At 52.8% G+C, this 60,948-nt stretch overlaps 4 protein-coding genes across 5 annotated transcripts; all 4 read left to right on the top strand.

Annotated features, from left to right (window-relative positions):
* Positions 1-2,475: 2,475 nt before the first annotated feature.
* On the top strand, positions 2,476-6,272 carry Apoc1 (apolipoprotein C1). Its single transcript, XM_006994871.4, has 4 exons — positions 2,476-2,553; positions 2,666-2,741; positions 3,110-3,257; positions 6,119-6,272. The coding sequence occupies exons 2-4, from the start codon at positions 2,684-2,686 to the stop codon at positions 6,177-6,179; spliced, it is 267 nt and encodes an 88-aa protein (XP_006994933.1). The 5' UTR covers positions 2,476-2,553; positions 2,666-2,683; the 3' UTR covers positions 6,180-6,272.
* A 5,631-nt stretch (positions 6,273-11,903) lies between these two features.
* On the top strand, positions 11,904-15,911 carry Apoc4 (apolipoprotein C4). Its single transcript, XM_006994868.3, has 3 exons — positions 11,904-12,062; positions 15,065-15,197; positions 15,640-15,911. Exons 1-3 carry the CDS (start codon positions 11,987-11,989, stop codon positions 15,803-15,805), a joined length of 375 nt encoding a protein of 124 aa, XP_006994930.1. The 5' UTR covers positions 11,904-11,986; the 3' UTR covers positions 15,806-15,911.
* A 1,465-nt stretch (positions 15,912-17,376) lies between these two features.
* On the top strand, positions 17,377-21,104 carry Apoc2 (apolipoprotein C2). Its single transcript, XM_006994869.4, has 4 exons — positions 17,377-17,517; positions 19,987-20,060; positions 20,274-20,433; positions 20,849-21,104. Exons 2-4 carry the CDS (start codon positions 20,006-20,008, stop codon positions 20,934-20,936), a joined length of 303 nt encoding a protein of 100 aa, XP_006994931.1. The 5' UTR covers positions 17,377-17,517; positions 19,987-20,005; the 3' UTR covers positions 20,937-21,104.
* Positions 21,105-28,544: 7,440 nt separating this feature from the next.
* Positions 28,545-59,560, top strand: Clptm1 (CLPTM1 regulator of GABA type A receptor forward trafficking). Of its 2 annotated transcripts, none has more exons than XM_006994867.4 (14): positions 28,545-28,679; positions 37,406-37,518; positions 46,758-46,881; positions 47,561-47,719; positions 49,342-49,459; positions 53,618-53,703; positions 54,354-54,474; positions 54,897-55,141; positions 55,633-55,726; positions 56,998-57,188; positions 57,450-57,545; positions 57,828-57,963; positions 58,570-58,737; positions 58,839-59,560. In XM_006994867.4, exons 1-14 carry the CDS (start codon positions 28,608-28,610, stop codon positions 59,114-59,116), a joined length of 2,001 nt encoding a protein of 666 aa, XP_006994929.1. In that variant the 5' UTR covers positions 28,545-28,607; the 3' UTR covers positions 59,117-59,560. The 2 variants fall into 2 exon arrangements, with proteins under 2 accessions (XP_006994929.1, XP_042127959.1); XM_042272025.2 differs by having other exon boundaries at positions 28,678-29,114.
* Positions 59,561-60,948: the final 1,388 nt, after the last annotated feature.

Here is a 60,948-nt window from a genome sequence, read left to right as displayed (position 1 = left end):
TCCTCTGTTCCCTTTGAGGCTTCCTTTTCTGGCTTCCTGTTTTCCTGAGCCTCTTGTTATCTCGCCCTCCTGCAGTTTCTTTTGCTCTGGGTCTGTTCCTTTCCTCCCTACACTGTGGCGCTCACTCTGAGCCTCCGCCATTCTCCTTTACCCTGAAGTTAGCGAGGTCTTTGCTTCCTCCGGGTCCGGCCCCAAGCCCACCTTTTTCCCCCAGCCGGTGCTGTTCGCCTTTTGGAAGGACATGTCCCCATGGGTGTCTGTTCCGATTGCGAGCTGGCACTTAGGGGTCCGGGTGGGAGCTGGCGAGCCCCTGGCTGGCTTCCACGGCCACCCCCTCAGTTCTCAGGAACCTAGCAGGGCTCCCACCGACAGGGGCAGGCCACGGCTTGAGCTGTCTGTCTCTTGGGTCAGACCAGGGCTTCAGTCCCCCACTGCCTCTGGCACACCCTGAGCCTGGAGCTTTTCCTGGCACCAAAGAGCATTATCTGGAGGCGGGCACTACTCCCACAGATGATTCACGGGGCCCAGTGAGAAGAAGGGTCAGTGGGCTGAGTGGCCGAGCTCAGGGCAGCCACACTTCATGCCTAGGGGCTAGAAACACACTCTCAGAGCTCAGAGTGAGGGGAGACCATATCAGGAGTGCCTCCCACTAAAGACCTGAATTATTTGCTTATTTGCTTCAGGTTGAGCCTGGAATGCTGAATTCTCCTGCCTCGGCCCTAAATGCTGGAATTACAGGTTTGTGCCGCCAGATCTAGCTGAGAGTTCAGTTTTGAGTTCTACAGAGACATTTTGTTTTTGTCTGTTTGAAACGAGGCCTCAGGGTACCCAGAGCTATTCTCTGTGTAGCCAGAGATGACCTTGAACCCCTGATCTTCGTGCCTCCAACTCCTCAGTGCTGGATAGATATGAACTCATGCACTGTCACCCCCAGCTGTATGGAGTGCCATGGATGGCTTCCAGGCTTTTCCGACATGCAAGGCACACCCTCCTCAACCCTCCTTGTGGTTGTTTTGAAATCAGGATCTCACGTAGCCCAGGTTTGCCTCAGACTCACTATATAACCAAGACTATCCTTGAACTCCTTATCTTCCACCTCTATTTCCCGAGGGATGGGATTGCAGGAATGTACTGCTGAGAGAGTAGAGACTCCTAAACAATGGAGGAGCCCCATCTCCCCATGGCCCTGGTCAGACCCAGAGGTGGGGCAGGGCCAGCCTGGTCTACAGAGCGAGTTCCAGGGCAGCCAGGGCTACACAGAGAAACCCTGTCTCAAAAACACAAAGTTGGAGTTGCCTGACGAGTGGTTAACGACTTTAGCTGTACTCCATTGCTCTACCTGGGGCACAGGCGGCCCTGTTGCTAGGAGAGGATGGAATTGGAAGCACTGGGGTGGAGCAGGGGGAAATCTGTTACATTATTCAGATGGGTGCTTGAGGACTGAGCAGTGTTCAGTTCAGGAAGCAAGAGGGTCAGGCCTGGCGCCCACAAGGACTGGAAGCTGTGAGCTGGCCTCAGAGATGTTGCAACCCAGCCAGGGTCGGGTCCGTTCCACCCCGTTCACAGCCATCCCCCTGTTGTGCCCCCTCCCTAGAGCTGACACGTGGGTTGCAGAGGCAAGGAGCCAGCCAACCTGGTGTCTGGGGCCCACAGCCACCAGCTGCCAGGGGGTCACTGGCGGTCAACGACAGCTCTGGGGGAGGGGAAGGCCTTGGACTCCAGCCTCAGGGAGAGGATGTGGTGGAGGGAGGGGGCGGGGAGGCAGGTCTGGGGCCAGGAGGGGCCAGGGAGGCCTAACAAGAGCTAATAGTGTCTTTGGGGGGCCCGGGGTGGGGGTTGGGCCAGCTGAGGGGCCTGTGGAGCTTGGCAAGCTGAGAGGATCTGAAGTTTAGACTCTCTGAAGAGGCAACTCGTAAAGAAGGGAGATTGAGGGATGACAAGTTAAGACCCCAGAGGGCATCAGGAGAGGTCTGGGGTGCCCAGATGCAAAGGCATGGGAAGTGAAGGAGGCGGGAGCCAGCCCCCAGCATCCTGACAGAGGCTGAGCTGAGGCTTGTGGGTCAGGAAAGCGCAGAGCAGAGCTAGCCCGAGGATGCAGTGTGAGCTGGGGGTGAGATTTGGGAGTGGGCGGAGTTGTTTCTAAGACCCCTGAGGTGGGACAGCCTCAGAGAGCAGGTGAGAACAACGTATTCCCTGAGTGGGAGCGGGGTGCTGACCAGCGACAAGTCTTAGGCCTAAATGATGGGCCTGGGCGGGGCCTGGCTCCCAGTGTCCTACAGTATGGCAGAAGAGGATAGACCGGTTGTGGTCGCGCATGCCTGTAACCTCAGCGCTCACTAGAGAGGCAGAGGCAGGAGGATCACAAGTCCGAGGCCAGCCAAAGATCTTATGTCAAAAAAAAGAAAGAAAAAAGAAAAAAAGTAGGTGGGCACACAGGCAAGGGGGAGGCTCGGGGGAGGGCGATGAGCCTGCTCCGCCCCCTCCCCGACCTGTTAAACCCCTGTGCAGGATCCTCCCACCCCTGCGCTCCTCCTAACAGATCCTTAGATCCAGGTGGGTGCATGGGAAAGTGCTCCCCACTTCCTACAGCCAAGGGATTGGAGTGGGGGAATCGTGGGGGTGGGGGTGGAAGGGTGCTAGTGATGCCCCCCCCATCTGCCTCCAGGGTGCCCCTCCAGCCACCATGAGGCTCTTCATCTCACTTCCTGTCCTGATTGTGGTCTTGGCCATGGCTTTGGAAGGTAAGAACCCGGGGCTTTGAAGTGTGGGACTGGTCGTGGGCCTGGGGACCGCAAGACTTAGAGGTCCCTCGCGAGAGCTCCGAGGTCCATTTCTTTGCCCGCGTTCCACTGCCGCCCCCGGATGGCTCCCCCAGCCCACCTGTCAAGGTGGTCGGTCCTGCGGGAGACAAGTCTGTCCAGAAAGCCCTAGCTACCGATGACGTAGCATCCCCCCTCTGGGATTGGCTGATCCTCCTAGGAGAGGTGGAGCGTAGATGGTGGAGGTGGATGGCGCAGTAAAAGACTAGTGTCCGAAGCCCTGAATCCCGTGGGTCACTCCCATACCCTCCCCCATGCTAACGGGTTTGCTTACAACCCTCTCGCTGCAGGCCCTGCCCCCGCCCAGGCGACCCCTGACTTGTCCAGCGCATTTGAGAAGTTGCCGGATAAGCTGAAGGAGTTTGGGAGCGCTTTGGAAGACAAGACCCGGGCAGCCATTGATCACATCAAACAAAAGGGGATCCTGACCAAGACCCGGTTAGGCCCTTTCGTGGAACGGGCGGGTTCTGGGGGTGCCTGTGTGAAAAGCTCTAGTGGACAACACTGACCAAGTGGGGAAACTGAGCGCCAGAGGAGTAATTGACACTCTCCCTGAGGTCATAGAGCTAGGTCTCAAGATGCTTGGAGTCTGGGGACGGGCCGTGTAACTCCTAGCTGTTAGAGGTGCTTTACGGGTGGTAGTGAAGGGCCCAAGCTTGGGAGCTGACAGGCCACCTTAGACCCTGAGCTCTCCCTGTATGTTCTTGAAATGGGACATGACCACAGGTTCCGGGACAGGGAGAGAAAGCAGGAGAGCTGTGCAGGCCAGAGGCTTCAGACTAGCCGAAGAGACAACTAGAGAAGGAAGATTAGGGGACGCTGGGTTAGGACCCCCAGCTATAACCCAGTCCCTGGTGGCACACGCCTTTAATCCAAGCGCTCGGGAGGCAGAGGCAGGCGGATCTCTGTGAGATGGAGGCCAGCTTGGGCTACAGAGCGAGTTCCAGGACAGCCAAGGCTACACAAAGAAACCCTGTCTCAAAAAAAAAAAAAAAAAAAAAAAAAAGAAAGGAAGGGAGGGAGGGAGGGAGAGAGAGAGAGAGAGAGAGAGAGAGAGAGAGAGAGAGAGAAAGAAAGAAAGAAAAAACTGTAGCAACTTGGGAGGCTAAGGGAAGACAATAGGGAGCTTGAGACCAGCCTGGACCACAGGGCAAGACTCTGCCTCAAAACAGAAACAAAAGAAAAACAAAAAGAGGGGGTGATTTTGAGGGGGAAATGGAGGTGCCCTGAGAGGCGGCTGGTATGTTGTAAACAGGTTGGTTAGCCAATTTCTGCTCGTTTTGGCAAGGAGACAAATCATTCTCATTCGTTTCAAGTGAGGTCTGAGTTTGATTACAAATACCCAGCCAGGCCTCAACTTGGCAAGGAAGTTTCCTGGGGGGGGGGGGGTGCAAAGGCCCTGGGGCAGGAAGATGTGTAGACAAGAGAGAATGGCCTTCCAGACAAGGGGAAAAACTTGGGCCAAGGAGGGGAGCGGGGGAATGGGTGGTGACGGTGACGTGTAGGCAAGCACAGGCTAGAGGAGGGTAGGCGGGAAGCAAGAGATGGCAGGCCTTGTGGGAGGTGGTGGCACATGCTTTTAATCTCAGCAAAAAACCAAACAAACAAAACAAGATTTAAAAAAAAAAAAAGAAGAAGCTAACTAAAAAGAAGATGAAGGGAGGCTGAGGGAAGATCTTTCGGTATCAATGCCTGCGAGAACCTGAATCTGATACCCAGATTCCACGTTTTACAAAGTCGGGCAGGAGGATCAGCAGCTGGGAGCACTTGCTGCCCGCAGCACCCATGTCAGGTGGCTCTCAAGAGCCTGGAACTCCAGCTCCAGGCGGTCCAATGCCATCTCCTGGCCTCTGCAGGCACCCAAGCACACAAATTCATGTATAAAATAAAGCTTTAAAAAGCGTGTAAGTAAAGCCAGGTGGTGGTGGCTATGCAAAGATCTTTAATCCCAGCACTCGGGAGGCAGAGGCAGGAGGATCTCTGTAAGTTCAAGGCCAGCCTGGGCTACAGAGCGAGTGCCAGGACAGCCAGGGCTACACAGATCAACCCTGTCTTTAAAAACCACAACCAAAGCCGGGCGGTGGTGGCGCACGCCTTTAATCCCAGCACTCGGGAGGCAGAGCCAGGCGGATCTCTGTGAGTTCGAGGCCAGCCTGGGCTACCAAGTGAGTTCCAGGAAAGGCGCAAAGCTACACAGAGAAACCCTGTCTCGAAAAACCAAAAAAAATAAAAATAAAAATAAAAACCACAACCAAACGACCAAAAAAGGTGAAGTATGGTGACATATGCTTTTATTTTTATTTATTTATTTATTTATTTATTTATTTATTTATTTATTTATTTATTTATTTATTTTGGTTTTTTGAGACAGGGTTTCTCTGTGTAGCTTTGCGCCTTTCGTGGAACTCACTTGGTAGCCCAGGCTGGCCTTGAACTCACAGAGATCCACCTGCCTCTGCCTCCGGAGTGCTGGGATTAAAGGCGTGCGCCACCACCGCCCGGCTGATGTATGCTTTTAACCCCACTGATGCGGTGGCAGATCCCTGGCCTAGGTCAGGGAGATACTGCCTGAGGACCAACACCTGAGGTTAGCCTTTGTCCTCTGTACACACCTGCTCACCACTTCCCACACAGTGGCTGGCTATGAAAGAGGAAGTTTTTTGACTTTTGATTTCATGATGCTCAGTCTGGGCAGGGCATGTGGCTCAGTTGGTAGAGTGCTTGTCTTGAATACATGAAGCCCAGGGTCTGGTCCCCAGCACCACATAAAACCAGACATAAAGGTACACACCTGTCATCCCGGCATCTGGGAGGTGGAGGCAGGAGGATCAGAAGTTCAAGGTCGAGCCGGGCGGTGGTGGCGCACGCCTTTAATCCCAGCACTCCGGAGGCAGAGCCAGGCGGATCTCTGTGAGTTCGAGGCCAGCCTGGGCTACCAAGTGAGCTCCAGGAAAGGTGCAAAGCTACGCAGAGAAACCCTGTCTCGAAAAACCAAAAAAAAAAAAAAAAAAAAAAAAAAGAAGTTCAAGGTCATCCTTAGCTACATATCAAGGTTGAGGCTAGCCTGGCTACATGAGACCTTGTCTCAAAACACACACACACACACACACACACACACACACACACACACTGCTCTGGTCTATGTGAGGAAACAGACAGAGAACTGACCCACCCAACCCAGAATTTTCATCCCACAGACAATGGGACTAAGGGAAGGGACACTGAGGGAGTAGGAAACAGGGGTCTGGAACCTTGGAGGGCACAGTAAACAGGGACCATGTCTTTATCTCTCCACAAAGGACCTGGCTTTCAGAGACATTCGACAAAGTGAAGGAGAAGTTCAAGACCACGTTTGCCTGAGTTCCTGGGGGCCATCTCGCAGTAAGGGAGCCCTCCACGTGATGTGACGGGTCCCTCCTCATCCCACACCAATAAAAAGCCTATATGAACAAACGCTCTCTGTGGTGCTTTGAGTGGGGGCGGAGCTGAGGAACAGCAGAGACTGAGTTGAGTAGTCTGTTTACCGTATTTATCTTTAGTGTGTGGGTGTTTGCATGTATGCATGTGCACCGCAGAAGCAAGAAGAGGGCGTCACCTCCCCTCCAGCTGGAGAAGGTTGTGAGCTTGCCGTGTGAGTGTTGGGAATTGAACCCGGGTCCTCTGGAAGAGCAGCCAGTGCTCTTAACCGCTGAGCCATCCCTCCAGCTCCCACACCCTTGTCTGCATTGTTTTAACTTTATAATTCCCCCAAAGAATCTTCTTGAGAACCCTGCTCATGTCCTGTGAGCGAGACTCAGAGAGGTAAAGTTGCTGGTGCAGGGTCACACAGCCAGACAGCCGGGAATTGGACTGAATGCACAGCCTGGCATGACCGCAGGTTTACACTCTTCTGGTTCGGTATAACCCGGATCAGGCTGGGTTTGGTTTATCCCTGCAAAGAGTAGGCACTCATGTACAGTTTAATCTGTACATGAATAATGAAGGGAAATAGAAAAACAAAGTAGCAGGGAATGGAAAGGGCATAGATGAGAGCCAGAAAGACAGTGCCTGTGTCTCCTCCTCCAGGAAGCCCTCCCAGACTCCAGGCTGGGCCAGGCTTCTGCACTGCAGCTCTGACCACTCTAGGTGGTTATCTTCTGGGAACTGTTACCAAGAAACCCCCCCCCCCCATTACAGGGCCAAGACTGTTTGTCGCCAATGGATCCCCAGCCATTGCCCACCTAGAGGTGACCACAGTGCCAGTGTTGAATAATATTTGGTCAAAGCAAGCAATGATTGCTTAATTTAAACACGTCATTTTTTGGCTTTGGATTTTTTTTTTTTTTTTTTTTTGAGAAGGGGTTTCAATACATGGCTCAAGAAGGCTTTGTAAACAAGGCAGGCCTCATTCAAGAGCATCCTGCCTCAGCCTCCTGAGTGCTGTGATTGTAGGTATGTGCCACCATGCTAGATCTGTCTTAACACAGTGTGTTCCCAAAAAACCCAGGGCCTGACAAATGCTGGGCAGATGCTCTACCACTGAGCCACACCCCAGCCCCTCACTGGGGGATTCTAGGCAGGGGCTCTACCACTGAGCCATACCCCCAGCCCCTCACTGGGGGATTCTAGGCAGGGGCTCCACCACTGAGCCACACCCCAGCCCCTCACTGGGGGATTCTAGGCAGGGGCTCTACCACTGAGCCACACCCCAGCCCCTCACTGGGGGATTCTAGGCAGGGGCCCTACCACTGAGCCACACCCCAGCCCCTCAAATACTCCAAATTTCCTGCCATAACCCCATGCGTCCAGCTGGAGAAGTTAGAAACCCATGAAAGGTGAGTAAGGAGAGTGAGGGTTTGAGGACTCCGCAGTAGGAGCAGGGATTCCCAATCAAGATGAAATCCTGAGACAGGAGGACAAAGACGGGAGGAGAGTAGGGACCTGGGAGGTTTCACAGCAGGAGGATCACCGGGAGCTTGAGACCAGCCTGGCTACGGTGTGACTCTGTCTCAAAAGCCAAAAAGAGAGATAAAAGGAGGGTTTCTGTTTACCGGGCGACTTGAAGGACAGTTTAATCTCAGGGATGCTCCTAAATCCTCAGACTGACACTGTCATGTCAGGGTCCTGTCCCACCCCCTTCCCTAATCCCCATTCTTTCTCCTCCCATCCCCTCCCCAGCACATTCTTTTCAGTTGCCCCTGATGTCCACCCTGGACGACCTTCAGTCTGTTCCTGTTCCCGGGATGAGCAAACATTGCAGGCACCAAACAGCAAACAGCACACAGCTACCCTGTGTGCTGACTTTGGATGAAGGGCAGAGGACAGAGACCTTCCCCAACCCCGGCCCCACTGCCTTAGGCTCCCTCTTGGGCTGTAGGGTTTGCCTGGGGAGGGTCATAGGTTAAATGGTGAAAGACAACTAGATTCAGACCCAACCAAAACAGTCTCAGCTTCCACGTGTGTGAGAAAAGAATGCTGGGTAGGAGCATGACTCAGTGGTAGAGCCCCTGCCTAGAATCCCCCAGTGAGGGGCTGGGGGTGTGGCTCAGTGGTAGAGCCCCTGCCTAGAATCCCCCAGTGAGGGGCTGGGGTGTGGCTCAGTGGTAGAACCCCTGCCTAGAATCCCCCAGTGAGGGGCTGGGGGTGTGGTTCAGTGGTAGAGCCCCTGCCTAGAATCCCCCAGTGAGGGGCTGGGGGTGTGGTCAGTGGTAGAGCACCTGTCTAAACACAAAGCCCTGGGTTCAATTCTCAACAGTAGAGGGGGAAAAATCCCTAACCTCTGGGGTGTGCCAAAGCCATTCCCTCTGGGCCTGGAGCACAGTGTGTATAAGGAAGCACTTGCCAAGAAAAGATCGTCATGTGCGGGCTCAGTTGGGAGAGTACTTGCTTAGCATACATTTGGCCTTGCATTCTATCCTCAGGCCAGCATAAAATTAGGTGTGGTGGCGCAGACCTGTGAGCTGAGCACTTGGAAGGCAGACACAAGGTAATCACGGTTCCAAGCACCTAGGCTACATTGGAAGAATCCTTATTCAAAAAAAATCAAAGCCTGGTCGGGGCCTGGTGGCACATATCTTTGGTTCCTGCACTCTGGAGGTAGAGGCAGGCAGATCTCTGAGTTCAGGGCCAGCCTGGTCTACAGAGTGAGTTCCAGGCCAGCCAGAGCTACATAGTAAGACCTTGTCTCAAAAATACCAATAAATATATCAAAGCCTGGTGTGGCCGGGCGGTGGTGGCGCACGCCTTTAATCCCAGCACTCGGGAGGCAGAGCCAGGCGGATCTCTGTGAGTTCGAGGCCAGCCTGGGCTACCAAGTGAGCTCCAGGAAAGGCGCAAAGCTACACAGAGAAACCCTGTCTCGAAAAACCAAAAAAAAAAAAAAAAAAAAAAAAAAAATCTGCCGGGCGGTGGTGGCGCACGCCTTTAATCCCAGCACTCGGGAGGCAGAGGCAGGCGGATCTTTGTGAGTTCGAGGCCAGCCTGGGCTACCAAGTGAGTTCCAGGAAAGGCGCAAAGCTACACAGAGAAACCCTGTCTCGAAAAACCAAAAACCAAAAAAAAAAAAAAAAAAAAGCCTGGTGTGGTGACTTACAGCTATCCTCCTGCCTCTGCTTCCTGAGTGCTGGAATTAAAGGCCTGTGCCACCATGCCTGGCTATCAAATCTAATTTTTTTTTTCAAAAATGAATAAATAAATAGCAACTGTTGGCTAGTTACACTGTGGTTGCCCATCTCCTGATGCCCTGTCCTGCATCAGGCCAGCCTCCAAGCCAGGTAATTACCCAATCACTTTTCAGCGTGAAGCAGTCAGCCTACAGCAGTTAAGAAACTTCCACCAGATCTCAATGCTGAAAACAGGCAGGGTTTGGCTATGAACTCCACAGCCCTCTTCCTCTTGTGGCCAGCAGGGTCTTCCTATGTCACCCCCGCTCAAACTCAACAATCCTCCTGCCTCAGCGTCTCAAGTTCTGGGATGCCAGGTGTGCACCACCACAACCATGTCCGTCCAGCAAGAGGTCCTGACCTCTGTAACAAGACATGGGGATCTGCGGTGGGTGGGTTTGTGCTTCTGTTTTCTTTTTTTATTTTTGTGGAAACAAAACAAAACAAAACCACAGAACATAAAATGGACCATTTCAGCCACTTTCGGTGTCTAGGTCGGCAGTTTTACACTATTTTGCAACCAACCCCAAAGTCTATTCCAAAAATGTTTGCATTACGGCAAACAGCAGCTCTGCGTGGCTTTTTTTTTTTTTTTTTTTTAACTGTCCTAGAGAAGCTGACATGTGATGAGCAGCTACCGGTGTGACCGGTCAGCTCTCTGCAGGCGTCTGGGTCAGGGTTGCTCTGTACAACTGCTCAGGCTGCGGTTGAGATTCCGGTCAGGAGATCTGCTGCGTGGAAACAACGTGTGCTGGGCATGTGATGGCATGTCATCCCAGCGCTGGGAAGGTAGAGGCCGGAGGATCGGAAATGCAAGGCCAGTCAAGGCTGCCCGGAGAAACTGTCTCAATAAACAATAAACAAACAAATAGGAAGCCACAAGGTACTCAGTTACATTTCAACTTCAGATGAATAGGTAATGTTTAAGGAGTTATTTGGTGAAATTCCCGAATCTTGCATGGAACACGTTTAAATTAATTTTTGTTTCATTGATGTGGTTTACCCTTGAAACCATGGAACTCAAGAGGCTGAGGCAAAAGGGTCCTAACAAAACCTCACCTCATTCAGAGAGAGGGAGGGGGAGGCAGAGAAGAAAGAAGAGGGGTCAAGATGGCTCGCAGATAAAGGTACCTGCGGCCAAGCCTAACTACCGAGCTTGATCCCTGGGATTCCATGGTGGAAGAAGAGACCCAAGCCCGGAAAGCTAAAGTTGTCCTTGGACCTCCACATGTGTTCAGTGGCATGGACAGACCCACAGGCACACAACACACACAGACACAGAAACACACACACAACACACATACAGAGACACACACAGACACACACAACACACAGACAGACACACACCATACACAGACACACAACACACACAGATACAGAAACACACACACAACACACACACACAGAGACATACACACAGACACACACAACACACACAGACACAGACAGACACACAGTACACACAGGCACACATACACAGACACACGACACACACAAGACACACACACAACACACAAAAGAATAAACATACTTAAAAACAATTGAAGTGCCACTGGGATGGCTTAGTGGTTAACAGTATCTTCCAGGGGACCTGAATCCGACTCCCAGCATCCACATCAGGCGGCTCACATCCAGTTCCAGGGAAATCTGACACCCCTGGCCTCTGTGGAAACCTGCACTCATGTACACATACCCCCCCCAACACAGACACACACACATACACATGAGTAAAAATACACTTTAAAAATATTGCCAGGCATTGGTGGCTTACACCTTTAATTCCAGCACTGGGGAAGTAGAGACAAGCTGATCTCTGTGAGTTCGAGGCCAGCCTGGTCTACAGAGTGAGTTCTAGGACAGCAAGGACTGTAGAAACCCTATCTAGAAAAAAAAAAAAAAAAAAAAAAGTTAACTAAAAGAACTCAAAACTCAAGCCACACAAGGACGAAGGACTGTAATTGCAGCTATCCCAGATGCTGAGGCAGGAGGACCATGATTCCAAGTTCTGCTTGGGCTGCTTAGTGAGACCTTGTTACAAAATAAAAAGTACAAAGAAGAGCCAGGTGTGGTGGCACATGTGGGAGGTGGAGGCAGGAGGATAAGGATTCCAGATCACTCTTGGCGATATATTGAGTTCCAGGACAGCCGGGGCTACAGGAGACCCTGTCTCAAAATAAATCAGAACAACCCTCCCTCCCCTGCCCCACTCCCCGCCACACACACCAATTTCTCAAGGCTAGATCGTGGTCTCGATTCCCAAAGGGAGAAACTGAGTCCAGGGAAAGTCTGGTGGCGTCAGGATTTTCATCCAGTTGAGTGTGGGAGCTCCCGTCAGGTCAGGGAGGGCGGGAAAGAGCGATCAGGCAGGCGGGCATGGTCTTTGACTGTCCAGTCACCAGGCCCGTCTCTTGAAGTCCTGCCAAGAAAAGTGGGGAGGTGACAGAGGGAGGTCTCTTTCCAGGGCCGCCTGCCTCTTCCCCAGTGTACAGAGTGGAGCACAGAGGACAGAGGGTCAAGTCCCCAGAAATGTCCCTCGTGGGACGCAGGATGCAGGCCCTGCCCTCCCTCTGCCTCTCGGTGCTGCTCCTGGCCTGCCTTGTAGGTGAGGAGTGGGGGGCTTGCTGGAGGTGGGGGTCCTGTGGGTGGGGCGTGACTGTGGCTTCACCAAATGGGTCCGTAGCCATGTAAGAGGAGTGTGACACACACACACACACACACACACACACACACACACACACACACACGGAACACAGGGTCTTCAGATACCAGGCAAACACTCTACCACAGGCTGTTTGTTTTGTTCTTTGGAGACACGGTCTCATGTAGTCCGGGGCTGGCTTTGAACTCTCAATACTGCTAAGGATGATCTTAAATTCCTAACACTCTTGCCTGTTCAGATTACAGGCATGCCCCACCACACCTGGTTTATGTGGTGCTGGGCATCAAATTCAGGGCCTTGTGCATGCAAGACAAGACCTCCCCCAGCAAAGCCTTATCCTTAGCCACTGGATCCCAGCGGCCATTGTGACAAATACAAATGTACACGTCTCACGATGGGCACAAGTACGCCTTTTTTTGTTTTTGTTTCTGATACTATGTATTTGTGATGTTTTTGTTGTTGAGTTTTTTTGTTTTGTTTTGAGACAGGGTCTCAGGTAGCCCAGGCTGGCCTTGAACCCCTGATCCTCCTGATTCTACCTCCTAAGCACTAGAATTACAGGTGTGCAATGCTTCCTGGGTGGGCATGTGCGTGTTTGTGGCTCTCTACAGGGTGCATGTATGAAAGTTCTAAGTGTGTGGCTACAGAGGAGGCTGTTTCTAGTGTGTTCACACATAGTATCTTATTTTGTGCTTGCATTTAAAATTGTATCTCGTGAGCAGAGTATATTGGTACAGGTCTGTAATCCCAATTACTCAAAGGCTGAAGCAGGAGGATTGAAGGTTTGGAGTCCTCCTGACAGTTTAGTGATACTCAACCTTTAAAATTACAGAAAATGGGGACTGCCAGATGGTGGTGGCACACACCTTTAATCCGAGCACTCAGACAGAGGCAGGTGAATCCCTGGGAGTTTGAGGCCAGCCTGGTCTACACAGTGCGTTGCAGGACAGCCAGGGTTATACAGTGAGACCCTGTCTGCTTCAGGGCTGGAGAGATGGCTCAGCAGTTAAGAGCACTGACTGCTCTTCCAGAGGACCTGGGTTCAGTTCCTAGCACCCACATGATATCTCACAACTGTCTGTAACTCCAAGATCTATCTGACACCCTCTTACAAGCATACATGTGGGCAAAACACCAATGCACATAAAATGAAAATAAAAATAAATATACACGCTTCTCCCGTAGACAGTGCTCATGGTGTGCCTGTGTACGCCTCATGTGCTTAGCGTAGTGCCCCTTTCACAGAATGGGAGACTGTCTTGGAGTGGTGAAGTCACAGGTGAGGCTTCTGACAGCAGGTGACATAAGTGTCTTGGTACTAGAGTACATGTGTGGTCTGGGTATGGTGGTACATGCCCAGAACCCCAGCACTTGGGAGGTGGAGGCAGGAGGATCAGGAGTTCAAAGCTAGCCTCAGCTACACAGGAAGCTGCAGGACAAGCTGAGGATGCGGCTTTGTTGGTAGAGAGCTTGGATGGCACACAGAAGCCCTGGGTTCCAGCCCTGGCACTGCATGAACCAGGTTGGGAGCACACACCCGTCAGCCCACCACTTTGGAGGTGGGGTCAAGAGGATCAGCAGTTGGAATTCTGATCAGCAGCTCAGAAGTTATCCTCGGTTACATGAGGCCAGCCAGGACTACAAGAGACCTGTCTCCATACATACATACATACGTACATACATACATACATACATGCATGCATGCGTGCGTACGTACGTACATACATACATACATACATACATACATACATATGAGGCTTGAGGGATGGCTTAGTGGTTAAGGGCGTGTACTGCTCTTGCAAAGGACTGGAATTCAGTTCCCAGGCTCACAACTGCCTGGAACCCCAGTTCCAGGGGATCTGATGCCTTTGGCCTCCCTAGGCTTACATTCTCATACAGAGACTAAAAATTAGTCTTAAAAAAAAAATGTTTAAACAGGTCAGGCATGGTGGCGCACGTCTTTAATCCCAGCACTCGGGAGGCGGAGGCAGGTGGATCTCTGTGAGTTTGAGGCCAGCCTGGTCTACAGAGTGAGGTCCAGGACAGCCAGTGTTACACAGAGAAGCCCTGTCTCAAAAAAAATCAAACAAATGAGATTCAAACAAAAAACACAAGCATAAGAATGAGCACCTGAGCACCTATACCTGTGTGCGGGATCTAGGTGTGGGTGCTAGAGCGAGAGGAGTGTGTGCGCGTGCGTGTGCGTGTGTGTGTGTGTGTGTATACACCTGTGTGTATGTGTGTGCGTGTGTGTGTGTGCGCGTGCGTGCGTGTGTGTGTATACACCTGTGTGTACGTGTGTGCGTGTGTGTGCGCGTGCGTGCGTGTGTGTGTGAGAGCGTGTGCGTGTGTGTGCACGCGTGTGTATGTGTGTGCGTGCGTGTGTGTATGTGTGTGTGTGTGTACACCTGTGTGTGCGTGTGCGCATGCATGCGTACATGTGTGTAAGGAAGAGAATTGTGACCCAGAGAGACTAAAAGCAAAGCTGGGGACATTGGCCATGGCAGAGGGTGAATTAAAATGGGCTTTTGCTCCCCCATGCATGGAGGCAGCCGCTGGTCTCTGTGACATGCCGGGAGGAGGTAGCGGCTGTTCCGGGAGTCACGGGAGGGGGCGGCCAGCAGTGGGGAAGGGGAGATGGCCCAGTGGGGGGAGTGAGGGCGGTGGTGTCAGGGGCCAAGCTGGCGACCAGGGATGGGCAAGGGTGTGCAAGACACAAGGCACTTGCCTGTCGCTTGCTTCCGGGAGGCACAGTAGCCCTCCCATAGGAAGTCAATGTGCCCCTTTCTACAGGATGGGAAACTGAGTCTAGGACAGGGTAAGTCAGGTGCGGCCTCTGATGACGGGTGACGTGGGTGTCTGGGGACAAAGGTGAGTGACGCAGGGAGAGAGGAATGGGGATCTGGGATCCCGCCTCGCTGAAGCGCTTCTGTGATTTCCCCCAGCATCCATGACTACAGAAAGCCTGATCCCCACCCCTGCCCCCGAGAACAGCCGCTGGGACCTGGTCAGGACCCGGGTGATGGAGATGGTGAAGCCACTGGTGACCAGGACCAGGGACAGATGGCAGTGGTTCTGGTGAGAGAGAGCAAAGAGAGCCAGTGGGTCTGAGGGAGGAGGGCTGGGTCTGGACCCCCAGGTCTGAGGGAGGAGGGCTGGGGTCTGGACCCCCGGGTCTGAGGGAGGAGGGCTGGGGTCTGGATCCCTGGGTCTGAGGGAGGAGGGCTGGGGTCTGGACCCCTGGGTCTGAGGGAGGAGGGCTGGGCCTGGACCCCTGGGTCTGAGGGAGGAGGACTGGGGCTGGACCCCCGGGTCTGAGGGAGGAGGGCTGGACCCCCGGGTCTGAGGGAGGAGGGCTGGGTCTGGACCCCCGGGTCTGAGGGAGGAGGCTGGGCCTGGACCCCTGGGTCTGAGGGAGGAGGGCTGGGGTCTGGACCCCCGGGTCTGAAGAAGGTCAGAAATAGATGGGCCATACCCCTGTGGCATCTAGGGTGTCAACTAAGATGTCCTCCTTACACAGGGGCCCTGAGGCTGTCCAGGGCTTTGTGCAGACCTACTATGAAGACCATTTGAAAGACCTGGGTCCCCGCACTCAGGCCTGGCTGCAAAGCTCCAGAGACCACCTCCTGAACAAGACCCTCAGCCTGTGTCCCCAGCTGCTCTGCAGAGACCAGACTCAGGGTTAAAGTGCCACCCACCTCCCCCCTCCCCCACCTCCTCCCCCTGCCCCACCTCCACCCTCTACCCCCCCACCCCCCACCCCCGCACCCACAATAAAGCTGTTTGTTCCTACTCTGTGTCACCTGCTGAGAAGCTCCTCTTGAGGCCAGAGGTCACCCCTTGTCATATCTAGGAGTTAATAAGAGGAAACGCTGTCACCTGGCAGGGGAGGACACTAGGAAAGCTTTAGAGGAAGGGGCCAAGGTGACAACCCCCTCCCTCCCCACACGGTTCCGTCTTGAAGTGAACAGGAGACTTCCAGGCGCCTGCTCAGATCCAGGAGGCAAAGTCTTGAAGGTGCCCCGGGTCAGAGGAACCTTATCCTCACAGTGCCCCTCACTTCCTAGACCATGCAAACCTTAAACCCTATTCCAAGTGGTTCCCCAAATCCCAAAACCCTCCACATTATCCAGCCGTCACTCTCAGGAACTGGGGGCTTGTCTCTCTTCCTTTTGGGGGAGGCAGTGGGGGAGATTCTAAGAATCGAACCCAGGGCCTCATACACACCAGGTAAGTGCCCTCTTTTCAAAATTACAGGCTACATAGCAGGGGGGACCCTAGGAGGACTGTGGCTTATAATAAGTTTTGGTTTTACTCAATCACTGGGCAAGCCTCAGTGAAACACTTCACTATTAGGATAAGAATGTGTACTGTATCAAGCTGATAATAAGAAAAAAAATAAATGGAAAAAAATTACATTTATGTCAGACTGTGGTGGTGGTGCACGCCTTTAATCCCTCGGGAGGCAGAGGCAGGCGGATCTCTGTGAGTTTGAGGCCAGCCTGGTCTACAGAGGGAGTTCCAGGACAGACAGGGCTACACAGAGAAATCCTGTCCCGAAAAAGCAAAACAAAGAAAAATTACATGTATTTAGGGGGTGACAAAGTAGCTGAATGGTTAAGGCAATGGACCGCTAAAAATTCCATTTATTTATGTGTGTGTGTGTTTGTACTCACGCAAGTGTATGTGCCATGTGTACATGTAGAGGTCAGAAGACAACTTTCAGGAGTTGTTCTCTCCATTCTTCTCAGGGACTGAACTCAGGTCATCGGTCTTGTTAGCAAGCTTCTTTACTCGATGGGCCAACTTCCCAGAATTCTTCTTATATAGGATCTCACTATGTAGCCCTGGCTGTCCTGGAACTTACTGTGTTGCTCTGACTGGCTTTGGTTTACATTTCGAGCTGGGCATGGTGCTACAAACCTATAATCTCAGCACCTGGAAGATGAGCAGCTCAGGGACAGCCTTGGCTACACAGAGAGTTCCGGGGTAGCCTGAGCCACATGAGAGACCCTGTGTGAATAAAACCAAAACAGAGAGATGCTTTTTCGTTTTCAGATAGAATCTTGCTAAGTCGCCCAGTGAGCGGCTCTTGCACTGAATTCATGATCCTCCTGCCCCAGTCTTCTGAGAGAACTTGAGGTCCATCACAGCTCTGCCCGGCTTCTGGGTAGCTTTTCCAAAACAGGGCTTCCCTGTGGCTTGACGTGGCAGGGAAGTCACTGGTCGCTGCCCTCTCAGCCCGGCCTCCCCACCCCCTCAGCGGCTCTGTTGGCCAGGACTTTGGCCTCGGACAGAGGACCTGACTGATATGGAGGGAGGGGGCCCGCCAAAGCTATAAAGCCTGCCATCCCACTGGAGTCAGTGAGGACAGCCCCAACCTGCCCGTGACATTCAGGTAAGAGAGGGACGGGGGGGGGGGGGGGGGGGGCGGCAGGAACATCGGGGAGGGGGGCAGGAACATCGGGGAGGGGCAAAGATTCCTAAATCAGAAATTACGGCTGTCACCTTGTCAGAGGTCGGTCTTGGAATCATGGAATGGATGGATTTTTATTTTATTTTATTCAAGATAAGGTCTCTCACTGTGTTGTAGCCCAGGCTAGCCTTGAAGTTTTGATCCTCCTGCCTCAGTGTGGTGAGGCATGCTCTGGTGTGCCTGACTAACACCACGGAGTTTAGATATGTAGTCTGTTTGTTTAGCTTGGCTCTTCTCCCAGGTTGGATCTCTGCCTCTACCTCTTTTTAAAAACATCTTTTATTTATGCGTATAGATGTTTTGCCTCCATGCATCTCTGCCCTCCAAGTGCAGCCTTGGCTCCCCACAGGAGAGAACACTGGATTCCTGGGAACTGGGGTTACAGACAGTCTTGAGCCGCCACTTGGGTGCTGGGAATTGAGCCCGAGTCCTCTGGAAGAGCAGCCAGGGTTCTTAACTGCTGAGTCATCTCTCCGGCCCTGATTTCGGCCTGTTTGTCTCTCAGTTTCCATTCCCAAAGTATGGGTGAGGACTTTGTGCCTTAGTTTTTACAAACCGTAGGAAATGGGAGAGGGCCACTGAGAAAAGCCGAGGGGAAGCTCAAGACTCTGGGGACACGAGAGTCACAAGTGTGGGTGTGAACTCTGCCCCAGGGTGTCTGTCCTCTCCCTCTCCCCCTCTCTCTGAAACAGGGTTTCTCTGTGTAGCTCTGGCTGTCCTGGAACTCGCTCTGTAGACCCAACTGGTCCTCGAACTCACAGAGATCCCCCTGCCTCTGCCTCCCGAGTGCTGGGATTAAAGGTGTGCGCCACCATCACCTGGCTACTTGTTCTTATATTTTAATTTTTTATTTGAGTGTTCATGTGTGGCGCGTGTGCATGTGCCATGCACATATGTAGTGGTCAGAGAACAATTTGCAGGAGCTGGTCCTCCCCCTCCCCTTCCCCCATGTGGGTTCCAGGTATTGAACTCAGGTCCCCAGGCTTGATGGCAGATGCCGTTACCCGCTACACCATCCACACTGAATGCCCATCCTCAAGGTTTTTTTTTTTTTTTAATTTAAAATTTTATAATTTTTTATTTTTTAATTTAATTTTACATATCAGCCACGGATTCCCCTGTCCTCCCTCCTCCTGCCCCCCATCCTCAAGGTTTTAACAAAGAATTTGTTTGTTTTAAAAGGGTTTGTTTATATTTCCTACTAATCCGGGGCTGTTTAGGGCTCACAACAGCTTTCCTGAGAGAGTGAATGAATGGATGGAGAGATGTTTCTCTCGTTCCCTGACTGCACTTCACTAGCATGTAGAAGGCCCTCAGTGGCATCTCTGCTACTTGGGGAAAAAATGTTCCCTGACACTGGGCTACGCAACAGCAATCTCAGCACTGCAGAGGCAGGGGACGGCTGTGAGTTCGGTGCCAGCCTTATCTGCTCGGAAAGAATCTGTTTCTTATTTTTGTTTTCTTGTTAGGAAAGGAAAGGAAAGGGCAGCTATTGTCAAAATCTAGAGAGCAGAACTGGAGTTGTAGCTCCGTGAGTGGAGTAGGACGTGCTCAGGGTCCTAGGTTCAGTTCCCAGTACCGCGCAAGGCTGGGTGTGGCGGCTCACACCTGTGATGCCGGCACTCTAGAGGTAGAGGCAGGGGGAGCATCCTAGTGTTCGGGGTTATCCTAAGGTACTTAGTCAATTTGAGGCCAGCCTGGGCTATATGAGACTTCGTGTTGAAAAGAGGGGGCGGGCATTGGAGAGACGGCTCAGTGGTGAAGAGCACTGGCTGCTCTTGCAGAGGACCTGGGTTCGATTCGTGGCACCCGCAAGGGGACTCACAGACCTCTCTAACTCCAGTTCCAGGGGATCCAGTTCCTTGTTTGGCCTCTGCAGGCTCTAGGCTCGGTATTGTGTGCAGTTATGTTCGTGCAGGCAAAACACCCACATACATCGATTTTATTACTATTGGTTTGTTTGGTTTTCTTCCAGACAGAACCTCATTCCATATAGCTCTGGCTGTCCTGGAACTCACTCTGTAGACCAGGCTGGCCTTGAACTCACAGAGATCCGCCTGCCTCTGCCTCCCAAGTACTGGAGTTAAAGTCATATGCCACTGTGCCTGGCTTTATATACTTATAAAAAAAAAAAAAAAAAAAAAAAAAAAAAAGCCGGGTGGTGGTGGCACACGCCTTTAATCCCAGCACTCGGGAGGCAGAGCCAGATGGATCTCTGTGAGTTCGAGGCCAGCCTGGGCTACAGACTGAGTTCCAGAAGACACCTCTTCTGAATCAACAGGTTTAAAGTCCTTGTTGGGCAGGAGCAGGGACAGACCAGGGTCCCCGCTCACCCCCAGAGAATAGGATCTAGCAGCGCACTCCTGTCGCCTAACAAGCCACTGTCCTCAGTGCACAGGTCACAGACAGCATGGGCTCCCGGGTCCTCCTGGCTCTCTTCCTTGTTCTCCTGGTGCTGGGATATGGTGAGTGGGGTTACAAGGTGGTGGGTGTGGGGGTCATGAGGAAGGGGTGGGGCCATGAGGAAGGGGTGGGGTCATGAGGAAGGGGTGGGGTCATCGTGGAGCACCTTTCCACTCTCCTCGGCCACTCCCCTTCTTCTTCACAGTGCGTCCCTCCGCTTACCCAAAGCCCCCCTCAGTGCCTCCAATCCAACTATCACCTCATGTTTCCCACAGAGGTCCAAGGGTCCCAGCAGCTCCAGCAGGATGATCCAGGCAGCCCAGCTCTGCTGGACAAGATGCAGGAGTCCATCTCCGGTTACTGGACCTTTGCTAAGGCGGCTGCTGAAGACCTGTACCAGAAATCATACCTGACCAGTGTGGATGAGAAACTCAGGTGCGTCCTGGGCTGTGGAGACAGAGCCCAGCATACTCCCTCACACACCAGAGTCTAGGTCCCACCCCTCTCCCCTAGACCTGTGGGTCCAAGCTCTCCCCTCCTACCCCAATCCTAGGAATCCAAACACCAGCCTCCTCCCTCCCTCCGACGCTCGGTCCCGGCTTAAGCCTTGCTCTCTCAGGCCTCAACTCTTTCCTCAATCCCAGGAGTTTAGGACCCTGCCTTCTTCCCTCAGACTCAGGGACCATGCCCAGCCCTGCTCCCTCACACCAAGGGGTCCAGATCCCAGCCGGCTCTCTCAGACCAAGGAATATAGCCGCCATCTCTTTTCTCTGAAATGCAGAGGTCCAAACCCTAGCTTGTCTCGTTTCCAGGCTTCTCCTCCAACCCCCTCCCTGTGCTTTCTCTCCAGGGACATGTACAGCAAAAGCTCGGCAGCCATGAGCACTTACGCGGGCATTTTTACGGACCAGCTCCTTACTCTGCTAAAGGGCGAGTGATGTCATGCAAACCCCATGTCAGAGGCCGGGAGAAGCGGGCACTCGACGCTCTCGTCACGTGACCAGAATGGTCCCACATTCCCCTGTCCCAGCAGCTCTCATCGTCCTGTTCCCAACTCCAGACCGAATTCTTTCAGTGAAAGAATAAATCAGTCCCAGTTCACTGACTTTGGTGTGGCTTTTTTCCTGAGGCTCCCAGAGCCACGATGGAGGGCCTACGGAATCTAGTCGATGTTTGATGGGTGTGGTTTTATGACGAGATGGTTAGCATCCTGCGTTCTGAACATTTGGTGAGCACCTGCATGTCTGTGGCTAAAACGCCAAACCTGGTCCATTGGAATGAAGGGTTGACTACTGGCCAGGCATGTGGGTTTGAATCTGCAACCCTGGCACTTGAGACCTGAGGCAGGAGGATCATAGCAATTCTAAGTACTGGGCTATATAAATGACTTTTAGTTTTCTTTCTTTCTTTTTTTTTTTTTTTTCTTTTCCGAGACAGGGTTTCTCTGTAGCTTTGGAGCCTGTCCTGGACTAGCTCTGTAGACTAGATTGGCCTCGAACTCACAGAGATCCGCCTGCCTCTGCCTCCTGAGTGCTGGGATTAAAGGCGTGTGCCAGCATTGCCCGGCTAGTTTTCTTTTTAAATCACATTTGTTCATTTACTTATTTGCTTGTTTTTTGAGACAGGGTCTCTCTATGTAGCTCTGACTGTCCCAGAACTCAGTCTGTAGACCAGGCTGGCCTTTAATTCACAGAGATCCCTGTCTGTGCTTCCCAAGTGCTAGGATCAAAGGTGTGCACCACCACACCCTGCTCCCCGCCCCCCCCTTTTTTTTAAAATACACAGCAGGATTTTCGAGGCCAGCCTAGATGGCAGTGTAAGATCTTACCTCAAAGCATACATACAACAACAACATACACACACATACACACACACACACACACACACACACATCCCCAAAATATCCAGATGTAGCAGCTGGAGCCTATATTTACAACACTGCCAACGTCCTGAGGTGGAGACAGGGAAATGAGAAACTCAAGGTCATTCTCCACTATATAGTGAGTTTCAAACCAGCCTGGGCTCCAGGAGACCCTATTTCAAAACCAAACAAAACCAAGTCGACAAACAAAAAGAGCCGGTTAAGGTGCCTCAGTGAGGACAGATGGTCTCTCCCAGAACCCACATCAACTTGGGAGGGGAGACTCACTTCACACAGTTGTCTTCTGGCCTCCACAGGTGTGCTGTGTGTGTGCATGGCACATGCTCACTCACACATCAGCTTACATACACCAATAATCAATCATAGCTCAGGACTACCGGGCGGTGGTGGCGCACTCCTTTAGTCCCAGTACTCGGGAGGCGGTGGCAGGCAGATCTCTGTGAGTTCGAGGCCAGCCTGATCTACAGAGTGAATTCCAGGACAGCTGGGGCTGTTACACAGAGAAACCCTGTCTCGAGAAACCAAATAAACAGGAAAAGAAAAGAAAAAAGATCATGGCTATGGCTCTTGCTTAGCCTGGGTGAGGGTCCTCAGCTCAAGTCGGAGTACTGATGAACAGAAAAGGCATGGAAATAAGTTGTCCAAACAGAAGCCTGGCACAGAGGAAAGGCCCTCCTAAGCTGCCAAGGGCCCAGAAGGGCACACACGGAAGCCTGGGCCCTCTGACAATTCCAACATATTAACCTCATGTGCGCTTTACTAAGACCCTTGCTAGTCTGTGGACAGGACACAGCAGAGAAAAGCCAGTCATGTTTCCAAGTGGCCTCTGGCAAAGAGCCAACGGGGTTAGGCATGGTGACACACATCTGCAATCCCAGCACCTGGGGGCCTGAGGCAGGCAGATCTCAGAGTTAGAAGAGAAGCCAGCTTGGTCTAGAAAGGGAGAGGGAGAGAGAGAGAGAGAGAGAGAGAGAGAGAGAGAGAGAGAGAGAGAGAGAGAGAGAGAGAGAGAAGCCAGCCGGGCAGTGGTGACGCACACCTTTAATCCCAGCACTCGGGAGGCAGAGACAAGGGGATTTCTGTGAGTTCAAGGCCAGCCTGATCTACAGAGCCAGGGCTGCTACACAGAGAAACCCTGAAACCCTGTCTCGGAAAACAAAATAAGCCAATAGCTGAAACTGTTTTGATGATTATTACTTTGTCATATGTTTCATTTATTAGTTTTTAAAATTTATTTATGTATTTACCCAAGATGGGGTCTTACTTGCAGCCAGGTCCTCCTGCCTCTCCCCGTGTGGACTGAGGACAGGTCTGTGAGCCTCACTCCTGTGTCCCGTAGGTGGTGCCGTTGGCCCCGGAGAGGACCCATGGCCTGGATTTCTTTTAATCTGTTCGGCAATAACCTACGGTCAGTCTTTCAATACTCCGGGGGCAATTTTCCCAGGTCCTGAGGCTGGGCAGCTGTGAGTCCAGTAGAAAACAGGGACTGGGAAGGAGGGGCAGTGGAAGGCTCCCAAGTCCCCAGGGCCTGGGAAGAACTGAGGCTGCCAAGCTCTGGGGGTGCCTGGGAGGGGGAGACGCAGGGGGAACAATTCCTGCTCTGTCCAGTGTTTCCCACAGACTCAAGCCAAAGGGAACCACTGCCCAGGCCAGTTCTTCTCTCAGCCAATCCCAGTGCCACCCCCAAATTCCTTTCTTTCTCAGGTCCCCAACCGCCTCCATTTAGGACCCCACTGTCCAGGCGCCCCGATTCTTCCTCTCTAAGAACTGAGTGATCTGAACCCTAGATTTCTCCTCTCTTAGACTTAGGACTCTGAATCTTGAGTCCTGTCTCCTGAAGACTTAGAAGATGGGGTGGGCCAATTCTCCCTTCTTCTTTAGAATCTGAAAACACGATTCCTGGTGGAGTTGGGTGCCCCCTAATGGTAGACAGAGTGAGTTCGTTCTGTGATTCAATTTATTTAACGTTAAGAATCCAGCCAGAGCTGAATGCAGGCACAGTGAGACCTATAACATCAGTTTGTGATAATTCCTGGCCAGCCTCTACATCGTAGTGAGAACTTGTCTCAATAACAAAAGTCTGGTTGTTTGTTTGTTTGTTTTTGTTTGTTTTTTTTTTTGGTTTTTCGAGACAGGGTTTCTCTGTGTAGCTTTGTGCATTTCCTAGAACTCACTTGGTAGACCAGGCTGGCCTCAAACTCACAGAGATCCACCTGCCTCTGCCTCCTGAGTGCTGGGATTAAAGGTGTGTGCCACCACCGCCCGGCTGTTTTTTTTTGTTTTGGTTTTTTGAGACAGGGTTTCTCTGCATAGCCCTGGCTGTTCTGGAAATTGCTCTGTAGATCAGGCTGGCCTCGAACTCACAGAGATCCACCTGCCTCTGCCTCTTGGGTGTTGGGATTAAAGGTGTCCAAAAAGTCTGGTTTTATGCAATGCTGGATATTGAACCCAGGGTATCATGCATGCTAGACAGGCACTGTACCAACTGCACAAATTTTTTAAATTAAATTTTATGTGTCTGAGTGTTTTGGTGGCATGTATGTAAATGCCTGGCACCCAAGGAGGTTACAAGAGAGCATCAGGCCCCTTAGAACTGTAGTTATGGATGACTGTGGGTGCTGAGAATTGAACCTGGAACCTGGTTCTCTGGCAAGGAGCATCCAGTGTGCTTAACTACTGCGCCAATGCTCCAGCCCTCATCTGCCCGCCTGTGTCTCCCTCCCGTCGGGATCAAAGACATGTGTCGTCGCTGACGCCACCACCTGGCTTCATCTGTCTACTTTCTAACCGTTTCTTCTTGCCATTGCGGTGACCCTTAGGTAAGTCGCTTTCTGCACTGAGAGAGCTTGGTTTTTTTTAATTCAGCAATGATCCCTAAGTCAGTGCTGGGGACACATCAGTGACCAGCGGTAGTCTGGCCTGTGCAATGCAGGTGCACATGCTCAGTAGGTATAGGTGGGGAGACTAGAGAGTCTGGAGGGCTTCCCAGAGGAAGAGGTACTCCCACAGAGCTGAGATCTAAGACGGGAGAACAAGCAGAGAGTAAAATGGCAGTTGCTTACTTTTTACGTTTTGTGTTGGGGGACATATCCATGGCACATGCGTGGAGGTCAGAGGGCATCTTTTGTTATATGAGTCCCAGAACTTGAACTCCCACCAGTGTTTTCTTTACACCTTCGATCTTACTAGGTCTTGGCAGTTACCATGTTGGTGGGAGAGGGGTCCGTAACATAATTCATAGTTAGGAGGAGCGGGGATGCTGAAGAGGAAAGAGCCGGCAAGATCATTTAGCCTGTCAAGAGCAGGATGCGGATCTATCTTTCTTTTCGTTCTTCTTTTTGCTAGACAAGGACTCTAGTACCTCAGACTGACCTAGAATTTGCATGTAGTGGAGGGTGGCCTTAAACATCTGATCCTCATGTTTCCAGGATTACAGGTGTACCCCACCATGCCCGGCTGGATGTGGTTCTAGAAATGGAACATAGGGCCTCCTGCAAAGGTTAGGAGCTCTATCGAGTTTCACCCACAGCCATACCTGATATGAACCTAGGTAAGACTGAGGCTGGATAGAAAGATGAAATTTTATTTATTTATTTATTTATTTTGGTTTTTTCTAGACAGGGTTTCTCTGTGTAGCTTTGCACCTTTCCTGGAACTCACTCTGTAGACCAGGCTGGCCTCGAACTCACAGAGATCCGCCTGCCTCTGCCTCCCGAGTGCTGGGATTAAAGGCATGCGCCACCACTGCCCGGCAGAAAGATGAAAAATTAAGGGAATGCAGGAAGGAAAATGGGAAGGAGGAGAAGGAAGAGCCGGGCTGGGTGGTGGTGGTGGACCTTTGATCCCAGCACTTGGGAGGCAGAGACAGGCAGATCTCTCAGTTTGAGGCCAGCCTGGTCTACAGAGCGAGTTCCACATGAAGTCTGTATTAGTTACTTTTCTGTTGTTGTGATAAAACACCACGACCAAAAAGTAATTTGAAAGAGTTTATTTAGGCTATGGCTCCAGACAGAGAGTAGAACATGGCAGGGAAGCAAGGAAACAAGCAGTGGGTTGGAGGTCTGGGAGCACATCCATGTGAAACATGTCATCTTGTCAGGGAGTCTCCTAAGGTGCAAAGCCTATGCAGAACTTGGCTGGGGGCAGGCAAAGGTCTCCTAACTGAGAATTTGCATTTAGCTTTGACTCTTTGGGGAGCTTAGGTAAGAGGTGTTGGTATGGTATAAGGAAACTGACTTGCTAAAGGTGTGAATTGTACAAGCCCTTTGCTAAGGACGCTGGGTCAGTCCACTAGAGGCTTATCCCCCTGCAGCTGTAAAAGGCTAGAATTCATCCTTAAGAGTGCCTCTGTATGGGAAAAGACCTTTACCAACCCCACATCGGACAGTGGACTGATCCCCACAGTATATAAAGAACTAAAGAAACTAGATATCAAAATACCCAACAGTCCAATTAAAAAATGGGCTACACTGGAAGAGGTGGGAATGGGGGGAGGGCTGGGGGTAAGGGGAGAGAGTGGGAGGGGGGAGAACAGGGGAACCCGTGGCTGATATGTAGAACTGAATGGTATTGTAAAATAAATAAAAATTAAAAAAGAAAAAAAAATGGGCTACAGAGCTCAATTGAGAATTCTCAACAGAAGAAGCTCAAATGACTGAAAGAAATAATTTAAGGAAATGCTCAATATACTTAATCATCAGAGAAATGCAAATCAAAACGACTTTGAGATACCACCTTACACCTGTCAGAATGGCTATGACCAAAAACACCAATGACAGTCTATGTTGGAGAGGATTCGGAGTAAAGGGAACACTCCTCCACTGTTGGTGGGAGTGCAAACTGGTACAACCACTGTGGAAATCAGTACAGTGGTTTCTCAGAAAATTGGGAATTGATCTACCTCAACACCCAGCCATCCCACTCTTGGGCATATACCCAAGGAAGCTCAATCATACCACAAAGAAACATGCTCAACTATGTTCACAGCAGCACTATTTGTAATAGCCAGAACCTGGAAACAACATAGATGCCTGTCAACTGAAGAATGGATTAAGAAAATGTGGTACATATACACAGTGGGATACTACTCAGCAAAGAAAACAATGACATCATGAGGTTTGCAGGCAAATGGATGGATTTAGAAAATATCATCCTGAGTGAGGTAACCCAAACCCAGAAGGGCAAACATGATATGTACTCACTCATAAGTGGATTCTAGATGTAAAATAAAGAACAATCAGACTGCAACCCACAGAACCAGGGAGGCTACATAGCAGTGGGGACCCTAGGATGACTGTGGCTTGTAATAAGTTTTGGTTTCACTCAATTACTAGGCAAGCCTCAGTGAAACATTTCACTATTAGGGTAAGAATTTATACTGTATCAAGCTGATAATAGGAAAAAAAAAAAGTGCCTCTGTGTCTTCTTCCCACGGACCAGCGTGAACCCCGCACCGATACAACAGTAGCTAATCTAAATTTGAGAGATTTTGTAGCTAATATAATTTGCTGACTTTGTAGCTAATGAAATTTGTGAGACTTTGCCCCGCAACGGTGGCGCACGCCTTTAATCCCAGCACTCGGGAGGCAGAGGCAGGTGGGATTTCTGAGTTCGAGGCCAGCCTGGTCTACAAATTGAGTTCCAGGACGGCCAAGGCTACACTGAGAAACCCTGTTTCGAAAAACCAAAGAAACTAATTAATAAATGAGAAATGAATAAATAGGAGAGAGAGAGAGAGAGAGAGAGAGAGAGAGAGAGAGAGAGAGAGAGAGAGAGAGAGAGAGAGATTGATTGATTCGTGCCAGGTAGTGGGGGTGCACACCTTTAATCCCGGCGCTCGGGAGGCAGAGGCAGGAGAATCTGAGTTCGAGGCCAGCCTGGGCTACAGTTTCAAGGTAGCCAGGGCGACAGAGAAATCCCCTGCATCGAAAACATACTCGAAACAAGAAATCTTGTCTCTCGAGAAAAAAAAAAAAAAACCGAAACACACAAACCAGTTCGTTTGAGCCACGGAATGGTGTTTAAACCTGCGAGGGCTGCTGGAGAGCACAGAGCCAGCTGGCGCGCACACGCCCTGACCGAAGGTGGGCAGGGACTCATTTCCAGGTGAAAATCCCTGCAACAGGGCCCCGGGATGCACGGAGAGGCTGCCACCTCGGGGGACCTGATGACGAACGCGAAGATCAGGGGAAAAAGCAGCAGGAGGAAAAACCTCAGGGCAATGAACACCGGCTGAGCCCAGGATCGGCGGCTCGAAAACGGGCTTCCCGCCCGGGAGGGGCGTGGCTCCAGCGGGTCGCTCCGCCCCCTACGGTGGCCGGAGAAGCCCAGGCTCCATCCACTGCGTATCACGCGCAGAAACAGCGCGCCGAAGTGGGGCAGATTGCTCGGAACGACCCCACGGTCCGGAAAGACCGGCCAACTTGGCCCAGGGTTAGAAACGGAGCCTCTGAGGAGAACATTTTAGACCAGAAAGTTAAAGCGCGTCAGAGCACTTCCTGCTAGATTTTAAAAAAACAAACACACACAAACACCCTGCGATGAATCGGTAGGGCGGAAGCGCGGTACGGTGGCCCGGTTGGGCCTCCCGAGGGGCGTGGCTCGAGGCGCTCTGCTCAGATACGGTAGCCGGGCCGGGTGGGCCAAGTGTGAAATCTCGCGCGAACGTGCTGGCGCCGTCGGGGACGGGGCGGGGCTGGCGGCGGGGGCGGGGACCCGGAGCGGGAAGATGGCGGCGGCGCAGGAGGCGGACGGGGCCGGCAGCGCCGTGGTGGCGGCCGGGGGAGGCAGCTCTGGTCAGGTACGGAGGCCGAGAGGTGCCCGAGGGGGCTCTCCCCCAGCGGGGGGCACTCCCGCGGGGAGTGTCCCGTCGTTTTTGGAGGAATCGGGTGCACCCGGGGCTCCATGCCCCAGAGGGACCTTGACTATTGGGCCCAGGCAGCGCTCGGCCGCCCGGGAGGCCGGACGGTGGCGGGAACCCGGCCCTGTTGCGCGCCAGCATCTCCTGCAGGCTCGCGCCGGGCGTCCACCAGACCGCTAGCTCGAGCCGAGGAGAGAGTGGAGCCGGGGGACGCAGACTTGTAAACCCCGACGTCCCCGGTTCTCCACTGTGCTATCCCCAGGCTCCAATACCATGCCTAGAGTGGTCTGGTGTTCCGGGTCCACTCTGCTGCAGTGCCTGAGATGCGGGGCAGTGGTTGGTTCATTGGGAGTTTTCCAGCTCTGGGGAAAGACGGTAATTATGGTCGACAAAGGGCATGGGCTGCGGAGGTCGACAGACCCATTTTACAGACCAGGATCCCAGGGACAGCAAGACGAAGGCACTTGCAGAAGGTCACCCAGGTTAACTTTGGCACCCGCTCCAAGAAAAAAGCTGACCGTGGGTGGTCTGTCCCGAGATGGACGCTTTTAGCCTAAACTGATCAAATAGAGATACTGGTCCAGATGCATTTGCCTTCTAACCCATTACCACTCAAACTAGACTGAGACCTCAGAGCACACCAGTTCACTCAGGCTCCGTGCAGGCTTCTGGGGGAATTGATGGAGTGACAGCAAGGTGCTGTCGACCCACCCACCAGGATGTCACTGACATGTAGGAGGCAGCTCGGGGCTGAGGAGTACCGACTGGAAGGGATGCGTGCGTGAAGCTGACTTGGTGTGACCTTGGACAAGTTTCTTTCCTGGGGCCTTGATTTCCCCAGTGGTTAATGGAGGAGTTGGGTGGGAGGGCCAGCCTTGTCCCTGCAGTCAGGAGAGGGGGAGAGGAAGCTGCAACCATAACAGTAGAGTAGTGGCAGAAGTCCGCATGAGGGGCTGCAGGATCTCCAAGGCGGGGCAGATACACTCCTTTGGGAGAAAACACCGGGCTGAAAGTTGTGAGGTAGAGCCCAGCATCTCTAGCCTTTCTGGTATTTCCAGCCAGAGCTGGGGTGCAGGCAGCTCAGGGAATTGTTGGTAGAGTCCTTGCCGGAGTGAATGCATTGACTGGGTCTGCAGGGACTTCCTAGTCTCTGAACTGTTGTCCTGGCTCCTCAGTTTCTATCGATGAATGGGTGTCAGTGGCGTGAGAGACCAAGACTTAGTGTGTTGCACCTCCAGACACACCTGGAGCCTCTCTGGTTCCCATCTCTGCTCTAACTCTTTGGTTTGTTACTTGAGCCAGGGTCTTCCTAGGAAGCTCAGGCTGGCCCTGAACCCGACACCCTTCTGCTTCAGCCTCCCAAGTGCTAGGATGACAGGCATGTGTCGCTAATCCAAGCTCAAGCTTGTAAGCTTTTAGTACTCATCCTTTGGCCTTCAGGATAAAGTACACACATTTTCTTTCTTTCTTTCTTTCTTTCTTTCTTTCTTTCTTTCTTTCTTTCTTTCTTTTTTTTTTTTAAGCAGATCAAGACCTGGCATGAACTGTTTTTGGACTAGAATAGGCTTTCTATCTTTTTCTTTTCTTTTTAGTCTCTTCTTTTTTGGTTCTTCAAAACAAGGTTTCTCTGTGAGCACCACCTTTTTTTTACCCCCCTTTTTGAGACAGGACTCCTCTGTGTAGTACTGGCTGTCCTGGAACTTGCTCTGTAGATCTGCCTGCCTCTGTCTCCTGAGTTCTGGAACTAGAGGTGTGTACCACCACCACCAGGCTTTTTCTCTTTTTGAGATAGGGTCTTACTGTGTAGGCTGGGCTGGGCTGGACTAGAACTCATAGAGTTACTGCCCGCCCCTGTTTCCCAAGTGCTGGGATTAAAAGTGTGCCCACTATGCCTAGCCTTAGACTAGGCTTTTTTGTTGTTTTGTTTTTTGTTTTTTCAAGACAGGGTTTCTCTGTGTAGCTTTGGGAAGCCTGTCTTAGAACTCATACTGTAGACCAGGTTGGCCTTGAACTCGCAGAGATCTGCCTGCCTCTGCCTCCCAAGTGCTGCCCGGCCTAGACTAGGCTTACTAACACCCTCGGTTATTGACATTTTGAGTTGGCGAATCCTTCAATGTGGGCCTGCGCCATGCACTTTAGGATGCTTAGCACTGCCCCTGGTATTTGCAGACTGTCAGTAGCATGTATGTGCCTTCCTAGTCTCTAGGAATTTCTGAATGTTCTTAGGATGGGGATGGGGTGATGGAGGCAGAATCACCTGTGCTCGAGAGCCAGGGCCTGGAGGAGTGTCTTCTACTGCAAACCTTGCCTCCTAGAGTGCTCCGGCTCTGCTGGCCCAGCCACTGTGTTGTGACTGTCTTTTCCACCAGTTTCTTGGTCAGTACTGTATCACTAACCCCCTCAGCTCAGGGCTGGACACAGGAGATGGTAAGTTTGAGGAAGTTTATGTTTGTTTAATTTTGTTTTTGTTTTTGTTGCTGTTTTTTGAGACAGGGTTTCTCTGAAACAGTCCTGGCTGTCCTAGAACTCACTCTATAGACCAGGCTGTCCTGGAACTCACAGAGATCCGCCTGCCTCTGCCTGAGTGCTGGGATTAAAGGCACGCCACCTCCTGGGTGTTTATTCTATTTTATTAATGGTGTAGGTGGTGGAGCCCAGGGTCCCTGCATACATAGCAAACCTTCCCCGCTGAGCTGTACCCCCTAGTCCATCCCTGGCAGGTATTTTACACTGACTCACTTCCACAGCAGTGAATGGGGGTTGTGCCAGAGGCTAGGCTGAGTTGGGGTCTGGGGTGGTCATGGTGATCCTTGAAGGCATGGTCCTGTACAGCCTTGGTGGTCACAGCTGCTTCCCAGGCTGGTGCAAAGGCTCCTGGAGGGGGGTCTTGGAGCCCAGGCACACAGACCCTAGAACGGGAGCCGCGCCTTCCTCTCTACTGCGTTCACATTCTCTCTCTTCCCCGCCTGCTGGCTTAGCATGGAGCGGGCGGGCCCTTTCCTGCCAGGTCACAGCAGCCTGCTCTTCCTCAGGCTCACCCTGCCGCTCTTTCCCTCAGCTGATCCATGGCCCGCTGGGTCGCGGCTGTGGGCAGAACGGGCTCTGCTTTCCCGGACCCTGTGTGCCCAGTAGGAGGTGGGAAGCACGGATGGGGCCAGTGACAAAAGGATTCCTGACCTGCGATGGCCGTGACGTGGACAGGCACACAGCGGGGTGCTTTGGAGTGGGGCTGGGTAGGTGGAAGAGCTGCCGATTAAATAGTCTTAGGAAGACTTCTCAGAGGAGGTAGCAATTTACCAAAGACCTGAAGGAGGCAAAGGAAAAGCCATGATGGAATGGGACTCGCTTATGCAAAGGCCCTGAGGTAGAAGATACCTGGTGTGAGGAACGGCCTCGGATAGGCTAAGCACTGTGGCCAGACAGGTAATGGGGGGAGAGAGAACAGACCGAAGTGAGGAAGCAGGGTATGCCAGTCTCTGGTGGGGATTTGGCCTTGACTCTGAGGGCAAGGGGAGCCACAGCAGGGTCACCTCTTTGTTGAGGTCTAACTTAGAAACCTTCACAGTTGTCTGAGTCTAGTGGCTTTTGATATACTCTGCAGTGTGAGGCCACAGTTTGCTATCAGTAGATTTGTCCCTTTATGTCCACAGGGGTTGGTTTCAGGATTCCCTTCTTCAGTATCAGAATCTCGGTGCCCAAGTCCCTAGAATAGAATAGTTTGCATGTAACCTGCATGCCTCGTGTTCCATGCCTAGTGAGGTGGAAACCGTGTGGAAGTAGCTGCTGCATTGTGTTGGTTAGGAGGATGTGACAGGAAACAGTCTGGAAATGTGCAGGACAGAAGCAGTTTGTTGTCTTAGTAGATTGAGTTATTTTATGGGTGTGAGTGTTTTGCCTACATGCGTGCATATGCACCACATGCTTGCCTGGTGCCTGCAGATGTCAGATCCCTTGGAATGGGTTATGGATGGTTCTGAGCCATCGTGTGGGTACTGGCAACCAGTAGTCCTCTGTCTCAGCCATCTCTCCAGCCCTGTTTATTGGTTTTTGTTTGTTTGTTTTGAGACAGGGTCTCTCTATTATGTAGTTCAGGCTATTCTGGAACTAGGTAGACCAGGCTGGTCTTGAACTCACAGAGATCCAGCAGCCTTTGCCTCCCAAGCGCTAGGTTTAAAGGCGTGCACCACTAACTAGCTTTATTGTTGTTTTGTAAAGAAAAGCCCTCATATGTAACCTAGGATGGCTTCAAACTGAAGGCAGTCCTCGGCCTTTCCTTCAGGTTGGTATTACAGGTATGCACCGCCACACCTGGTTTAGATGCAGTTGAAAACACTGGGTTGGGCTGGGCGGTGGTGATGCACACCTTTAATCCCAGCACTCAGAGGCAGAGCCAGGTGGATTTCTGTGAGTTCAAGGCCAGCCTGGTCTATAGAGTGAGTTCCAGGACAGGTACGAAAACTACACAGAGAAACCCTGTCTCGGAAAAACAAAAACAACAACAAAAACACTGGATTGGGGAGGCTGGGGAGATGGTTCCATAGACAGGATGGTGGCCATATAAGCCTGGCAACCAGTGTTTGTTCCTAGAGCCCACATAAAGGCTTGGGGAGAGCTAACTCTAGACTTGTCCATCAGACTGAGACTCTGTGCAGATCACATAACGTATACAACAGTGATAATGAACTACTCATCTGTTTACTTCTTTGAGACAGGGGCTCTCTGTATAGCTCTGACTGACCATGTAGACCAGGTTGGCTTCAAACCTGCAGAGATCTGCCTGTATCTGCTTCCTGAGTGCTAGGATTGCAGGAGACCACAGTTGAGTCCCCACCATCCACATTGGACAACTCACAATCACTGCCTGTAACTCCAGCTCAGGTCCAGCAGCCTCCAGGGGCACCTGCACTCAAATGCATGCACCGTGTGTGTGTGTGTGTGTGTGTGTGTGTGTGTGTGTGTGTGTGTGTGTGTGTGTGTGTGTGTACACACATACATACACAGTTAAAAACAAAAGCCAGGGGCGTGACACACATCTTTAATTCCAGCACTCAGGAGGCAGAGGCAGGAGGATCTCTGAGTTTGAGGCCCGCCTGGTCTACAGAGTGAGATCCCGTCTACATAGAGAGTTCCATAGATAGTCTACATAGAGAGCTCCAGGACAGCCAGGGCTACATAGAGAAGCCCTCTCTCAAACAAAAACAGCAATGTTTAGTGATCGATGGATAGATAGATAGATAGGTAGGTAGGTAGGTAGGTACGAAGGTAGGTAGATGATAGATAGATAGATAGATAGATAGATAGATAGATAGATAGATAGATAGATAGATAAAAATAAATCTTCGGGTGACTCAACAGTTAAGAGCACTGGCTGCTCTTCCAGAGGACTAGGTTTGATTCCCAGCAACCACATGGTGGCTCACAACCCTCTGTAAGTCCAGTTCCAGAGGATCTGATGACCTCATCTGGCTTCTTTAGGCACGGGGCATTCATAAGATGCATGGGCATACATGTAGGCAAAACACCCATATGCATAAGAAAAAATGTTTTAAAAGGGTACTTGCTGCTATTGCCTATTCATAACTGAAAATTGTTCAGAGCCCAGTGAGGTGGAACAGTGGGCGAAAGCGCACACTGCTAAGGCAGACCACCTGAGTTTGACCCCTGGAACCCCATGGCAAAAGAACAGAACTGACTCACAGATTGTCCTCCGACTTCCACAGACATGCTGTGGCATATGCACCTACCTCCTCATAGAATAAAAGAATCACTAAGAAGGAAAAAAGAGGCTGGCCGGTGGTGGTGCATACCTTTAGTTCCAGCACTGGGGAGGCAGAGGCAGTTACAAGACAGTCAGGACTACACAGAGAAACCCTGTCTCAAGAAACCAAAAACACAGAACAACCCTGTCCCCCAAAAAAGAAGAAAAAAAAAAAGGAGAAATATTTATATTTACTTAATTTCATGTGTATGAGTATTTCCTTGCATACTTATATGTTCCCTGGTTCATGTGTAGGCCAGAGGAGGGTGTTAGATTCCTAGAACTGGGGTTACAGACAGTTGTGAGCCATGTGCGTTTTCCTGTCTCATGACTCAAGGCTCTTCTTGTCCCTCCAGTCCTGGGGGTGGGACCCAGGGTCTGGTGCATCCTAAATGCTGGGAGTCCTGAGCCATACCCCCACCCCACTTCCGCCGTCCTGGGCATCGGTGAATTCTTGGTGGGCAGTAGCTCAGAGCCTGCCCATCTCCTCACACCCCAGCAGCACTCTGAAGGTCTTTGTGACTGTGGCCGTGCTTGTGGGTATGATTGCCCAGCTGGATTGCCCGTCACTGTGGGGAGGAGCAGCCAGGTGTGACTTCAACTCCTGCCCTGGCCCCCACCCCTCTTCCTGATTGAATCTGTCCAGACTTGCTGGATACCTGAGTTCCTCCTGCTGGTCCTCATACTTTTCCCTCCATCCAAACACCCTTCCCCGGACCCCCCATGTGACTGACTGCCTCTGTCCCAGTCTTAGAGGATCACTGATCGACCCAGTCTGTGTGGGTTCCTGCCTCATGTCCTAGTGGCTGTCACCTTCTGCTTATTTCTCCAAAATGTATTTTCTGTTTATCTTAGTTACATATTTTAGAAAGGACGTTGAGTAAACCACAGGAAGGGCTAGGTGGACGCTGGGCTGCTGCCTGTGTGTTCCCTGGAAACAGATTCTCAGAGGTTGGTGGACAGGGAGGGAGGGAGGGAGAAGGCAGAGGAGTAGAGGTGAGTAGATGATGATACTCACTATCTTTACTATCTGCTGTCCTGCAGGTGTGTTTCCATCTTGACACTGCAGCCTGGGCCACCAAGTCCTTGAGCTGAGTGGCTGCCACCCAGCTCAGGGCCTGGCACACAGTAGGTTTGCAGAACAGTTCTGGGAACTTGGGGAGGGAAGCTTTTCTATTCACTCTACCTGTGTTTTCACACGTTTGTCCTCGGGGCAGAGGGCGGGACATGCCTGAGGTGTCTCAGGGAGAACCACGGGAGAAGGACTGAAGCCGAAGCCGAGGTCCACTGAACCCTAGAGTTGAACCTCCCTGCCACCTTGGTGCTGTCTCGCACTTTGGGTAATAACCAGAAGGGCTCTTGCTGGTAATGGGGACACCCGTCCTGCTCCAGGGCTGCTCTGTTCCTTGCTGGGGGGTGATCAGAGAGATGTGCAGGACTGGAGTTCAGGGTCCTTGGGGGGAGGGCTGGGCAATGGAGCATGGAGTCTGAGGGTGGGTGGACCAGGGACAGTGAGGGCACTGTGTCTGTTGATTCACAGGGATGGGTCAGGTGCTGATTCTCCACAGTGCCCATGGTGGTACACCCCCCCACACCACCACCTTTTTAAAGATTGACTTTTTTTTTTTTTTTGGTTTTGGTTTTTCGAGACAGGGTTTCTCTGTGTAGCTTTGCGCCTTTCCTGGAACTCGCTTTGGAGACCAGGCTGGCCTTGAACTCACAGAGAACCGCCTGCTTCTGCCTCCTGAGTGCTGGGATTAAAGGCGTGCGCCACCGCCGCCCGGCCAAGATTGACTTTTTTATTTTATGCATCTGAGGGCTTTGCCTGCATGTATGTATGTATTTGTACTGCATGCGTGCCTAGTGCCCATGGAGGTCAGAAAAGGGTGTTGGATCCCCTGGAACTGGAGTTATAGGTGGTTGGGAGCCACCACATGGGTGCTGGGAACCAGGGTTCTCAGGAAAGGAAGCCTGTGCTCTGAACTACTGAGCATCTCTACGGCCCTCAGGTCCTGCCTTTTGAGGGCTGACCAGGGGCCCGGGCAGCTGGCAGGAGAGACTGACAAGGACAGGACTGGGGAGCCAGCAGTGTCCTGAGAGAGGCTTCTGAGCCTGGACTCCCCCAGGCTCTCAGAATGTCTCTGATGTGCCTCTGCTTCTGAGAGAGGGTTCTTGTTTTGAGATAGCCTAAGCTGGCTTTGAACTCCTGGTTCTTCTGTTTTCACCTCTCAAGTGCTGGGATTATAGGCATGTGCCACTCCGCCCGGTGAAAAACAATTCTTTCCACATCATTGCCACTTGATCCCTTCTCCCTGTTGTCTTGCTCCTGAGTAACCCAGACAAGTGTCTTAACCTCTCTGAGCCTTTGCTCAGTTGCAGAGTGCAACTGTCAGAGCTTGGTGTTGGGCTGGATGCACGGGGATGGATGTTTGTATACCAGCTCACAGTAGTGAGCTTCTGCACCAGGCTGTCTGTCTCCCGCTGGACTGTATTCGCTGGAGATCAGGGCAGCAGGGCCTCGGCACCCGCATGCCCAAGGAAGGACCTTGTGAATCAGCCCCAGCCTTCCATGGTAGCCCCCTCCTCGGATGTCACCTGCAGAATCCTAGGACAGCCCTCCATGGACAGCCCTCAGCCTGGACTGTTGGACTGTCCCTCCGCTGCCCTCTCCCTGCACCTGAGCCGCAGGCCTGGCCACAGGTTCCCCTCTAGGTGCCTGCTTCTCAGGGCTGACAGCGGCTCTGTCTTGGGTCACCACCATCCCCAGGTGTCCCGGGAGCACTTTCCTCTGGAGCCCTTTGCCTGGCACTCCGGGTTGTGCCTTCCCTGAAGATGGACGAGGCCCGAGTGCTCAGCCTCTGCTCAGGGTGTCCACATCAGCCCCTCACCCTGCGCTTTGTCCCCACAGGTGACCAGCAATGGCAGCATTGGGAGGGACGCGCCAGCCGAGACCCAGCCTCAGAACCCCCCACCCCAGCCAGCCCCCAACGCCTGGCAGGTCATCAAAGGCGTGCTGTTCAGGTGAGCAGGGGGGCCTGGGGCTCCCCCTCTGCAGAAAGCAGGACCTGGGGAGAGGGAGCGGTGACCAGGGATGGCACACTGCCGCTTTGGCGAGAGGCTGTGCACACAGAGGCCTCGGGACCTACCTCCTGGAGAAGGACCTTGTGGATAAGCAAGCCCAGCCTCTCATGGTTTCGCCCCAGTAGCCTCCTCCTTAATGCTGGCTGTGAGCCCTCAAGAGCCCTCCTGGACAGCACTCCGCCCAAAGTCTAAAGTAGATGCGCTTCGTTTAGAGACAGGGGCTTTGTTGTGGAGCCCTGGCTGTCCTGGAACTCACTCTGTAGACCAGCCTGGCCTTGAACTCACAGATCTGCCTGCCTCTGTCTCCTGAGTTCTGAGATGAAAGGCGTCCTTTTTGATAGTATTAAGAGTTGAACCTAGGGCCTTGTATGTACTTGAGCCACACCACAAGCCCCTTATTTCAAGGCAGGGTCTTACTAAGTTACCAGGCTGGATTTGAACTTGCTGTGTAGTCCAAGCAGAGCTTTGAACCTTTTTGGTATTTTATTTTGTTTTGTTTTTTGAGACAGGGTTTCTTTTTTTCTTTTCTTTTTTTTTTTTTTTTGGTTTTTTGAGACAGGGTTTCTCTGCGTAGCTTTGCGCCTTTCCTGGAGCTCACTTGGTAGCCCAGGCTGGCCTCGAACTCACAGAGATCCGCCGAGACAGGGTTTCTATGTGTAGTTTTGGTGCCTGTCCTGAATAGCCTGTAGACCAGGCTAGCATCAAACTCACAGAGATCCGCCCACCTCAGCCTCCCAAGTGCTGGGATTAAAGGTGTGCGCCACCACTGCCCGGCTTGAACTTTTTATTACATCGACTTAATAATTTTATAGGACATAGGAAGGTGTGCATGTGACAAGGTGTGCATGTGACCTGTGCACATGCGCAGGTCAGAGAGCAACTTGGGATTCAGTTCTTTCTTCTACCACGTGGGTCCAAGGGGTCAGACTCGAGCGGCCAAGCTTCATGGCACACACCTTTACCCACTGAGCCATCTCCTGGCCCAAGTCCTTGAACCTTTGATCCTCCTGCCTCAGCTTCCTAAATGCTGAGGTGACCGGCCTGAAGCAAGGTCTGCCTGAAAACCCACTCGGTATCTTGGGAAATGGAGTCCTGCTGGGCACTGGAAAGGGAGAAGGTTTTATAGAGGGACCAGAGAACCTGCCTTAGGAGATTTTCCCTTAACTTAGAAATGCTCTGTGCCCTTGCAGAGCACACTGCACGGCATGGCTGCTGAGTATTGCTCAGGTCGTTTGTGCGGTGACATCCCAAGTGCATAGCTCACGTCTGTGTCCTCTCGCTTAGTTTGGAATATCTCTCGTTAGCCGGGGCTCTGTAAATAGGCCTTACAGTAACAACAAAAATAGGTGTGGGGTCCTGTTGTTTAGAGAGGGTCTCCGTATGTAGCCCTGCTGGCCTGGAGCTCGCTTACAGTGCTCCTTCTGGCTCATACGACCTCACCTTGACCCCAGCTGGCTCAGGGACTGAGCACGGTACAAGCTGAGTCCCTGAGTAGTAGGGATGCAGGGGTGTGTTGTTGGTTTGGAACAGGGTCTCACTCTAGCAGTCCACAGACATAACTGTCCCCCTGCCTCAGCCTCCTGAGTGCCAGGATTACAGGTGTGAGCCGCCAGGCAGCTCTAGCAGATGCATCTCATGCTCACAGACATTAGGAGCAACACGTTTGTCTGGAATAAGGACTGACCGACAATTTTGGGAGGAGCCAGGGAGCTTCAGTTAGTATATAGCAGCATCACCCTCCACCCCCATCTCATTAAAGGCAGACATCTCCATGCCTGGCTGTGCTTGATTTTAAAAGGATTTATTTTTATTTTTAATTATGTTTGTTTGTGTCTGTCTATGTGTAAGTATGTCAGATCCCTTGGAGCTGGAGTTACAGACAGTTGTGAGCTGCTACATGGGAGCTGGGAATTGGAATCAGGTCTTCTGCAAGAGCAATATGAACTTTTTTTTTTTTTTTTTGGTTTTTCAAAACAGGATTTCTCTGTGTAGCTTTGCGCCTTTCCTGGATCTCTCTCTCTCTCTCTCTCTCTCTCTCTCTCTGTAGACCAGGCTGGCCTTGAACTCACAAAGATCGCAATATGAACTCTTAAAAAATTTTTTGAGATCCCCCCCCCCCCCCCCCCCCCCGAGCTGAGGATCAAACCCAGGGCCTTGCGCTTGCTAGGCAAGCGCTCTACCACTGAGCTAAATCCCCAACCGAGATTTTATTTTTTCTTAAGATTTATTTTTATTTTATGTGCACTGGTGTCTTGCCTGCATGTGTTTCTGTGGGAGGGTATTAGATCCCCTGAAACTGGAGTTATATAGACAGTTGTGAGCTGCCATGTAAGTGCTAGTAGGAATTGAACCCGGGTCCAGTGCTCTTAAGACCACTGAGCCATCTCTCCAGTCCCCATAGTGTTCTGTTCTGTTCTCTTTTCTTTTCCTTTTAAAAAAGTTTCCAGGCCATGGTGAGGCACACCTTCAATCCCAGCACTGGGGAGGCAGAGGCAGGTGGATCTGAGCTTGAGGCCAGCCTGGTCTACAGAGTGAGCTCCAGGCCAGCCTGGGCTACAGCGCAAGTTGAGTGAGTTCTAGAACAGCCCTAGCTGTTACACAGAGAAACCTTGTCTTAGAAAACCAAAAAAAAAAAAAAAAAAAAAAAAAAAGGCGAAAGATGTTTTAGATTTATGTTACATGTATCAGGGTTTTGCCTGTGGATACCGTGGGTACCATGTGTGTGCACTTGGCGCCTGCAGGGGTCAGAAAAGCGCACAGGATCCCTTGGGACTAGAGTTAGGAATAGTTGTGAGCCACCTTGTGGCGCTGGGGACCAAACCCAGGTCCTCTGCAGGAGCAGCAGTGCCCTTGACTGTTGAGCTGTCTCTATCTGGCCCAGTATTGAGTTGTTCTTTTTCTCCCTTCTCACCCCCCTGCCCTGTGCTTTCGGATTATCTTATTATTGCTCGTGCGAGTGTGTGTTTGTGCTTGCATTCAATCATTCATTCATTCATTTATTGCATGGGGATACATGTTGTGGATGCACATGTACCATAGCACATGTGTAGAGGTCAGAGGAAACTGGGAATTTGGTTTTTTCTTTGCCATGTAGGTTCCGGGTATTGAACTCGGGTCCTTAGGCTTGGTGGGAAGCACTCCTGCTGAGCCATCTGCTAGGCCCATTTGATTAGTTTAATCCCAGCAGTTGGGAGGCAGGGGCAGGCAGATCTTTATTAGATTACATTTGATTGATTGTGTGTGTATGTACTTATGTGCCATGGTGCGCATGTGGAAGTCAGAAGAAAATGTGGAGTCAGCCAGGCAGCAGGGGTGCACGCCTTCAATCCCAGCACTCAGGAGGCAGAGGCAGGCGGATCTCTGTGAGTTCGAGGCCAGCCTGGGCTACAGAGTGAGTTCCAGGACAGGCACCAAAACTATACAGAGAAACCCTGTCTCAAAAACGGGGGAAAAAAAAAAAAAAGATTTGATTATTTATTTAGAGACAAGTCTGGAACTCACTATGTAGACCAGACTGGCCTCACACTCTTAGAGATCCCCCTGCCTCTGTTTTTTAAGTGTTGAGGTTAAAGTTTTTATTAGCATTTATTAATTATACATAATAGTGGTCTCCCTATAACATTTTCATAGTGTATATATTGTATTTTGATCCTATTTAGCCCTCATTATATTTCCTTGTCCCCCCAGTTTATACAGTGTTGGAGAACAAACCCATGGTTTTCTGTATGCCAGGCAAGCACTCTGTCAACTAAGGCACATGCCCAGTTCCTTAGGTTTCCTTGTCGTCGTCCCCCCCCCCCCCCCCAAATCCAGACAATGTCTGATGTAGCCTAGACTGGCCTGTAACTTGGGACATTCCCCTGCCTCCGCTCCCTGAGTGCTGATCATGGACCTGTGCCATCATTTCTGGCTCACTTACTGCCCTCATGCTCCAAGCGACCAGACAGGACAGGACAGCTCACCGGGTTTCTCATTTCCTCAGCCTGTACCGCACCTCCCGGTGCTTTTCATTAAGTTTGTATCTGGAAATCTGCGCATTGGTACTGAGGCTGCTTCCTTCTGAGGGGCTCTGATCCAGTCTCTGCAGCTCATTTCCTTCCTTAGAACTAGTGGCAGCAGACATCAGGAGGGTGTGGGTGGCTGCTCACGGACCATCTCAAGTCGTGTGTGTGTGTGTGTGTGTGTGTGTGTGTGTGTGTGTGTGTGTGTGTGTGTGTGTGTTGCTGTGGGTGGAATTAAGGGCCCCAAATAGGCTAGGCATAGAGGTGTTTTGTTTTGTTTTGTTTTTATTATTATGTTTTTGTTTTTCCAAGACAGGGTTTCTCTGTGTAGCTTTGTAGCTTTGTAGCCTGTCATGGAACTCACTCTGTAGCCCAGGCTGGCCTCGAAATCCGCCTGGCTCTGCCTCCCAAGTGCCGGGACTAAAGGCAGGTGTGCGCCACCACCGCCCGGCTGTATGTTTTAATTATGTGTTGTTTCTATATGCCGTGTCTGATGTGTGCTGCAGTGGAGGTGAGTGGAGGTCAGAGGACAGCTTTCCAGGGTTAGTGCTCTCCTCCTTTTACATGGTCACCAGGCTTGCGTGGCAAGACACTTTACATACTGAACCATCGATTGCAAGCCCTAGAGTTGAATTTTTATTTTATTCCTGAGACAGGACCTCACCTTGTAACTGCCTGGCCTGGAACTCAAAGAGATCCGCCTGCCTCTGCCTCCAAGATTAAAGGTCTATACCACAAACCACTACTGGCGTTTGTTTTTTGAGATAGCAACTTCCTGTGTATCCCTGGCTGGCATTAAACTCCCTGTACTCTAGGCTAGCTTTAAACTCTTGGTCATTCTCCTATCTCTGCCTCCTGAAAGCTGGAATTAATAGTTAGGAGCTATCACACCCACATTTGTTTATAAGCTTTTTGAATCTGTGACTGTAACAATAGCTATTTGGTAGTGGTGGCGGCTGCGGTGGTGGCGCACGCCTTTAATCCCAGCACTCAGAGGCAGATGCAGATAGATCTCTGTGAGTTCGAAAGCCAGACTGGTCTCCAGAGTGAGCTCCAGGACAGTCAGGGCTACATGGAGACACCCTGTCCTAAAAATAAAATAAAATAAAATAAACAAACAAATAAGTAAGTAAAATTTAAAAAGGAGGCTATAGTGGGATAGAGGATTTATTGCATATTTTTATTTTCCTTTTTGTTTTGTTTTGTTTGTTTTTTTCGAGACAGGGTTTCTCTGTAGCTTTGCACCTTTCCTGGATCTCACTTGGTAGCCCAGGCTGGCCTCGAACTCGCAGAGATCCGCCTGGCTCTGCCTCCCGAGTGCTGAGATTAAAGGCGTGCGCCACCACTGCTTATTTTCCTTTTTGAAGCAAGTGTTTGGTTTGGTTTGAGACCAGGTTGCGCCCCGTAAGTCCAGTCTGGCCTGGAACTTGAGCAGCCCTCTTGCATCTCTCTCAGGTGTGGGAGTCACAGGCATGAACCACCATGCCCCATTTACTCAGAGAAGTTGGGAAGCCTAGGTGCATAGAGGAAGGGTTTTGTCCCACAAGCCCTCTGAGAGGGTTCCTGAGATAATACACGGATGCCCTCACATGCACTCCTGTGAAACTCCTAGGACCTGAACCTGAACTGGTCCGGCACTGGTCCAGCCGGCCTTGTGCCCCATGGGGAAGAAGGATAGAGGGCTGAGAACCCACAGACTCCTCTGAGTGGGGCAGTGCTGCTCCCATACTCTCCTTCGGAGTAGTTACTGAAGCGGGAGCTCCTCATGAAGGCTTCCGGGGTCCCCAGAGGGCATTGGCTCCAGACCTTTGTCAGCTTTGTGCAGCAGGGAGCAGGTGGCTCAGCTGGGCTGCAGCCCCTGAGACCCCAGACCCCAGGGCTCCTTGGCTTCAACAGGCAGAGGCAAGTCCCTGTGCCCGGTCCTGCCCTAATGGGGCCCAGCCGGGAGACACCAACCCACCGAGCGAGCGTTCACTCCCAGTACTTTTCCGTTTAGCCCAAGGCCTTGCACACGCCAGGGCAGCCTCTGTCACTGGGCTCCACCCGGAGAGCAGCAGCACATGCCTTTCTCTCCTGGTGGACTGACTAGTGGAGCAGCTGACATGGGAGAGCATTCATGGGGCGGGTACCAGGCTCCGTAGTGTAGCGCCATTCCAGCTTGGGGAAGGTGCAGCCTTCACACCCCACCTCGAAGCTCACAGAAGGTTGAGTCTCAAAAGCCGAGAGGGGATGTTGGCAGTGTACTCGTAGTCCTAGCGGTTGGGGAGTTGAAACAGGACTGTGAGTTCTGGGCTAACCTCAGCTGCAGAGGGAGACTGACTCAGAAAGCCAACCGAGGCTGGTGAGATGGCCCAGTTCGCAAGCATGAGAACCTCAGTTCAGATCCCTAGCACCCACGTGTGGCCGAATGAATCTGAAACCTTGACCTTGGTGGCAGGAGGCAGAGACAGGATCTCTGGGGCTTGCTGGTCAGTCAGCCCAACCCAGAATCCATTCTTTTTCAGAAGACAGGGTATGACAGTGTTGCCCAGGCTGGCCTTGATTGACTCTGGGCTCAGAGGATCCTCTTGCTCCGCCTCGGAATTAGAAGCATGTCGCCAAGCCCAGTTGCAGCTTTCTCTTTCCTTAGTGTTTCTGGTCTGTAGTTGGTTGATTCCTCTGATGGAGACAGGGAGGGCCTTTGTAGCTTTGCTATGTCAGTATCATTACAAGTAGAAAATATATTGATAGCACGTGCATGCGCACTTGGTGTGTGGACAGATTGTATGAAGTGGTGGAGTGGAACGTGAGGCCTTGCATAGACTGGACAAGCTCTGCACCGTTGAGCCGCGTGTTGTTCCCATAGCTCTTAGTGTATAGGAGTTTTGTAAAGCCAAGTTATTTTAATATGTTGATTGACTTTAATGTTTGGTCTTAATTTTTAAAAAACATTCTCTGTGAGAGAGTGAGTGTGTGTGAGAGTGTGTGCATATGTGGTCCACATGGCAATGTGTGTGGAGGCCAGGAGGGGCATCATCCTTTAGATCTAGAGTTTTAAGAAATGTTAGTTACTTTTCTGTTGCTGGGATGAAATACTCTGATAAAAGCACCTCAAGGTAGAAAAGGTTTATTTGGTTTATACTTCAGGTTACATTGAGGGAAGTCAGGGCAGGGATCTGGAGCAGAAACTGGGGGAACACTGCTTGTTGGCTAACTCGCATGCTTAGATATAACTTTCTTATGGCCTAGGATCACCAGCTTAGGGATGGTACTGCCCACAGTGGGCCTTCTTGTATCAGTTAATAATGAAGACAGTCCTTCACAGACATAGCCAGTCTGTGGCAGTTCCTCAACCATCTGTCTGGCCCATTTTGTTTTATTTTGTTGGGTTTTTTGTTGTTGTTCTTTGTAGGTGGAGTTTTCCTATCCCAACCGCCTGGTTCCAAATAAATACACAAATGCTTGGCCAAGCTCAGGCTTATTACTTGCTAGCTCTTAGATTTAAATTAACACATTTCTTTTGACCTGTTTATCACCATGTGGCCATGGCTTTACCTGTCCTCTAGCATGTCTTGCCTTCTGGGCGGCTGGCTGGCGTCTCTCTGACTACACTTCTTCCTCCCAGCATTTTCAGTTTGGCTTTCCTGCCTAGTCTTAGTCTGCCCTGCTATCGTCCAGTCAGCTTTTTTATTATTTATTTATTTTATGTGCATTGGTATTTTGCCTTCATGTCTGTGTGAGGGTACGGAATCCCCTAGAACTGGAGTTACAGACAGTTGTGAGCTGCCATGTGGGTGCTGGGAATTGAACCCGGATCCTCTGGAAGAGCAGCCAGTGCTCTTAACTGCTGAGCCATCTCTCCAGCCCGCAGCTTTTTTATTAACCAATGAGAGTAATACATAGTCACAGCATACAGAAGGATTATTCCATAGCAGTTCTTGTTTTGGAGATAGGATCTCACATGGCTCTGGCTGGCCTTGAGCTCACCATGTTGTCGAGGATGACTTTGAACTCCTGTTCCTCTTGTCTCCACTTCTCAAGTGTTCGAATCACAGCTGTGCACCACAGTCCGTAATTAGCTTTCTCAAGCCTTTTTGGTTCTTTTCCTTGGGAGAGTAAGTCTGAAAAAGTTGTTCAAGCTTGGCCTGACTGCCCAGGCCAAGTAATCCAAGGTGAAGAAATCTCAAGTTCAAGGCCAGCTCAAACACCTTAATAAGAACCTGGCTCAAATGAACAATAATAAAATGGCTGAGGATACAGCTAACTGCCAAAGGTGAGAACCCACCAGTGAAGGGCTGGGGTGTGGCTCCATGGTACAGCCCCTACCTAGAATCCCCCAGTGAGGGGCTGGGGGTGTGGCTCAGTGGTAGAGTCCCTGCCTAGAATCCCCCAGTGAGGGGCTGGGGTGTGGCTCCATGGTACAGCCCCTACCTAGAATCCCCAGTGAGGGGCTGGGGGTGTGGCTCAGTGGTAGAGCCCCTGCCTAGAATCCCCCAGTGAGGGGCTGGGGTGTGGCTCAGTGGTAGAGCCCCTGCCTAGAATCCCCCAGTGAGGGGCTGGGGTGTGGCTCAGTGGTAGAGCCCCTGCCTAGAATCCCCCAGTGAGGGGCTGGGGTGTGGCTCAGTGGTAGAGCCCCTGCCTAGAATCCCACAGTGAGGGGCTGGGGGTGTGGCTCAGGTGTTGGGGGTGTGGCTTAGCAGTAGAGCACTTGACTAGCACGTGAGAAGCCTCAGTTCAATTTCTTAATACCACAAAAAGGAATCCACCACTGCCAAAACTGGTTTTCTGTGGCTGAAAAGGCTAGCCCACTCCCTCCAGCTTTTTTAGTCTGCCATTGAAATGGGAAAGTAATTGCACTGAGGTTTTTTTCCAGTACAGTGGGAAGATCTTTGGGTCTTCCTTAGGGCAGAGCACCTGACTGCCGTAGACTAGCACCTCTGAGCCCGAGTGGCTGAGCCCCATGGCCCATGTGTGACGAGGCCCCGGAGGGTCAAGGAGGTGGTCCTGTGAGGATGGCACCTCCTTGCCCAGGGCTTCTTGGGCCTCTGTCCCGGGAGCACCTTGCCCCCACCAGTCCCACGCCGCTCTCTCAGTTGCCTCAGACCTCAGAAAGCAGGCGGTCGGGGCTGCTTTGGAGGTGGATGCCCTGGATGCCGGCGTAGGGCTCGGGGCCTCACCTGCCGCTGTTTCCTTCCTCAGGATCTTCATCATCTGGGCCATCAGCAGCTGGTTCCGCCGAGGGCCATCCCCTCAGGACCAGTCAGGACCTGGAGGAGCCCCACGTGTCGCCAGCCGCAACCTGTTCCCCAAAGACACTCTAATGGTAATGTGAGGTGGGAAGTCACTTGAGGGGCTGGGAGCGTGATGTGTTCAGGGCCGCAGGATGGGACCGTTCCTGGCTGCTCTGGCTCTGTGGACATGTGGGACTTGGATGCTCTACCCCATCGGCGTAGGTGACTCGGCCACCCGAGAGACTCTGAGAGCAGGACTCTGGGGAGCCCTGAGCCGTCTTCCCGCTTGTTGTGCACCTGTTGCAACAGGGTCCCGGGTGTTTTCTTCCAGAAACGTGCTTGGCCTCCCTGGGTCGTGGGTGACAGGTGCCTGGGTCCACCCAGGTTCTGAGCTGCAGCTCAGTCACCAGCCCTCACTGTCAGCCCTCTGAGGTCCACGTTCTCTTCGGCTCTGTTGCTGCATTTCCCAGCCTGTCACCAGGCCAGTGCCGAAGCGTAGATCCTGAAGAGGGCCGAGCAGGGAGGGCTCACCAAGTGGGCCTCCCCTTCTGAGGCACGGGCCCTTGACTTGTTTGCCGCAGCTCTCCACAGCCATCCGTGGGGGTCCTGCTCCCTCTTGTGCTTCAGTTTGTTATTGGCAGGCTGGGGCTCCTCGATGTCACAGCTCAGGGCAGAGACAGCATATGACAGAAGCAAAAGTTGAGTTTACCCGTCTCCACTACGCGCAGCCCACAGATACCATCATCCCTTACCCCCTCGTGCTCTCCGCAGAACCTGCATGTGTACATCTCAGAGCATGAGCACTTCACAGACTTCAACGCCACCTCGGCGCTCTTCTGGGAGCAGCATGACCTGGTATACGGTGACTGGACCAGTGGAGAGAACTCGGATGGCTGCTATGAGCACTTTGCAGAGCTTGACATCCCGCAGGTAGACCTACCCCCGCCCCGGCCTGTCTTGGGTCCTCAAAGCCACCTCCAGCGTGGTGTGATCCCCAGCTTTAGTCAGCCAGTCTCGGTAACCGTCCCTGCGGGCCTGCTCAGCACAGTGGGGCCCTGCAGCATGGCTTCAAGGTTATACAAGGTCATACAAATGAACAGCAGCGGGGCATTTGCCGTGCAGGCCCTCTGCCCCGGAAATTGAGAATTTGCAGCTGGGTGTGGTAGCACTCCCCCGTAGTCCCAGAAACATGGACAGCTGAGGCAGGAGGTTTATCACGAGTTCAAGACCAGGCTGGGAATTATGGGAAGACCTGTCTCAAAACAGAATGCAGCTGTCACTGCCCCATGTGACTGTCACTGTCTCCTGTAACTGCCGTTGTCTGCTGTCCGTGTGGTAGGTGACACTGGGGTTAGCTGTACCTTAGTAGCTTCCCCAAGGCCAACAGCTAGTGTGAGGTTCTCTTGGCTCCCTGACTCTGGGTCCAGTTGCCTGCCTCCTCCAGGAAGCCTTCCTTAGCTTGTTTAAGTAGTTCTCCAGTCTCACTGCCTGTTGGGCTTCTGTAGTTGAGGCTAGGCATGCCGGGTCTTCTGTCTAGGCACAGATGTGTGTTAGAAAGCCTTGGCACCTCGGAGGGTGAGGCTGAGTGTAGCAGTCGCTATCCCATCACGGTCTGGCAGAGGCCTGGGCACACACAGACGTCCGGCGGCTTTGTTCATTGTTGGCAGCTGAGCTGCCTAGAGCACCTGTCTTGCACACCGTGTGAGTACTGGAGAGGTGGACGAGACCCCTGCCTACATGAGTAGTTCAGGCTAGGCTTGCTGTGTAGCAGAAGCTGGTTTTGAACCCTTAAACTTCCTGCCTCGATATCCCAGCTGCATGGATTATAAGAATATGCTGTCTTACCTGACCTCAGCCTCCCCTTTTACTTTACATGTGAGATAAGGGCTCGCTGAGTTGTCCAGGCAGACTTGGACCTCACGGGATGGCAGAGCTCCTGTCCTTTGTGCCCAGTAGGCTTTGGGATGGGGAAAGAGAGATGCCCCACCCACCTCTGAGTGGCTGGAACTCAGCAGACACAGCTCTGTGACTCCAGTGATACTACTGGCTATACTCTCAAGGCCAGGCCCTTTCTTGAGGTTCAGAGAAAGATGGGGGACCAGTGAGCTAGTCCTGGGGACTCATTGCAGCCTGTCTCATCAGCAAAGCAGGCTCATGTTGCGATCCTGTCAGGGTGCAGGGTCAGAGTGTAGGGATGCCTCCGTGGTGCGCTAGAGCAGGGCTGGCCAATGGCAGCGTCCTTGGCTGGGTGCTCTGGGCAGGCCTTGCTGCAGCGCTAGGATGCCCGCGTCCCACAGCTGAGGCACTGAGTCCTGTGAAGGAAGCAGGAGCTTACGTCAGCCAGGGCAGCTCTCAGTGTTCGGTCCAGCTGGTCCCGACCTGCAGTTTGTCCTGCTCCAGCATTTGCGGCAGGACCAGTCAGCTGCACTCCATGCCCTGAGTCCTCAGGAGATATATTACTGGAGAGTCGGAAGTAAGTGGAAGCTGCTGTAGGCAGGTGACGAGCAGCCTTGGCGTTCTGTTTCCCACCCCCTGGCTACCTTCTTTTGCAGAGTGTACAGCAGAATGGCTCCATCTATATCCATGTCTACTTCACCAAGAGTGGCTTCCACCCAGACCCCCGGCAGAAGGCCCTGTACCGTCGGCTTGCCACTGTCCACATGTCCAGGAGTAAGTCGTTTCCCTTCTGACCCTGGTGGACCCTGCTGGAGTGTGACAGGCAGTCTCGGTTCTCTAGAGAGCAGGAACTCTGTGCTGTGAGCACTGGGGATTGATGAGACAGTGCTGGCCTCACTCGTCTGTTCCTGGCTCTGGGACACTCAGGAACCTGCCAGGGAGAGCAGGTGACTCTGCCTGTGATGCATGCATGCCTGGAACACAGCGAGAGAGTTGAGGGGCTGAGGCAGAGTTTTGAGTTTGAAGCCAGCCTAGGCTTCTTAGCAAGAGCCTCAGTGAAAGCAAACAGTAAGAAGGGCAGGTCGAGCATGGAACTCTGAAAGAAGGTGAGGGTGGCAGTCGGCTGGAGTGGAGGAGGAGCAGAGGCAGATGTGGGGCAGTGGGTCTGCAGCAGCTGGAGTGGAGGAGGAGGAGCAGAGGCAGATGTGGGGCAGTGGGTCTGCAGCAGCTGGAGTGGAGGAGCAGAGGCAGATGTGGGGCAGTGGGTCTGCAGCAGCTGGAGTGGAGGAGGAGCAGAGGCAGATGTGGGGCAGTGGGTCTGACAGCAGCTGGAGTGGAGGGGGAGGAGCAGAGGCAGATGTGGGGCAGTGGGTCTGACAGCAGCTGGAGTAGAGGAGCAGAGTCAGATGTGGGGCAGTGGGTCTGCAGCAGCTGGAGTGGAGGAGGAGCAGAGGCAGATGTGGGGCAGTGGGTCTGACAGCAGCTGGAGTGGAGGGGGAGGAGCAGTCAGCCAATGCAGCAAACCAGGTGTGGCGGTGTACAGCTGTGATTCCAGCATTGGAGGGTAGAGGAGGACCAGAAGTTCAAAGTTGTCCTTGCTCCTTGCTTACTTAGGGAATTCAAGGCCAGCCTGGACTGTGTGACACCCTGTCCCCCGAAAAAGAAAAAAAAAAAACAGCCTACTTTTCTCCCAAGTCTGGGGCAGCACTGTCTGTGGAGATGGGGTGTTTGTAGTTTCCTACTGCAGAAAGCCTATAGGGAAGTAAATAAACCACCTGATCAATAATAACAGCAGGCAGAAATACACTGAGTCCTGTGTGGCGGTGAGTACCTTAATCCCAACACGGGTGAGGCTGAGGCAGGTGGATGGTGAGCTCAGGGCCATCCTGGGACACACAGTAAGCTCCAGGCCATGTAGCCAGATCCCATCTAAAAAAACGAAGACAGTAGCCAGGCAGTGGCCCTGAGTTAGTGAGGACCAGAGTCTTGTCCCCAGCATCCATGCGGACTGCCGAGGCAGTCCAGCCAGCCCTCAGGTCCTCAGTGCGTGAGGGAGAGAGCCGTCCAGACAACCGGTGTCTGTCTCGGGCGACCACATGCCCACCACATGCCCACGCACTCACATGTGCTCCCACCCACGGGAAAGAGAAAAACAGAGGAATGATACTGAATTCAACATACTACTTCAACCTAGGATTGGTGGAAAAGAACAGATATGAGACTTTACATTGTTTGGGGGCAAGTGTCAGAGTGAATTTTGTGTCACACCCACAGCTTGTGCCCCGCTGTACCAGGCACCTGTGGCTCCACGCTGGAGCAGCTTTATAGGCTTGACCTTCCAGAGCAGGGCTTCTCTGCTCCCATGGGACTGGGACATTTCTTATTAGTCTCCCTCTCTCTCTTTCTTTTTCTTTTCTTTTTTGTTTTGTTTTGTTTTTTCAAGACAGGGTTTCTCTGGCTGTCCTGGAGTTCATTCTGTAGACCAAGCCTTGAACTCAGATTTTTTTGTTTGTTTGTTTGTTTTGTTTTTCGAGACAGGGTTTCTCTGTGTAGCTTTGGAGCCTGTCCTGGAACTCACTCTGTAGCCCAGGCTGGCCTCGAACTCACAGAGATCCACCTGGCTCTGCCTCCCGAGTGCTGGGATTAAAGGCGTGTGCCACCACTGCCTCCTCAAACTCAAATATCTGCCTGCCTCCTCTGCCCTTGAGTACTGGGATTAAAGGGGTGTGCCTTCTCGCCCAGCTTTTTTTTTAATTAGATTTTTAAATTTTATGTGTGTGTTATGCTTACATGCATGTATGTGCAGCATGTGCATTCCTAGTGTCCGCAAGGGTCAGAGGGCATCAGGTCCTCTGAACCTGGAGCTGCTGGGTTGTAAGCCATCGTATGAATGTGCACGCACGTGCCTGCTTGTGTTCCCATCTCCAGTCTGTTTTATCAGCCCTGCCTGTCTCTTACAGTCTTGAAAGTTGACAGCTTCCCTCCTCCCTGGAGCATGCCCCTGCAGTTTATCCTCTGAGATACTCATTTTCAGGTGCCTGCCACTTCAGCTGGACGTGGGGACCTGGTTTCCAAACAGTTCCTAGAGAAATAGTGGGGATGATGTTGATGTTAGTAAGAGCAGCAGGCCCTGGCGAACTGTGGGTTTTTCCTTTTTCTCCACGGTAGTGACAGGGCCTGGGACATGGTATTTATTAACTCACCAGCATCTCTTAGATGACAAGAGCTAGCATCTTAGCCCAGAGCTCCATGTTGGCCAGTTCCCTTTTCCCATGTAGGGATGGAATGGGGCAGCTCAGAGCAGTAGGCCTTGGTTTTGCTTGCCTCCTGGGGGTGGAACTCAGGACTTTTCACACACTAGATGAGTGCTGTGCTTCATCTACAACCCCCAGCCCCTCCCTGGGGGATTCTAGGCAGGGGCTCTACCACTGAGTCACACCCCCAGCCCCTCACTGGGGGGTTCTAGGCAGGGGCTCTACCACTGAGCCACACTCCAGCCCCTCACTGGGGGACTCTAGGCAGGGGCTCTACCACTGAGCCACACCTCCAGCCCCTCACTGGGGGATTCTAGGCAGGGGCTCTACCACTGAGCCACACCCCAGCCCCTCACTGGGGGATTCTACCCCTGACAATCTTTTTTTTTTTTTTTTTTAAAGATTTATTTATTTATTATGTATACAGCATGTATGACTGCAGGCCAGAAGAGGGCACCAGATCTCATTACAGATGGTTGTAAGCCACCATGTGGTTGCTGGGAATTGAACTCAGGACCTCTGGAAGAGCAGTCAGTGCTCTTAACCTCTGAGCCATCTCTCCAGCCCATACCCCTGACAATCTTAAGCCCATTTCATCATTATTTTAATTTTTTGTTATTGTTGGTTTTCTGTTATTGTTCTTTGAGACCGGGTCTCTGTGTTTTCCTGGCTGGCTGTCCTGTAACTCACCAGGCTGACCTTAAACTTAACAGAGTTCTACCTGCCTCTGCCTCTTGAGTGTTGGGATTAAAGGCTGTTTTTATTTTGAGAGGGTCTCACGAGGTTGCCTGGGCTGGCTTTGGACTTACTCTGATCCTCTTGCCTCAGCCATTAACTACCTGGGATTACTGGCTTGCACCATGAGGTTCAGCAAGGCACCAGTTTTCCTTCTCAGCATAAATTAGAGCTGGCGGCATCCAAGTTGGGAGGGCGTGGTCAGCCCTTTGCTCTTGTTTCGGGCAAGGTAGCGGGAACCCTGGTAGCCTGACCTTAGCAAGAGGAAGTGACTCCACTGTGGCTGGGGATTCACAGTTTCAGAGTTCTCAGGCTTGCTTCTCACCCACTGGCCCCAGGCCTTCTTTGGAATGGTTCTCTGACTCCTCCATGTATGGCCATGTATTCAGTGGCCTGTCCAGGTGGCCGGGCACATGGGTGAACTAGGAGACAAGTGTTTGTGTGTGTGTGTACTGATGGAGGGCCGTGAGGACTTATACCGTCCAGGAGAGGGACTGCAAAGCCTCCTTGAAGAGGATAGAGCCAGTGTGGCAGCTCACGCCTATAGCCTTAGCTGAGGCAGGAGGGCAGCCTCAAGCTTCAGGCCAGGCTCAGTTGCCTAGTGAGACGCTGTTTCAGAAAAGCAGAGCGGCACTGCAGTTCAGGAAGGAGACCTTAGGAGGGCTCAGTGGCCTGGGGTGGGGTCCAGGCAGATGGCGTCCTGCTGGCCTAGGGGGCGACCAAGCAGGTTTTGAAGGAGGGAGGCTGTTTTGTGCCTAGGTGACTGTAAGTGGTCCTTCTCTGTAGAGGTTGGATAGTAGTTCCCAAGATTTAGGGGCTGGTTGGGGCTGCTCAAGTGATGTCTTCAGCAACAGGAAGCCAGGACACAGCTGCCATGGGACCGCATTCTGGCATCCAGGCTCTTAAGTATTCACAGGCTTCCCCCACCTTCCTCTGCCTACAGTGATCAACAAATACAAGCGTAGGCGATTTCAGAAAACCAAGAACCTACTAACAGGAGAGACAGAAGCTGACCCCGAAATGATCAAGGTAAGCAGAGGGGGCTAGTGGGGCTCACGGTGTCACCTGGTTGCAGACAAGCCTTGGTCAGGCCAGGTGGCTGCCACCTCTGTGACCTTCCCTGGGAGGATCCAGGGATGTGGCAGGTGCAGAGGAGACTGCAGACAAGGTTAGCAGCACAGGCAGCCCTGGGGTGGATCTGGCCAGGAGTCCATCTCAGACGGGAACCCTTGCTCCAGGTTACAGTGGCCGCAGATGGAGAGGCCGGATTGACACTGTGTGGCTGGCACAGAGCGGGCACTGGGGGTGGTGGGCTGAGCAAACCAGGGCCTTTCTCAGAAGGCCCATGAGCTCACCTTTCTTTCCGCATGGTTTTGGGCAGGAGGCGTGGTCCCAGAGTGGAGTAGGGCCACACGATGAGAAGGGATGCAAAGGTGCTTTCTCTAGGCGAGGTGTGGTTTCATGCGCATGACCAGCCTACCTGTCTGTCTCCTGCCTTCCGGTGAGAAGGTGGAGGACGGGCGGATCTCAGTCTGCTGCCAGGCTCAGGTGATGGGCACGAGCATGAGCCTCCCAGGCATGGCTGTGGCGGCTGCTCTCCGGCCCAGCTGTCATGGGAGGGCACGAGCAGTGGTGGCTGTGGGCCTGAGGCCTACCACTCCTTTCCCGCCTCCCCACAGAGGGCGGAGGACTATGGCCCTGTGGAAGTCATCTCACACTGGCACCCCAACATCACCATCAACATTGTGGATGACCACACACCATGGGTGAAGGGCAGCGTGCCACCCCCACTGGACCAATGTAAGCCCAGCCAAAAGCTCAAGGCCCGTGGCCTCCTCTTCCCCCGGCCCCATCTGAGACCCTTGTAGTTGTATGCTGTCCTGACGCGCCGTGCCTCTGTCCTCTCTCCCATAGTCCTCCTGAGCCAAGGCCTGGCCACCATGGGTGGGAGTTAGGCTGCAGAGCTGTCCCTGAGTGTCAGTCCACAGCTGGTTTCTCACCCACTCTGTAGAGCTGGGGGCACATGGCCCCCAGTGTAAGCTGTACTGGAGACGGCTTTAGTGGCCTGCCTTCAGGGCCACACCCTTTGCCGCTGCCGTTTTCCATTGAGATTCGGGGAGCCTTTTGCTCCTCGTGGTACAGTCAAGCAGTGCTGTGCAGTGTCTCGGCCAGGCTGAGCAGTGCCCCCCCCCCCCCCCCCCCCCCCCCCCGTGTGTCCCCAGATGTGAAGTTTGATGCCGTGAGCGGTGACTACTACCCCATCATCTACTTCAATGACTACTGGAACTTGCAGAAGGATTACTACCCCATCAACGAGAGCCTGGCCAGCCTCCCGCTGCGCGTCTCTTTCTGCCCGCTCTCGCTGTGGCGCTGGCAGCTCTATGCCGCACAGAGTACCAAGTCACCCTGGAACTTCTTAGGTGACGAGCTCTATGAACAGTCGGACGAGGAACAGGATTCGGTGAAGGTGTGTGCGGTGGCCATGGCCAAGGGGAAGTGGAGACTCCCACCCAGTGTTCCCCCAGACCTGGTTTCACAACTGCCTAGGCTCCCCGCTCCAAGCGGTGGGCAGGAAGTGGGCCCCCAACCCTGGTGACCTGGCTCCCTGACTTCAGTCCTCTGCTTTCTCCCAGTGTCTTTTCTGTCCCTTCCTGTGTCCTCTATCATCATCTCGTGTGTTCTGGGGCTGGGCTGGGCTGGGCCACGGGTGGACGCCATCCCTCACTGTTCTTCCCTGTTCCTCCCTCGTACCTCGCCATCTCTGTCTCCAGTGTTAGCTCACTCTCCCCTGCCCTCCCCTGGCCTGCTTTCCTCTTGCCCTTAACACTGTCTCTCCGGTGGCCCTCGAGTGGGTCTGTGGAGGTCCTGCCTGGGATCCCAAGGGACATGTGGGGAACGGTTCTTGGAAGGGAGAAGCCCCAGCAAGGACAGGCCATGCTCATAAGCTCCCCTCCCCAGGTGGCCCTGCTGGAGACCAGCCCGTATCTGCTGGCCCTCACCATCATCGTCTCCATCGTCCACAGTGTCTTTGAGTTCCTGGCTTTCAAAAATGGTAGGCATGGGGGCCCGGGATGTCAAGGCAACTGGCAGAGGCAGTATCTGCTTCCTGTTTCCTCCCCTGCCTGGGGTCTCTCGCCTGCACTTTAGCTGGCGAGGGATAGTGACCAGGCAGAGCTGAGGGAGGGAGGGGCTGGCCTGCTGCCTGGGCCAAGGCCAGGGTGGCAACACCAGGAAACAGGGCGGGGAACTCCACAGCCAAGAGAAAGGGAAGCCCCGGGGCTGCTCCCAGTGCCCTGCCTGTCAGGGAGGCCCCAGCATGGAGCCACCCAGCTCGGGAACAGCCATCTCTGCTCACCTCCAGGTGAGGAGGCAGAGACTCAGTGAACGAGATTGCCGGCCTGCAGCTCACCGCTCTGCTACGGCAGCCCTGCCCGTGGCTCTGTCAGCTTCCCGGCCTGTGGCCCACAGTGTGGGGGCTGGGGGTACCCTGAAGCTCCTGGAATTGGCAGGAGTGATGGGCACCTCTGTCAGGCTGACACTGCACAGTGAAGCTGCCTTCCTTCCAGAAGAGTTCTCAGTGGCCTCTCCCGAAGGCCTTACATGGGGAGCTTCCCTGTGCTCTGCTAGCTCGGCCCCAACGCCACAGAGCAAACCCCAGACAACGAAACTGAGAGCATTGTCCCAGAGGAGTGGGCAGGTGCTGCCATTGCCGCAGCAGCAGGCCTGAGCTTGGCTCCGCCCTTGCGCCAGGTGCCCCCATCCAAGAAGGGGTTCTGAGCCCTTGGCCTCCAGACCCTTCCCCACCGTTTGGGGTTGGATGACCTTGTGAGTGGGCTGTGCTAAGCCCCAGGTTTGGGCGTGTGGGCCAGGGTCCATGCTCCTGTGTCTGTGGTCTAGCTTGACTTCTAGAAACCGGGCGCCAGGGAGACCAGGAAATAGAAGGATGTTGTCAACTCAGGTTCCCCAGGTGTCCACATGGACACCAGAAACCAGGACTTGTCCATGCCCCAAGGATAGCCCACAGTTGGAGTGGGAGGCCAGACGAGAAGGTCCCCAAGCACGTACCCTGGATCTTCCTGTCCAGGGGAGGTAGGGTGGTATTGTGTGATACCGACCTGGTGACCGCCCAGGTTCTACCATGCAAGGCTGTACACCTCAGGGTCGCTAGCCTTGTGCCCTTAGCACCTGAGTGTCCTCACTAGAAAACAAGGGACAAACCCCGCGGTGCAGGGTGTTTTTGTCCTGTGTGCCCTCTGCTTTGGTGGGAGAGATTGCAGCAGCCCAGGGAAGGCTGCTGATCACCTGTGCCCACACCCTCTGCAGACATCCAGTTCTGGAACAGCCGTCAGTCCCTGGAGGGTCTGTCAGTGCGCTCCGTGTTCTTTGGCGTTTTCCAGTCCTTTGTAGTTCTTCTCTACATACTGGACAACGAGACCAACTTCGTGGTACAGGTCAGCGTCTTCATTGGGGTCCTCATCGACCTCTGGAAGATTACCAAGGTCATGGATGTCCGGGTGAGTCGGGCACCGTATTGCTGTGTGACTTGTAGGGTGGGAAGGGGGTCGCCTGCCCAGCCAGGCCCTGCCTTGGTCTCTAGGGGTTTCCCGACGCCTGCCTGGCTCCCAGGACCTAGGGGATTTTCGCAACAGGGGATTTTTTTGGGGTCATATTAGGGCAGGGGAACTGGGAAGAGTAAGGAAGGGCAGGGGCCATTTCTGGCTGGGGAGGGGCAGGGGCCAGGTCCCAGCTGACCTTGACCTTCTTCCCGGTTCCAGCTGGACCGGGAGCACAGAGTGGCAGGAATCTTCCCCTGCCCAACCTTCAAAGACAAGTCCACCTACATTGAGTCTTCAACCAAAGTATATGATGATGTGAGTGACCCCACCATGACCCTGGGGTGGTCGCCAAGCACCCACACTCATGAGAGAGGCTGGGCTGTCGGGCCTGCCTGCCGGTGTCACTGCCAGGCCTATGTCACCCCTGTGTTCCCCGCCTGCCACATCTACTTCCTGGCCAAGTCCAGAGTTCCCAGAGCCACCTGGAAATTCCCCTGGCCCAGCCTGCTGGACCAGGTGTGGGTGGATGAGGACAAGGAGTGGGGTCACTGAACAGGGCCTGCAGAGCCAGCCCCAGCCCGTCCTGTGACCCCACAGATGGCGTTCCGGTACCTGTCATGGATCCTCTTCCCGCTGCTGGGCTGCTATGCCGTCTACAGCCTTCTCTACCTGGAGCACAAGGGCTGGTACTCGTGGGTGCTCAGCATGCTCTACGGCTTCCTGCTGACCTTTGGTGAGCAGGCCACCTCTCCCCTGCCTGCAGGGCCTGGCCTTGCCCCACCTAGAGAGTGGTGCCAGCAGACCGACCATCTCAGGCCCTGTTCTCGTGCCACACTGAGCACTGCAGCCCGGCTCTGGCCAGTAGGGGAGGCAGAGCCACTTGAGACGGTGCCCATCCAGTGTGGGCAGGCATGGGAATAGGAGGCCCTAAGGAGGCTTCTGCCCTGGACAGAGAGAGGAATGTGTGTGTTGGGGGACCCCAGAGTGCAAAGAGAAGGCAGGCACTCACAGTGAGGAGGAATACGGACAAGAAAGGGTACACTTAGGTGGGGCTTAGGAACCACTCTGAGGAAAGGATGCCTAAACAGTCCCTAGAGGTGACCGGGAGGGACCACACAAAGATCTGGGTGTGATGACTCACCAAACACGCTTAAAACTTGGGGAGCTGAGGTAGAAGAATCTCTGAGGTCAAGGCATCCTGGCTATAGCCTAAGCCCCTGTCTCAAAAACAAAACAAAACAAAACAAATTGTTAGAAGGAAAACGCAAAGCCCTGGGGTAGGCTCTGCTGGCGGGGCAGAGTGAGCTGGGGTGACTGGTGAGGGCCTGTCTTCCCTCAGGTTTCATCACCATGACACCCCAGCTCTTCATCAACTACAAGCTCAAGTCTGTGGCTCACTTGCCGTGGCGGATGCTCACCTACAAGGCCCTCAACACCTTCATCGATGACTTGTTTGCCTTTGTCATCAAGATGCCTGTCATGTATCGGATTGGCTGCCTGCGGGACGGTGAGGCCCAGGGGACGCAGGGACACGGGATGCAGTGGGCAGGAAGGAGCCTCGGTCTCCAGTGGGGTGGACCATGTCCCTCACACCTGTCCTTCCCCCAGATGTGGTCTTCTTCATCTACCTCTACCAACGGTGGATCTACCGCGTCGACCCCACCCGCGTCAATGAGTTCGGTATGAGTGGAGAGGACGTCTCGGCAGTGGCATCGAGGGCCCAGGCGCCCTCTGCGGCGGCGGCAGGGGCTCTCACACCTGCGTCCAGCACAGCGGTCACCGAAGAGGATGCCTCCACAGTCCCCAAAGCCACTCCTGGGGCCTGCACTGCCAGCCAGCCCCAGGAAGCCCCTCCAAAGCCAGCAGAGGACAAGAAAAAGGATTAGCCACTCGGGTCCTCCTCATCTGCTCCTGGTGACCACCACCCACCCCCGGCCCCTCAGCTCCCCTCCCTGTCGCCCTCTTCCTGGACAGTTCGGGCCGGGGCGGCAGGAGGCCCCCTAGGGCCAAGGCCCAGTGTGTGAGATGGGGCCAGGCAGGCCGGGGCTGGCTGTATGTATGTGGGCACCATCGGTCGTCTTGTCTGTCCGTCTGTTCCTGTGTGTTTGCAGACATCTCGCCCTGCCAGCCCGGCACCATCGGGAATCATGGTGAAGCCAGTATGGCGCCGAGGGTGGGCCAAGCGGGGAAGGGGCCAGGGCTCCTCTGAGGGGTGCCTGTGGTCCTCCATCATCTTGTCCCTCATCCCCTGACCACCCCGCTCCCAGACCGCCACCCTTTAACACAGTCTGGATTTAATAAATTCATATGGGTGTTTAACTTAAGCTCAACCACAGCACCTCCTCGGCCTTCCTTGCCTGGAACGGGCAGCTGGCTCGGGTCTGGGAGGGAGACCTGGAGGTAAAGGACAGGGAATTTTAAACACTGCTCACCTCGCATGAGCAATGCCCTGGGTTTAATCCCCAGCACTGCATAAACCAACCATGGTGCTCCCTGCTCGTAAGTCAAAACTAACCTGGGCTACAAGCAGCCCTGTCTTTTTTTATTATAAGCCACAGTCGTCCTAGGGTCCCCCATGCTATGTAGCCTCCATGGTTCTGTGGGTTGCAGTCTGATTGTTCTTTATTTTATATCTAGAATCCACTTATGAGTGAGTACACACCATGTTTGTCCTGGGTCTGTGTTACCTCACTCAGGATGATATTTTCTAGTTCCATCCATTAAGCAGCCCTGTCTTAAAGAGATGGTAGGTGAAGGCATTTGCTGCGCAACCCTGACAACCTGGGTTTGCATTGTGCCACAAGGCCACAGTCTGATCACTAGAACACACACAAGGCAGAAAGGAGGAGGGAACCGAGGGCAGTGGTGTCTGCCTACACACACACACACACACACACACACACACACACACACACACACACACACACACACACACCTTAGACTCCCATGAGGCTGCCGCCGGCTAACAGAGGCCACTGCCAAGAGGGACAGTCCCTAGTCAACACTCCTGGATGGGGCTTGTACCAATTCACCTGGGCTGCAACAGGACAGAGTGAATTCTTGGGGGCCACTGCAGTGTCCCTAAACAGTGTTGGCTTCAAGGACCCAGTTGAGCTGTCAGTACCCGGAGCTGGCTCTGTTTACCTACTCCAGAGAATTGGCGGCCACTGGAGTATTTGCTGTGTCTTCCCAGACACTACAGTTGTCCGTGCTGCAAGAGGCCCTGGACTAAGGGTAACCCAAGGTTCCTTCAGGTTCCACCTGGTGGAGTGATGCGTGGAAGTCAGAGGACCTTACTCACAGGGCAGTGTGGGTGTTGTACCCATTCTGCTTGCTGGGCTCCTATTCCACCTGCTGTGGCTCCCCAGTGTCCTCAGAAGAATACAAAACTCCTACTGGGTGAGATCTTGGGGTCTTTCCTGGGACCCAGGTACCCCCAGGATGCATTGGTGTTTCTTCTAGGACACCTCTCACCCTCGAGTCCCGAGGCTCTCATAATAGCTCTGCCCACTGGTATATAATGGCAGTGTGACTGTCCCTTCACTGGACCAAGACATACTTGTGAGAACATGGCTAGGGTTGTCTTGGTGACTGCCATGTCCATTTGCTTTCACAGACATCTGAACATATCCAGAGCACTTACTGGGGTGATGGATGGGTATATAATATTCAGTCAATTGCTCCCAAGCCCCTCTGGGCAGAGACAGCATAGGACAAT

Source organism: Peromyscus maniculatus, chromosome 1, assembly GCF_049852395.1.
Source record: "Peromyscus maniculatus bairdii isolate BWxNUB_F1_BW_parent chromosome 1, HU_Pman_BW_mat_3.1, whole genome shotgun sequence".
In the NCBI taxonomy this organism is placed as follows: Eukaryota; Metazoa; Chordata; class Mammalia; order Rodentia; family Cricetidae; genus Peromyscus; species Peromyscus maniculatus.
This window is presented reverse-complemented; position numbering and strand designations above follow the sequence as displayed.

Coding starts and splice junctions, on each gene's coding strand:
- Apoc2 (XM_006994869.4), top strand. CDS start 20,006: ATGGGCTCCCGGGTCCTCCTGGCTCTCTTCCTTGTTCTCCTGGTGCTG. Junction 20,061..20,273: donor TCTCCTGGTGCTGGGATATG/GTGAGTGGGGTT, acceptor TGTTTCCCACAG/AGGTCCAAGGGTCCCAGCAG. Junction 20,434..20,848: donor AGTGTGGATGAGAAACTCAG/GTGCGTCCTGGG, acceptor CTTTCTCTCCAG/GGACATGTACAGCAAAAGCT.
- Apoc1 (XM_006994871.4), top strand. CDS start 2,684: ATGAGGCTCTTCATCTCACTTCCTGTCCTGATTGTGGTCTTGGCCATG. Junction 2,742..3,109: donor CTTGGCCATGGCTTTGGAAG/GTAAGAACCCGG, acceptor CTCTCGCTGCAG/GCCCTGCCCCCGCCCAGGCG. Junction 3,258..6,118: donor GGGATCCTGACCAAGACCCG/GTTAGGCCCTTT, acceptor CTCTCCACAAAG/GACCTGGCTTTCAGAGACAT.
- Clptm1 (XM_042272025.2), top strand. CDS start 29,013: ATGCCTAGAGTGGTCTGGTGTTCCGGGTCCACTCTGCTGCAGTGCCTG. Junction 37,519..46,757: donor ATCAAAGGCGTGCTGTTCAG/GTGAGCAGGGGG, acceptor TTCCTTCCTCAG/GATCTTCATCATCTGGGCCA. Junction 57,189..57,449: donor CCAAGGTCATGGATGTCCGG/GTGAGTCGGGCA, acceptor TCCCGGTTCCAG/CTGGACCGGGAGCACAGAGT.
- Apoc4 (XM_006994868.3), top strand. CDS start 11,987: ATGTCCCTCGTGGGACGCAGGATGCAGGCCCTGCCCTCCCTCTGCCTC. Junction 12,063..15,064: donor GCTCCTGGCCTGCCTTGTAG/GTGAGGAGTGGG, acceptor GATTTCCCCCAG/CATCCATGACTACAGAAAGC. Junction 15,198..15,639: donor GACAGATGGCAGTGGTTCTG/GTGAGAGAGAGC, acceptor CTCCTTACACAG/GGGCCCTGAGGCTGTCCAGG.